At 42.6% G+C, this 63,227-nt stretch overlaps 3 protein-coding genes across 4 annotated transcripts; 1 reads left to right on the top strand and 2 right to left on the bottom strand.

Annotated features, from left to right (window-relative positions):
- Nucleotides 1–3,957: 3,957 nt before the first annotated feature.
- On the bottom strand, nucleotides 3,958–30,248 carry Trpv5 (transient receptor potential cation channel subfamily V member 5). The gene is made up of 15 exons (XM_057783838.1): nucleotides 30,139–30,248; nucleotides 26,765–26,862; nucleotides 26,514–26,636; nucleotides 25,861–25,998; nucleotides 25,444–25,542; nucleotides 25,167–25,339; nucleotides 24,878–25,024; nucleotides 22,535–22,747; nucleotides 11,206–11,292; nucleotides 11,033–11,109; nucleotides 10,619–10,784; nucleotides 10,352–10,418; nucleotides 8,260–8,528; nucleotides 4,932–5,038; nucleotides 3,958–4,255 (listed from the first exon to the last, which is right to left on the bottom strand). The coding sequence occupies exons 1-15, from the start codon at nucleotides 30,246–30,248 to the stop codon at nucleotides 3,958–3,960; spliced, it is 2,172 nt and encodes a 723-aa protein (XP_057639821.1).
- A 3,737-nt stretch (nucleotides 30,249–33,985) lies between these two features.
- Llcfc1 (LLLL and CFNLAS motif containing 1) lies at nucleotides 33,986–34,945 on the top strand. Its single transcript, XM_057791138.1, has 3 exons — nucleotides 33,986–34,021; nucleotides 34,100–34,223; nucleotides 34,758–34,945. Exons 1-3 carry the CDS (start codon nucleotides 33,986–33,988, stop codon nucleotides 34,943–34,945), a joined length of 348 nt encoding a protein of 115 aa, XP_057647121.1.
- A 935-nt stretch (nucleotides 34,946–35,880) lies between these two features.
- Kel (Kell metallo-endopeptidase (Kell blood group)) lies at nucleotides 35,881–52,027 on the bottom strand. 2 transcript variants are annotated; one of them, XM_057779011.1, is made up of 18 exons: nucleotides 51,935–52,027; nucleotides 51,471–51,612; nucleotides 51,031–51,207; nucleotides 50,493–50,617; nucleotides 50,038–50,184; nucleotides 47,300–47,362; nucleotides 47,032–47,220; nucleotides 46,476–46,624; nucleotides 45,613–45,742; nucleotides 39,901–40,011; nucleotides 38,699–38,797; nucleotides 38,434–38,511; nucleotides 37,938–38,038; nucleotides 37,681–37,791; nucleotides 37,463–37,530; nucleotides 37,108–37,277; nucleotides 36,679–36,774; nucleotides 35,881–36,082 (listed from the first exon to the last, which is right to left on the bottom strand). In XM_057779011.1, the coding sequence occupies exons 1-18, from the start codon at nucleotides 51,980–51,982 to the stop codon at nucleotides 35,921–35,923; spliced, it is 2,166 nt and encodes a 721-aa protein (XP_057634994.1). In that variant the 5' UTR covers nucleotides 51,983–52,027; the 3' UTR covers nucleotides 35,881–35,920. The 2 variants fall into 2 exon arrangements, with proteins under 2 accessions (XP_057634994.1, XP_057635002.1); XM_057779019.1 differs by lacking the exon at nucleotides 35,881–36,082 and adding an exon at nucleotides 36,945–37,012 and having other exon boundaries at nucleotides 36,718–36,774.
- Nucleotides 52,028–63,227: the final 11,200 nt, after the last annotated feature.

The raw sequence follows: 63,227 nt of genomic DNA, 5'->3' as shown, positions 1-63,227 counted from the left end.
CACAGAAGTATTGCTAAGTAGACTAAAAATTTACCACTAGAAAATTTCTCTTCTTTTTGTCCTTTCAGGGTATTCCACTCTCTTTATGGTCATCTTTACTACAACCTCACTCAAAGGCAAAAGGTAAGGAAGAAAAATAAAACATGTGTCTGTCCAATAAAACTAAAAACAGATCTATCATCCCTAGATTCAGTTATTTATTTTATAATACATGAGCATTTATTTTATAATACATGATACCAGGAATTGCACAAATTCTGAGAACACAATAGCGAAAAATATGAACACCGTTTTTGCCTTTGTGACATGTATCATCTAGGAAGAAAAACAGATGCTAAATAAGAGTGATAAAGTGCAGATCAATAATACATAAAAGAAAATATAAATGATCTAGAAACAAAATGGGTTTGTTCTAGTTTCCCTCTAGATCAGGGATTAGAAACATACACAGACACATATATACAGACACACATGCACACCAGATGTCTGATCTTTAAGCAGAGGACAAAACGCTAAATAATAAAGTTACAAAAGTTGAAGGAGAATGGGTACAAAAGGTAAGAAAATCTGTAAATTTATATCAAAAGGGAGAAGTACTATTCATTTAATAAATTACATCAGAAGGGTAAGAGATGCCCCGAGAAGCTGTCAGGGTTCAAGAGAGGAGCGGGCTTACCAAAGACCATCGCTTGAGGCAGGGGTTGCATTTGACAAACACATTTTGGATGTCGTGTAGACTAGGGACTGGAGAAGACTAAGACCATGTGCAAACAGAACAGGCAGAAATATGACCCTGTCATGCACAGGTAAGATGCTGCTGGCCTGTTTTAGAATAATGGCAACAGTTTGAAGAGGGGAAAACCAAGTTTTTCACTGCTTCTTTGCGTTTTTAAACAGGGTCTAACTATGTAGCCCGAGCTAACTTTGAATGTATATGTCTCCTGTCTGCCACTCTCTCCTGAGTTCTGACACTATACATGTATACCATTACACCTTGCTTTGGAAGGATATTTTCCAGTGTTACAATGATATGGAGTTGGTCTTCAGAACACATCTCAAGAGGAAAAGAAAGAGCTGCTTTTCTAATATATCATTCTTTGATATTTTTAAGAGAAATATGCTCATACAAAGGCTTAGTCACATTGAAGATATCTTTAGAAGTATACATAAGAAATTTTTATTAGTAAATATCACAAAAAATATATAAGCAATTGAAGGAGTGGTAGAAAAATTAATTTTTGTATTTAATTAGAATTAGTTAATTTCAAGAGAAGTAATGGACTTTCTATCCATTGGTCTTGAGAGTGCTAGGTACGAGGGTTGAAACAGTGTTAAAGATGAGCCAAGAGCTCTGGATTAGGCAACCTTGACTGTAATCCTGGCACTTAACTTGATTGAAAAAACTAATATAGTAGAAGGTTTGATGAGGAAGAAAAAGTGCTCATTTTGGGACATGTTGAACTTGCAGTGTCTATAACATACCCAAGTAAGCAAATCTAATAGTTGAACATCTAAGTAGTTCAGGCCTGGAGCTCAGAAGACAGGTCAGAGTCAAAGATGGGCCCTGACGAACCATGAGCTTTTATGTGATAATCTACAGTAGTAAGTAGGACTTCCTACACGGTGAGAAAGAGCCTCCTGAACCAAAATTGTTTCAGGGAGTGGTAAAACCAAAGCACTCAGACTGGTAGGAACGTGAAGAGTGTTGAATAGTTCAGGGTTAATCCATTGAGTCCAACAAAACCTGAGATGATTGAGTGGGTTGAACTTCAGGGAGACAACAAGAGTGGCATCAGTAGCTTGGAGGAGACCGACCAAATCACAAAGGTTTGAGCAATCAGTGGAAGTCAGTAGACAATGGAATCAACCATTAAGAAGTTTGACTTTGAATAGGGAATAAAGATGATAGGGCAGCTGTCCAAAGGAGAGGTGGTTTGGAAGGCGGGTTTTAAATAGCACAATATCCTTCTGGCAGAGGTGTTGGCCAAGGGGAAATGACAGATGACATCTGATAATGCAGAAGAAACTGGATCTTGAACCATTTAGAACACAGATCGAGTTTAACTGAACATAAGATGGAGGTGCTTTCACTGTCAAAGAGAATAAAACTGAATCATGATGACTTGGCCCTGTTAAATTGCATACCACCAAAGATATGTGTACATTTTTGTGATAGCTCACTGTTGGCCATACAGCTTTGAAATTGTGTACTGGAATGTGCCTGCCTGAAATTTCCCAAGGCTTACTTATCTCTCTACTATTTCCAAAAGCTCTTTTGTTCAGCTTTTGGACTGAAAGGATGAGAGGAATGAGATGAAACATAAGGGTTGGAGACAAGAGAGAGGCTCTATATCAGCCTCTGTTATGGGTGCTCTGGATGCTCGGCTCAGAGTTTCCCTCCAGTAAGGAATGGACAGATCAGCATTACCGCTGCCCACTTCACAGCCCAATGTAAAAGAGAAGGGAGAAGACTGTGGATTATGGCATCCTCAAGATCAAAACAGGAGCCTGTGTTTATAGGATCAGGGATGATGACTTGCAGAGGATCATCTAAAGGACAGGGCAGAGAAGGTCCTACGGAAGAATTGATTGGGCCGTTCAAACACAGGAAGACATGCTTCACTCCTCATAGAACACATCAGGATACAAGAGATGCAAACACCTCAGACTCTTAGCCTCTGGGAAGAAGAATGCAGCACACTGATAAAAACTATTCCCTAAATAAGAACATGAAAAGAGACCCAATATCCTTAGACTTTAGAGAATAGCAAATTGAAACTATAATGAGAGAGCATTTTACACCCACTACCACAATTTATAAAATGCCCAAAGCCATTATGAAAAACTGCATGGTAGTTTATCTAAAGAATTGAGCATGGGGTTACCGTGTGATCTATCTCTTCAATTTCTAGGCATACAGACCCCACCAACACCCAGTAATTAAAAACAGGGGCCTCTATAGACATGAACTCTCTTGTTTTCATAGAAGCAACATTCATAATAACCAAAGACAGGAAAACCCATAAATATCCTTTGACAGACAGATGAACTAAAAGAAAGTGAGGTATGTGTACATCCAGTCTTAAAAAGAAATGAAACGCTGATACCTTTGCAGAATAGAAGAAACCTTGAAACTATTATATTAAATGAAACGAGGCAAGCACAATGGAACTGGCCTTGTAAGATCCCACTCAGATAAAGTACCTACAATAAATTCTTAGGCAGGAAGTGAAATAATGGTTATTGAGGACTAAAGAGAAGGAATGGTGGAGAGGTATTGTTTCGTGGATAGGAATTTCAGTGTCTGAAGACGAAAAACGTTTGTAGATGAATAGTAGTGATGCTTATACAATAGTCTGAATGTACCTTATACTGAACACAGCTAAAATGATAAATTTTATGATATATGTTTTCTTGACATAATAGAGAAATTAAAGGCAACAGGACAAAGAATTTTCTTTCTTGTAGTTTTCTACTCGGGATCTGGTTGTTAGTTAGAAGGAAAGTCCCAATGAGGGTAAAGAAATAGAAAGGACTTCGGTGTCATGATGGTTCTTTTCACATTGAGTTTTGTGGAAACAAGCAAGTCTAATGACTTACTGGTTTCTGTCTTCTGTTCAAGGCATAAGAAAGATTGTCCAGATGTCAATCAAAGATGTCAATGTCCTCATCTCATGTCCTCAGCTGCTAGTTTCTCAAGATATGAGCCTTCAAGGAACCCATAAGGTATATGCAACAATTGATGACCACTGCCCATTTCTACAAACGCTGAGATGTGAAGGGTTATATATTGTCCCTTAAAGAATAGTCTATATATACCCTCCCACAATTCACAACCATAGATGCCAAATTCTTGAAACAGCTCTCTCTCTTTTTCTGTCCTTCTTCCTCCCTGCCCTCTCTCTCTTTCCACACCTTGACCCACCTGAGGTTACATCTAAAGCAACAGGGTACTCTTTAGAAATGGTAGATCTCCTCTCCATCCCCCTCACCAAGGTCTAGTCCAAGATTCAAATGTCCCAGGGATTTTCGACGGAGAATTTCCCAGCCACGGTGGCTATTGCTGCTCAGGGATGTAGTCCTGGAGAGAGGAGGTGTTTGGAGGACCACAGAGCCTCTAGCTAAAGTACCAATCTCAGTCCCAGAAGGCTGCTTCTCAGATAGCTGCTCCTGCCCTTCCTCCTTGTCTGAAGATTTGAAAGCTTCCACATAGCGAAGTACTCGATAAGGATTCTGGTCATGGTGAGACTCAACCCTGCGAGGAAACAGAAAGGACTCATGGGCGGTGGGGAAGGTGGGTCACAGAGAGAAGCAGAGGTGAATGTGGAAAAGAGGAGATATCTGGAAGTAAAAGGAGGGGCAGAACAGAAGCAAGGAGAGCATCTAGGATGGAGGGGCCAGAGGGGAATGGGGTGAAAGCCAAGCTGAGAATGAGCGGACAGAAGTAAGGAATTTAGCTCGGGAGAGTAATGGAAGACAGGCTGTGCTGTATGTGGCAACAAGACAGAGGAAAAAAACTTAGAGATCTGAGTGTCATGAGGTTTACAGTATCCAGGTCAAGGGGTACCAGTGAGAGGAGAGGAGACCCAGGTCAGGAGAAAAGGGGTTGTATATGGAGAAAAAAGCTAGAGTCAAGGTCACAGTATATTGAAAATGAGAGAAAATGATGTACTGAGTAAACACAAGCAAAACAAATGGACAGCCCATACCCACACCTGAGCATTTACATGTCTGTGCGCACACCGTTTCACACACCACTGCCTTGTAGTAAACACCAGCTGGCCCTTGTTTTCTAACCCCTTCACCCCCCACCCAACACTTCACCTCTCTCTCTCTCCCAACAACAGACTAATGCAATCCTATGACATTTCCTGGTGGCTCGCCATCTCAGAGAATCCACCTGCAAGTTACACACACATACTGTCACTCACCGTAGGAACCAGCGTTCTCCAAGCCCATATTCGCAACCGCAGATACCAGATCGAGGCCACAGGGAGCGAGGCATTTTCCTCTCCAGCATCACTGTGGTGGCCACAACCTGGAAGGAGATGAGGTAGCAAAAATATCTCAGAAAGAGGCACAAGGGACCGAGAGGCAGCAAGGCCACCAAAAAAAAGAAACAAAAACCAATTTGGTCAAAGAAGACCCTAGAGGCCAGTGGTAAGGGCTACAGTTTATCCATATCTAAGCTTGTCTCAGAACCATGCTAACCTGGCTGTCTCATCAAAACAGGACAGAAAATATTTTTAAATAGAACAATGAGTTCAATACTATTATTCATATTCAGAGAAGATGAGTCATTCAAAACTAATGTGATTTCCTTCTCACCTCTCATAGGAAAACTAGAGACCAGAGACATTGACTTAAATGATTAAATAGAAGCTGTATGGTGTCAGAGATGAAACAAGGAAGCTCCAGTTCAGGGACTTGCTAACAAATTAAAAATCCATATCTTAAGAAGGAAAATGTTTGATTAATGTCTGTGTTCTTGGCAAGGAAGTTCCTAGTAGTATGTCCCATGCTCTGTCCTTTGTCCTGCCCTCATTAGCTAGCTAGATGAAACAGACACCAGGCTTATCAAATGTGCCTGTGACGCAAAGCTGGGAGGGATATGTACTATGTGGAGTGACAAAAGCAATAGAGAATGATTTCACCAAACCTGATTGCTATTCTAAAGCCAACAACACAAAAAATTAACAGAACAAGATGAAAAGGGTTTCCCTTACGTTTAAGTAGTTGAACTCAGTCATATAACAAAAATTCAAGGGTTGTAGTTGATTGTGAACTTAGTGTAGCCAGTTGTACAACTGGTTGGAAAACTGACTCCATTTTACAGTTATTGACAGTAAATAGTGTCTCTTCCATAATAAGAACTGCTCCACCGTTATCAGGGTTGGCAACAGGAGATTATTAATCGAGGAGCTATCAATCCCTAAAATAGCCAGCCCTCTGTGGCATGTCTTTCTGCTCTCCTTCATCGCCTTCTCTTGATCCCTGAGTTGTACCAGGCTCTCTCCCACCTTTTTTGCAATCATTTTGTTCTCCTCTAGATAGTCTTCTTTCCTCTGAAATGATTGCTCGAGCTTCTTTATTTGCCCTTCCTTTGACTTTTTTTAACTCTTGCAACAGAGTGTATCTTTTTCATCTAGAGTATGAGCTAACCACTTTCAGATAACTAGGCAGAGTAGATGGGGCTGCACAGTTATCTGGTTCTTTCTAACAGACTAGGGAAAAGGGGCCTCACCTTCTTTCCTCCACTAGTGCCTCCACTATCCAGCACTAGACCTTGTCTTAAGTTCAAAAATAAGCCTTTCACTAACCCTTGTTGCAATTCCATGGAAATTAGAATGGATTGTACGTTTTTCATTTTATCTTTTGAAGTGTTGAGAACTCAACCCCCAGCCTTGAACATGCTAGGTGTGATGGTTCGAACGTAACCAGCCCCTATAAGTTCATAAGGAGTGACTTTATTAGGAGGTATGGCCTTGCTGGAGTGGATGTGGCCTTGTTGGAAGAAGTGTGTCATTGTGTGGTGGACTTCTTGGTTTCTTTTGCTCAAGCTTCACTTAGTAAGACATTCAGATCACTTCCTATTGCCTGTAGGTCAAGATGAAGGACTCTCAGTTCCTTCCCAACACCATGTCTGCCTGCATACCACCATGTCACACCCTGATGAAACTGGACTAAACCACTGAAATCATAAGTCACCCCAATGAAATGCTTTTCCTTTATAAGAGTTGCCATGGTCATGATGTCTCTTCATAGCAATAGAGACCCAAACTAAAACACTGGGCAAGTAAACCACTACCCAGCTACATCTCCAGCCAAAGACTTTCTTTTAAAGCCTGCATTGTTGTACAATGTCAAAAAGTCAGTGGATGCAACTTGAATGGGATCTGTAAGAAGTTTATACCCAACCCCATTCCCTCAGGCGCTTCAACTTCTTAGAAGTTGTCAAGATGGGGTGATTTATCCTAGGAAAGAGAGTCAGGCTGGATGGATAGAACAGAAAACTGATGGGTTGTGTAAGGTAGACACTGAATTCTAGACATATATCCAAATCTAGTTTGATATTTTAAACTTCCCAGTTATGAGGATCAGCTCATCCATCTCCAGTTCTTTAAAAATAATCCTGTTTGGGTTTGGTTTATTTCTCTTTGTGGTCATGCACTCTCATTGATATAAGCCCTGACTTGTACCCTTTCCACTAGTCTCCTCAGCTAGCTAGTCCTACCTACCTTTACTGTCTGTCTTAAACATTTCTCCCCAATACAAGCATTTCTTAATGTTCTGCTTCAATTTCTCAGTTGCATCTCTTCTTAGCCTGATGTACTTCTCTGCAGCAATTTTACTTCTTTGAGTTTTCTACCTCCTGTGAAGTGATTTACTTAGTGTCTGTCTGTTCCATAGCTTGGCGTTTCAGTTGGAGGACCTATTATGTCTGTGACGCCTGTGCTTGTGTGCCAGCTCCTAGACACTTCCCTACATATAACAGGCTTTTGAGGTCTATTGCTACATACCAACCATGCAATTATGTGAAGGGTAAACATCGGTTCCATTCAAATATTTATATAGTACTTATGTGGAAAGATATGTGCTCTCTAATACATAGGAGGAAACAGTCTGAAGTTGAAAAGTGGAGTAATAGCAACAAGGGTTTTAGTTCACCATAATGTGGATGCTTCTAATAATAAACTTTTCACAATATGAAAAACTCCTATTCTCTGAAACCTTACTCAAATATACAAAATAATAAGGTCATGATTAGAATAAAGAATATACTGACTGCATTCTCACACTGATATATAATTATGCTGAGAAGCAGCTCAATTACTTAGTGATCTTTGGAACACATAGCTCCTAACTCTGGTATTTGATTAGCTTATTGTGATACAAAGAAAAGATAAAATAGGGATTTGGGGATTTATAGACTCTAATAGAAGAGGAGGTCTAAATTTAAGAACTGCATTATATAAAAACAAAACAAAATATTCTTGCTCTCTGTGGATTCAAAGACTCCTGAATCCACTTTTTACCTGTAATAAATAGACCAACTTCATGATTATATCCTCCATTCTATTATTCTTTTTTCCCTTCATCCTTCTACAGGTACTTCAGGGTTGTACAAATGGAACGGAAATGATAGCCTTCTGGGGCTGTTCTGGGACTCCACTAAGAGTGGTTCACAATAAGCACCCCTTACTGCAATGCTTCACTCCCATTCCTGCCCCTTTGCAAGACCAACAGCAGTAGACTCACCTGTGCCCTCCAGAGCTCATCCCTTTCCTGGGCCACTCGCCAATGGGTGTCACCCATCATGGCAATGAACAAGTTGAGCATGAGCAGTGTGGCAATGATGGCAAAAGCAGAATAGGTGAGGCTGTACATGAAGGGCAGATCCACTCTGTAGTTGGCAGGGCCATCAATGATGGTGAGGAAGAGCTCAAAGGTGCTTAAGAGTGCTGTGGGGTAGTCAGAGAATTCCCCCAGGTTGTCTGGATCCTCTGTCTGGAAAATGATACAGAAGGCTGCTCCGTCCAGGAAGAGGCAGGTGGGGAAGGAAATTGGCACAGTAAGTATGGACTTGGTTCCCATTAGTTCTCCTTCTGATCTATATATCTCCATCAGTTTACACACAAGTACATACTACTATGATTCTTCAACACAGTTATCTTAGAACTGTCTAAACTTAAGATTCCTGACTAAGTTCACTGTTCTGGGTCATGATAACATTAAACCATTCATCAAAAGTATTGTATGTGTACATATGTGCATAAAATGCCTATCAGATCATTATCTTTTGGAAAACCAAATATTTGAAAGGTAAGTTATTAAAAGAATGTATTGAATCTCCAATGATGTCAAAGAGCGGATCACGTGATAAGGCTAAAGGGAGAACTCTTTTTAAGTCTCTTTAGACTTCTAGACAGTCACCCATTTCTCTGAGACTTGCTAGTTGAGCTTTGACCATCATGGAGAAACTGTCTCATTGATGTGCAGCCTACTTCATGGCAGGCGGTTCTGGGTCCTTACAACACCCTGAGGTCCTTTAAATGGCATCTTTTCTGAATGGGATACAGAGGTGTGTGGCAAGGTGATTCCAAGAACATACAAAAGAGTCTGTATGAAATACTTGCTTCCTTCAGAAAAACCACAAGTGCAGAATGACCATTTGGGGGATCAGAGGTATAGGACATCCTTAGGAATCAACTGCTGTTCTAATTGCAGTATACCTATGGGTATGGAAATTTGGGGTACAAAGAAGGTATAAAACTTACACCAGGCCTCACAGGATAGAATACTCTATAGAGTACTCTATACAGACTGCCAGATAGAACCTTTCACACTTAAGGTAAGTGTGTGTATGTGTATATATATATATTCATTCTCTTATCTATCATTTTGTGGGAAACCTCATTGAACAGAGCATTCTCTAGAGATAGTGATAGGTTTCTGTAGCAAAGGGGGGGTATGGTTCTTCAGAGATCATTTTTCTTGTGCACCCTCTTCTCTATGGGTGACCAGTTAGAGACACTGAAGACTGAGTTAGAATAAGCCTTCTTCCTGGGAATATGAACTTTCTTGTGCCTGCCAATGATCCCTCTGTTCTCTCTGGTTGCTTTTTATTCCTGTTCCGCACCTCCTCTTCTTCTTGGCACTCCCCATTGAACCTATACATCCCCATTCTCTCAGTCTCTCATTACAGCTCTTCTCTGTCTGCATTCTCTGCCACGTCTCAGGCTCTCCAAACTCCTATTATGTACCTCCTTTTTACAATCCTTTCCTTTTCTTCATATATTTTTTTGGGGAGCTAGATTTTATTTGGCTGAGAATCCCAGGTTACATTCCATCAGTGTGGGGAAGCCAAGGCAGGAACTCGAAGCAGCTGCTCACATCACATTCAGTGAAGAGCAGAGAGAGAAACGAATGCATGTGTGTGCCTGCTCAGCTTCAGTCCTTTTCTTCATCCTTTATATAACCACATGTAGAAGGAGGGAACTTTCTGTTTTATAGCATGTCTTTTATCTCTTCTCCTGAACTATAAATATAGCAAAGTTCAACGTGATATTGCCCATATTTCCCTGATAATATTTAAAATAGCTATAACTATTCAGTGTCCAATGTCCCTTCAATAGTCCTTGAAGAGGCTTGTGGCTCAGTTAGCTGATATGAATCTTGATGGCTCAGAACGTATGAGTCTACCTTCCAGGCCAACCAACCTGGGTGGTCCCTTTCAATGGACAAAGGTATGTTTTTAGACCCACTCCAATAGGAAGCAACAGCAATGAAGTCAAGTGACAGTGAGAACTGAGAAGATCTGCATCTTACAGTCTAGAAGCAGTGCTCTTACCTGAGGCAAATCCTAGGATGACCATCGCCATCAGCCAGCAGAAGCGCAGTAGGTCTCCAAAAATCATCTACAGGAAGCAAAGAAGAGGAAAGATGGTTAGATTCTTTCTCCATGCCTCTGAGCTGCTGTTGCCAGCAGACCTGAGTGTCCCGGTGCTGCCTCCAGCTAGGCTCTGTGCAGCATTTCTCTTTGCAGCTTTCCCCACCCTTCCACCTATGAACAAAGGTCCTGTATCCTAATCAGAGTGAGGTTTGGGAAAGCACTGACCTTCTGGATCATGATTGTGAAGGGACCCAGCATCTGGAATCCACGGGCAAAGTACATGACACTACACCAGCCCAGCACCAGAGCCATGGATATGGGCACCGCCTCTCCATTCACACTGGTCAGCCTCATCACCATGGTCACCAGCACAAGGGAGGCATAGGTGATACTGCAGTAAGAACAGAAAGCAAAAAGTGAGGTATGAGCTGGGAATATTCTGAATCTATTGCAACATAATGGTGACTTAGCTAGCACCTATACATTCATTAAGCTAAGTCTTAACTGCTAAAGCATAAATCCAAAGATGCAAATTCACTGGGCAGAAATCCCTGATGTATAGACCTCAGCAAGTGAACTGGAGACCTGGAAGATTGTAGTAAGTGAAGGCAGGGTCTGAAAAAAGAAGAAGATACTCACATGATGACATGGAATGGCCCCCCGAGAATTGTCTGTCCAAAGTAGCGAGAGGCGCCGACTCTGACGATGTCTGGGATCTAGGGAAAGATGATAAAGCAAAAAGAAAATATAGAATGCAATTCAATATGGAACCTAGGTGGATTGCTTTTATCCCAGACTCCCCTGATACTCACCTCTAGAAGCAGAATAACCACAGCCCCAGTGACTGTCACCAGCTCCCCGACCAGCCGGATATTATCTTGGTAAGTCACATATGCTTCCTATGGAAGAAAATCAGGACAAGAAACATTTCCAAATGTAAAGAGTTGTAACCTTTGGCCTACTGTCTAAAGCTATCAAGATGTGACCAAGACAAGGAAGAGCTCTTTCTATCACTATCACTTTCGCCCTATTGTAACTTCCACTCTGTCTAACTTTGTGACCAGGACATGAGTTTACATGCCCAAGATTTTCTTATAATGTTATATGCTAATGACTTGGTCTACTCCATGGCAATGCTTCCTCCTTTATATATGTTGTGAGTTAAGATTTCCATATGCATTGGGCAGCTGAGACAACCTTTCAAATCACCAAAATGAGCAAATGGAATACTGGGCATGGTGGTACATACCTGCAGTTCCAGCATTCAAGAGACCGAGATAGAACAACAGAACATGAAAGCAAGGCCAGCTTGGGCTGCATGGTGAAACCTTGTCTAATGACAAAATTAAAACAGACAAAACAACAAAGCATGCCAAGTGAGTAAGTGAGCATAGAAGAATAGGGATGATGGTTTCTGCCGTGGAAAGAATCCAATTGCTCCAACTTCACTGTGGCTCACACCCACTTTTAAGACATCATAAGCTTATCTCTGAATCAGGGGCCATTATGGGTCCCAAACTTGCTAAATCTAATGAGACCTTGCGACAGTGAAAATGTTTGAACTCATGGCTTCTCATCTGGAAGATGGAAACTCTACTGTTTTAGCTCCCACAGACAATGTGAAGGTCACATAGGTGGAGTGCCTTTGGAGTATACTTTAAACCATAAAAAGCCCTAGAAATATTTATTGTAGTTTCACTGATTTAGTAATACAGAATAGAGTAGAAATGGGCCTACATATGGATTTTAGTTTTCTGGAAAGGCCCTGACTATCTTGAGAAGTCAAGGTGTTTATGGGGTCAAGGTGGGATAAAGGCCATCCTACTTCAATGACCTGCAGATCTGATGATGAAATGCTTCATCCATGACCCTTACCTACTGAGAAGTCATGACCTCACTCAAGAGTGCAAGAAAGTTTTTGGACTGTTTCTTTGGGGAAAAAAGTCATGTACAGACAAGAATATAAATAAATAAATAAATAAATAAATAAATAAATAAATAAACAAACACATACATCTTTCATATATAAAGTACATAGTATATGTATAGTATATATATATAATATAATATATAGTATATATAATATATATATATAATTCAACATAGAATTATATATCTAAGTTCGGCAAATTAGAGCCCCTCTGGGGCTGCTCCAGAGTTCATTGCTTGCTGGTTATTTGTTTTCTTTGTTTATTTTATCCTCAGTCCTTGCAGCTATATGAGCTCTCTTCCTTCTCCACTGAAATTCAATTCACAGACTGTGTCCTTTTATTATTGATTGCATCGATCACAGCTATCTTTCTGCAAAGCATGCTAAATCATTTTTAGACGGTGTAGGTAAGTGGAAAAATAAATAGTAAACACATTAACTTTAGAAATAACTTTAAATGCAGAAATTAGACAAGCGAATCTGGTTTTGCACAAAATTGTCAAATGTCTTTTTAAAACTTTATAACTCGGTGAATGGCTCGAGATCAAGGGTTCCCATTCTTTTTAATGCTATGACCTTTAATACAGTGCCTCACGTTGTGGGGATCCCCAACCATAAAATTATTTTCGTTGCTACTTCAGAACTGTAACTTTGCTACTACTATGAATTGAAATGTGAATATCTGATATGCAGGATGTACCATGGGGTCTTATGTGATCCCTACGAAAGGGTCATTTGATCCCCTCAAAGGGGTCGTGACCCACAGTTTCAGAACCACTGTTCCCGACAATGCCATCAACCTTTTCTTGTTTCAGTTAAGAAAAGAAACTGAACAAAGTCTGATAGTAAAAGTTTGTAATCCCAGCAGCCCAGATCTTGAGGTAGAAAGATTGTGAGTTAAAGGCCAAATCCCAGCAACTGAGAGGTGGATTCAAGAGAGTCGGGAGTTCAAGCCCATTGTTTGACCATGTGACCTGGACAAAGGCAGACCTTGTTTGGAAAGAAGGGGAGCAGAAGATACAAGATGGCATAGAAAACTCTGTGAAGATCAGAGTGCCCCTAGAGGCCAGGGAAGCAATGACAGCACCGGTGCTTTAGATAAAAAATAGGGAACTTGTAGGCAAACCATGACCAATCTCTCTTGCTAGGCTCCCCACCCAACTCCATCAGCCCTTCTCTTCCTGTTCTGCAGATTCCTTTACATGAAGGCGTTACCCCGCACAAATCCACCAGTCAGACAGGCATTCAGAAACTGTACGCTTTTGCTCGAGTATTTTGATGCAGGTATTATATATGGCTCCTCCCTTAAATCAGGGAGTATGGGGTCTTTTGTGAGCTTACTTCTTACTGTTCTTCAATACCAGTAAACAAAAAGTGGGTTTTTTGTTTTGTTTTGTTTGTCTTTTTTTTTTTTTTCGAGACAGGGTTTCTCTGTGGTTTTGGAGCCTGTGCTGGAACTAGCTCTTGTAGACCAGGATGGTCTCGAACTCACAGAGATCCGCCTGCCTCTGCCTCCCGAGTGCAGGGATTAAAGGCCTGCGCCACCACCAAAAAACTATTTTCCACCGGGTGGTGGTGGCGCACGCCTTTAATCCCAGCACTCGGGAGGCAGAGGCAGGCGGATCTCTGTGAGTTCAAGGCCAGCCTGGTCTACAAGAGCTAGTTCCAGGACAGGAACCAAAAGCTATGGAGAAACTCTGTCTCTAAAAATCCAAACAAAAAACGAAACAAAACTATTTTCTGTGTGTGGTGTGTGTGTGTGTGTGTGCGCGCGCGCGTGTGAAATGTGTCATAGTAATAACTGTTTCAGGCACTTAAAGCATTGGCCTTTGATTGCAGTGTTTCATACTGACAAATTTCTTTTTGTTTAGAATAGTTATTGTTACAGCGTTAAGAAAATGGGTCGTGTTTTAAAGATGCAGAGACCTTGGATTTCAGTGACACATCTCTGCTGTCTCTGGAAGATGTTGCCTCTCTTAATCAACTATCCTAAGCTTTCCTAGAACTAAGTCTAAACAACTAATGAATTTACCATTTAAGCTTTAGACTTTTATTCTTTAGGAATTGTTCTCAAGACATTGTGCTTAAATAGAACAGTTAATTCACAGTTCTTTAGATGTGTTGTTCTTCAAGAAAAGGTTCGGGGATCAAGGTCGTGTTAATAAACCATGTTTAAGTTAGCACAGCCACTCAGTCTCAACTCCTGTTCATCCCACCACTTCATTCTTTCAATGCTTCCTTTTCTTTCATTTCATTAGACCTAATGCCTTCAGGCAAACACACTGCTGTCTATCATCTTCTTTACCCTGCATTTCTGTATTCCACTCCCCTTCAAGTTTCAAGACTCATCTTTTGGAAATGTGAACATTATCACGTGACTTCTGTTTCATGCCTTTCCTAGCTGTCCAGTGCCTTTAGGATAAAAGCACAGATGGGCTGAGAGAGTGTTCCCTAAATAATTATCCGAGTAGAAAGTTGCTACATAGTATCTGGACAGGATTAACAAACAGACTTAAAAGCAGAGGATTCTACCAGAAAGGGTAAAACCTGGTTGATTCCCCGAGATGAGACATGATCTTGGGAAGACCAAGACCTATAGGCCAGGAAGCAACTGATGTTTTGTTTGATTTAATTCTTTTTGTTTGTTTTGGTTTTTGTTTTTCCTGAGACAAGGTCTTATTATGGTAACCCTTGGCTGGTCTGGAACACATTGTATAGACCAGGTTAGCCTCAAGTTCACAGTGGTCCTTCTGCCTCTACCTCCTGAATACTAGAATTCCAGGTGTGTGTCATCACACACAGCACTGTCCTTTGACTTTTGAAATTGTGTGTATGTGTGTATGTGTGCTTTTAATTAAAATTCATTGTAAGGGAAGAATGAAATATAAAACCTAGATTAACGTGGTTTACAAACTCACTGTTCTATCCTCGGTCTTGTGTTCTTATGCTGCGTGTGGACTGAGGATAGACCAATGGGATCCTGATAACCAGGTCTTAAAGCACAATATACTTTTTTCTTAAGAAACCTCTGACACCACATCTGTCTAGTACACCGTTCCTCATGCTTCAGGATTCAGGTCAGGGCAACATTCGTCTGGGTTCTCCTTTAATGCCCTTCTGCAGCTAGCTCAGATGTGCCCCCTGTGGGCATCTGGTGCTGTCCTGATTAATAGACTGCATCTAGAGCACTGAGGTGTTGTGTGCTCAGATCTCTTTGAGCACCCTGAGGATATTAGCATCTCACTCCTATTTTTTTATCCAGGGTTTACAGCAGTGTGGGAAAGTATTCATTCAGCAAGAAAGCCAAGAAGGAAGGGGGCCTGCGGAAACATCAGAGAGACAGCTTTCCTTGAAAGCTGCAGACTGAAGAGGGAACTAAATAAGTAAGTGGGGACAGAGAAATCTATTTGGAAGCAAACCAATTGAAAAGATGGCACCTGACTGAGTTCTTCTGAGACTACCAGCATCCTTGCTCAAGGTCACCTGAAACCTAAAAGACACTCCACTCCACTCCTCTGAAAGTAAGTATTTCCTACAAATAACCAGAATTTTCATCATGGCCACGTGGCTTCGAATTTTAAGAATTGTTAACAGACCAGAATTTTAGGAGTTGTCATAACCTGGAATTTAATTGTTATCCATAACCAGATGCTGGTCACTCGCGTCTCATTGACAAGCTGTCCTAATGAGTGACTGTCCCAGGTAAAACACTCAGGAGAGGGTACAGCAGAGCATGAAGCAGCAGTGAGGTGAAAGCGTTGTGTGCGCACTGTGTGGGGAAAGGTGAGCAGAACTGACCGTCCTAGAGCACAAAAAATCCTACCTCAAGCTTTGGATCCCCGCCCCCCATCAGACCTGCAAAAAGCCCCACAGACAGTTGGTAGAGGATTGCTCTGATTTTCTGAATTGAACAGAGAGCTTCCTGAACAGGACCATCAAGTGTTTACCACAGCCCAAAGGCAAAGCAGGATCTCAGGAGAGTTTAGGTCCCCTCATTGTTTTTTCTTTAAGAAGACCTACAGGTTTTCATTGTTTGTATTCTGTATTCCGTATCTCCTGGTAAGGACTGCAGGCCTCAGGAGAGCATGACCCTGTTCCCCCCGGAAATGTCATCCTCTCAGTTTATGACCCTGCCTCAGGAAGGTTGATTGGGAAATTTTTTCTCTTCCAGGAAGTCATTAAGTAACAGCGACTATTCCTTTGTTAGTTTTCCTTCTAAGGTTTGGCCCCCCACCTTCACGGTTTTGTTTCACTTTGTTCTGATATGCTTAGCTTTTTCATTTGACACAGAATCTCACTGTATAGCCCAGTCTGACCCAGAACTCACAATCTTGGCTCACCCTGGCAGGTGCTGGCCAACATCCTTTCCCTTCGCCCTTTGCCCATTACCGAGTCATCATCATTTGTCCTTAGCTCTGCATTTCAAGTGTGTGGAACTACGGAATTGCCTGAGAACTTTAAATTGTAAACAAGCAGTCTGTTTGTGTGTCTAAAGAACTACAGAAATTAACTCCAGCAGGGTAAGATCCATTCCAATATTTTGATCAGAAAATAAGTAAAGGAGGGGTGCTCTGGATGATGCAGACTCCATGTAGCACGAAAAATGTCACCCAACACATAATCTTCTCGCCCTGCACACTACACGTTTTCATAAAATCTTGTACCTGAGCAACTCCAGAGAAGTTTTTGAGATTAATACCTCCCTCATCTTCCAACACTGAAGAAAACTGATTTCTAAGTTGGTCTAAGACCAATTACCCATTTCCAAAGAAGTATGATTTACTCTCTATCTCCTAGGCTGATTACATAAAAATAATAGTGGTGATTATGAAAACCAGAGATCAGAGAGTAGCTCAGAAGCTGGGAGTGGGAGGTACTCCGTATCTGATCTTCTTCCCTCACTTAGGGTATGCTCACTTTTACAATATTTCTATATAAAAAGTGAGGGTGGTGGACCTGAGCTAGTTCAAAGCCTAGAGGTTGTCTGGAACATGCAATGCATCTACAAAGAAAAGAAAAACCTAGGAGATAGAATATGACTCGGGAGCAGGAAATTGCCTGTTTCTGTAGTTAGAATTCATGGTTCTAAGATGATAGGCACTTGAAGTCTACTAATGCCTACACTACCTTTGCCAACCAAATGTCTTTGTTGAAGCCTAATATCTTTTAGATTTGTAGCCACCACTGTTTCAGTGGTGCTCATCTTATTTAAGAGTAAGAGGAACTTTAAATGATAAAATGCTTTGACGTATAAAAGGCGATCTACAAAACCACATCATCTTTACCTGTAGCTTATTAAAAATGAAACATTTGATCCTACTCCATCTTTACTGCGAGAAACTTCAGTGAGCTTAACAGGATCTCTAAAGCTTGACAAGTGTTTTCAGGGTACATATAGTAAGTACTTGGGAGAGGATATTTTTATCCCCCGGGCTCCCTGCTTCTCTTCTTTCCTCCCTTGGCTTTAATTGGGATGCTTGTTCCACAGGGAGCTGATTGGGAGCCTTGAACAAGGAATTGTACAGAATTGGAGATCAGGTGGGTTTTTATAGGGCTATGGTGCCCGGGGTTGTCTGGAACGTTCCAGAGAAAAGGGCATATGGAATAATCATATTGACTATGTCAAATCAATGATTTAAAATGGACAGAAAACCATTTATAAGTCCTAAATTGTTCTCCCCCTCACTGTTCACATTCGTCACAAAGAAATGATGATTTTACCATCATTAAATCTCCTGATGTGAACTCTTCCTCATCACCTCCCTGTGAGATCATTATGCAAATTGACCATTCTCTCTTGCTTGGTAAACTATAATAGGCACCTGATTGGTATCCCCATAACGTCTGTCTTACTCATTTCTAGTCTGTTTCCTATCCTGGTACACAATTAGGCACGAGGATTTTTATTAATGCCCATCATTCTATCCAGCTGGGGTGGGCAAGGCTCTAATCATAGCACTCAGAAGGCAGAGACAGGAGGATGGCCAAGAGTTTGAGGCTTACATAATCTGTGTAGAGAGTAGCAGGCCACTTTGACTGAGTTATTTTCATATTTAAAATTTTAAGCATCCTGTAAATTGGACAGTGAAGATTAACCCCAAATATGTACAGGAACACACCGCACAAACTGGGAAAGATCTGCCTTCACAGCCTCATCAGTGGCAACTTGCTCAGTTCTCTGTGTTTTGATCAGTCATTTTTCCTAGACCCTGAAGAGAATTTCCCTGCCTTTGGCTCTGTGTATATGCATTCTCCTTGCCTAAAAGTCTCTTTTCATTTTGGCCTTAGCTCAGGGCAGAAGATTCTTTATAATATTTTTTGTCCTTCAAAGGAACCAGGCTGCTGCTATATGCTATCTTAACACTGTGTCCCCGTGTCCTTTTTCTTACTCTGGGTAAAGTTTTAGTGCTAAGCAACTTGTAACAAAACATATTTATATGGTAATTTTGTTAATGTACATCAATGTACAAATTCTTTTTTTTGCTTTTCTTTTATTTATTTATTTATTTATTTATTTATTTTTATTCTTTTTTAATTAAAATTTCCACCTGCTCCCCGTTTCCCATTTCCCTCCCCCTCCTCCCAAATATTGCCCCCTCTCCCCCACTCCCCTCCCCCAGTGTACAAATTCTTAAACAAGAATTCTGTCTACATTGTATTTTGCTCAGACCGTGGTTGTTGAATTTCTAGTATCAACACAAGTGTTTAGCATTATTTATTTCACGAAGTATTGAAATATTTCTAAGAAAAGAAAAAAACAACAAAAGAGAACTCGACAGAAATTTTTCTAGGAGATGAAAGGGATAGGTAGGTAGATAGGAAGATAGATAGATAGATAGATAGATAGATAGATAGATAGATAGATAGATAGATAGATAGATAGATAATCTTACTGTATAGCTCTGGTTAGACTATATTCTAGACTAGGTACTTTGTGTCTAAAATCAAGCAAGCCACTTGAATGCTGGAAAAAGAGCATGCCTAACCATAACCATGCCTGATGGTGGGCATTAGTCAATATTCTCATGACAAATAGTACACCAAAAGTCAAAGTAACCCTGTGACTGGAAAGCTAGAAACAAACCTCCAGGATGGAGTCTGGTAGCTCTCAATCCTACCTGAATATCAGTCGCTTGAATTTCCTTAAAAGACCAAAGCCAGGTCTCTACCTTTTTTTTTTTTGGGTTTTTCAAGAGAGGGTTTCTCTGTGGATTTGAAGCCTGTCCCGGAACTAGCTCTTGTAGACCAGGCTGGCCTCGAACTCACAGAGATTCACCTGCCTCTGCCTCCCAAGTGCTGGGATTAAAGGCATGCGCCACCACCGCCCGGCCAGGTCTCTACTTCTTAAATTCTGAAATTTTAGATCTGGTTTGTAGCACAAGGACTTGTGTTTTTCCTAGCTTCCCAAGCCTGGAAAACAGGCATCTAGAAAGTGATACAATTAACTAGCGGTCACTCTACTGTTTAATTTCAGAGTTCACATTAAAATCCAAGAAGACTAGGTCTCAAACCTTGAACTTCTCAATTACTTGAAAACTCTGCGGTCACTCTGACACGCCAACATTTGAGTGGAGCTAAATTAGCTCCTCCTTTACATGGCTGTTTTTTTTTTTATATGCTTTATGCTGTCTCACAGAAACAGAGGAATTTTTATTCCAAATTTCCAGCGTGCAGCTGCTACTTGATTGTTCACATAAATTCCCACACATGAAACTAGAATAGTTCTTTAAGGTCCTCATGCCCAGTGTTTTCCACAGACCCTAAAAGATCTACAAAGGCAGTCCCAGAGTTACTGAGAGCCCCGTGTCTCCAGCATGATTAGTATCATTGGCTATTAAGTATTCATTTATTTAAGCAAAAGCTTCCCCAAAATAACTAATTGGTCAACAATTGAATTCAAGTCTAGACAGCATGTTTTTAAAACCTTTGTATTTCTGAGGCTTTCAAGTAATATACAAATAGAAAAAAGAGAGAATTTTATATTGTTCAAGGAGTAATGCAATGTGAAAGTAGAATATTCCAAATTATGATGATAAATTCTCATCTTATCTAAACTGACTTAAAACCAGAACGTTCTAGAAACTCAAAACCAAGGCGTAAAGATTTGACATCAAAGAACAGGGACCATTTATTTATTTATATTGTTATCTAAATTCCTTATTGTTGTATCTTTGACCTTCTTACTCCTTAACCTATTTCCAAGGAAATAATATTTAATAAGAATCTTCTATTTTGTTCAGAATGACTGACTTAAGCAAAAAAGAAAGCAGTAAAGATGTTAAGGAGGAAGAAAGAAGGAATAGAGAAATGAAAGAAGGATGGCTGGGGCACTTAGCTATAATTATGTTTTTTTTTTTTAAGTCTGGACGTAATGGAAAAAGATCTTTCAAACATAATTTAGACTACCTGGGTCAAAGAAACATGTTTATGCTTAATTCACACTGCCCTGAGAAAGACACGTAAGACTTAGTTGTACTTAATTACTCAGCATCACCAAAGTGCAGGTAGGGTGGAACCTCACATGTTATTGCCAGTGTGTAATCTCTGTATTGGTGTGAGACAAAGGTTGGGGGAACACATGGGAGGACACAGGGAAAGCCTATCTACTCTGTTTGCTCATGGTTATGTTTTGTTCCCCACTGCAAGTCACCTGCTTCAACCTCCTAATTATCATTAGTGTCGCTCTCTTTTCCTAAACGTCTCTTTGCTTGTATTTGGTCAGAATTCCATGTGCAAATGGAGCCATGGGGAGAAATTTTCCTCTGAGCACCTATATCTAGCTCTGATATTCTGGCAGTATCATCATTTACTTTGTGTTTTGAGATAAAATAATCTGCCTCTTCCTCTCCCTCTCTCTCCTCTCTGTCTATCTTTCCTTCTCTCCTCTCTTTTTTTCTCAGAATAAATTTTACACTTGAATAATATAGCATATTAAAGTCAAGTAATTATACATGAATCTTATTTTATATCTGAGATGGAATATACATAGTAAAAACATAAATGCAACTCATTTATTTTATATACATATATTCTGTACACACACATATGTGTGTATATATGTAGATAAGTAGATACAGAAAAGGAGAGAAAATATAAAAAATTAGAAATAGGAAAGGTGGAATATCTTCACCTAGTTTGGGGTTCTCCTTCCTGTTTGTGTACTACTTTTATCTAGGCCCAAAATTCAAGGTTTTGCTTTTTAATTACATGAAATTTTTCTTCTCTTTGAGACAAAATCACCCACTTTCTTATCTGTCCTGAACTCTTCCTATGACTAGTCTTTGCACAGACCAGTGGCTCTCAGCCTTATGCTGTGGTCCTTTAATACAGTTCCTCACGCTGTAGTGACCCCAACCATAATATTATTTCATTGCTACTTGATAACCATAATTTCGCTACTGTTATGAATCATAGTGTAAATATCTGACACACAGGGTGTCTCACAAGTGACCCTTGTGAATGGGTCATTCAACTGAGAGTTGCTGGTATAACTGGAACCTCAGCACTCAACACTTGGCACTTCCTTAGCTTACACAGCTCTTTCTTTTCTTTGTCTTCTGTCCTTATCTTTTTGAGGGACTATTTTAGGGCACCAGTGCAAAAATTCTAGGGTTTCATAGACGAACCCCTCAGATTGTGTTCTACTGGTTAACCACATATTCTAAAGTTTCTCTTCAGAATCTATGCATTTTGTTGCAACAGAAGAATTTGCTTCATTTGGCATAATTTTTAGTCTATTCCCCACCTTTATTTTTCCATCTTTAGCTCCCCAGAACTCCTCAGGACACCATGAAATGGCAGGTCCTGTAGAGGTGATTCATACTCAACTGCTGCCCCCTTCTGAGATCTTTCTATAGAGTCTCCAACAGAGATCTAGACAACCCACTACAGAGAGGAACTACTTGGTAAATTAAATGGAATTTCTCAAATATGCAAGGTTAGAAACACCAAACACTTTTTAAAAAGGTGTGTGTGTGTGTGTGTGTGTGTGTAATAGAGAGAAAAGGGGAAATTTTGTAGCTTCTTGGACACTTTTCTGGCTGAGGCTCCATCTGTGCCCTCCTAGCTCCTGTCTAACTCCTACATTAGTAACAAGGTGCTGGCAACTTCCTGGGCCTGTGGCCAGTGTCTTTTCTGGAGAGCATCAACATGGTCTCCAACACCATCACCCTATACCACCATTCCCTTTCACCCCTTTGCAGAAGACTGACCTGTAATGTTTTCTGTTCCATGATGGTATTATCGCGAGAATGTGTGCGATTGGTGTCACGGAACTTGAGGGGCCGGTAGACACAGCATGTGCTGAAGCAGATCATATAGAGGATGTAGAGAGCACCCAGGAGGCAGAAGTAAGGCTGTCCGTACTTCCTCCACTTCAGGCTCACCAGCTCCTTCACTGGGGTCTGTTCTAGAATCTGGCGAGCCTGTCAGAAAGAGGACAGTGCGGAGTGAACTGCATGGTGATGCAGAGTTGAGTATCGAGCTGAGGTCCAGATGACAGGACATTGCCCAGTCATTCATTTCTTTCACAGGCGGCTAGGGATTTCCATTCTGTGCTAGGTTTTGCACTATTGCTTTGGAGAAGTACTTGCTCACTGTAGTAAACACAGCGCACACAGCAGCACTGAGGCTCCAATAGGTGAATAGTAGTGGTGCGACTGAAAAGACATTTAGGCAAGGTTATTCCACAAATAGCAGCAGTCACTCAGAAAGGAAGATCTGAGAAGCCACTGCCCCTTTGCAGGTAAGACGTGCTTGGGACTAGGAGAGCATCTGCTGAGATTCGTGGGTGGAAGTGGCCTGGGAGAAATAAGCAATAACAAAGGTTGCCGTGCAGACACCCTGTGGACATCACAAGATGGGGGTTGATTTTTTTTTTCTCAATGTAACAGAAAGAAGTTGGGAATTCTAAGCAGGAAAATAGTTCAGTTTTCACTAGGTACGGTTAGACTGACAAAGATCAGTACAGGAGACAGTAGGATGTGGCAATAGTGTAAGCCAGATGGCATGATGGCTCTGAGAGAGGTAAACGGCAGGATGCAAAGGAGAGAACAACGTGGATGGGATAGGGCATCGGAAAAACCAGGAAGAGGCAAATTCAAAGTAAAACATAAAGAACTGGGGAGAAAAGAAAATTCCCCTTGAGAGTGGTGGGAGGAAGAAAGACAGTTTCCAGATACCCTCAACAATCCAGGCAGGAACCAGAGAATCTATTTTTGCCAGAAAATAGAAAAATCTTGATCTTCAGATGGAACTAAAAGTGACAACTGCAAGTAGTAAAAGTCGGAGCCAGACAGGTGGTGTTAGAGAAAAGTAGCTGGTGCAGATCGCGTAAAACCCAGGAGAATGCAGGTGGCTAACACTTGACATCAAAGAGTGTGGGGTGTGGTTGCAGAACCTACATTATCCATAGGGGTCTAAGAAAACATGCTCAAACTTTAGGTGCTTCCAGGATTTTCCAGATCCATACAAAGTAGATGTTCAATTTTTCTTCTACTCATTAGTTAGAATAATCTTTCAAGATTTGTGGTTCTAGAAGGGTTCTTAGGAAATTGTCACAGAGCAGATAGTCAACAGAAATTCAGTTTGACCCATATCAATAGGTTCCTGAAGATGGAGGCCTTTTCTCCACTCAGGACTCTTCCTTTCCATCCATTTACTCTATTATATCTGACTGTCTTTGTGCTTTTCTGTCCCTGGAAAGTTTTGATGCAAAACTCAGGGTTTTGTTGCTGTTTGTTTGGGGCTTCTTGTTTGTTTCCTTCTTCCTAGTGACACACAGTTCCCCCTAGAGGCCCCAGGGGGAGATACACTTCCTTTCTGAGGACTCCTTCAACTTCCTGTCTGGGTTGTCAAACACACCTGGAAACTCTTCCTCCCTTTACCCTCAAAGGTTAAAAAAACACTTCTGCCTATGGCTTTGTTTTGAATCTGCCTCTTCCTAGATTTTCACCTGCCTTCCCACCCCATCCATCATCTTCTCTCTTCCGCATCTGGCTGTGGATGTGTTTTATCACATCCAGCCCGAATTGTCCCCACCTCTGTTTCGCTGCTCCTGTGAGCAGTGTGCACCCCCATTGTGGAACAGATCAAACTCAACTGCAGTTTATGAGAACAACCCAAATTTAAAGAAATTGGCTGAAAAGATGTATGTTTTTGCCTCCTCTGTCCTCTTGGTTTCTTGTGTATCGCTGGGACAATGCAGCAGGTGCTTAATATGCTAAATGGGGGAAGGAAGGAAGGGAAGGAAAGGGAGGGACGGAGGGAGGAAGGGAGGGGGAGAAGTGATTCCAAGTTAGATTCTTCATCTGAAAAATTAAAATGAGATAAATAAACAGGGAGAGTAGAGCCCAGAGGGGAAACGTGATCTCAGAAGATGAGTGTTGGATAATATTTGTACCTATGGAAACTATTTTCTCCTATAGACGGGGTCTCTATCTATGTAAGGCTGTAAGGTATCTTGGGATCAAAGTGTCTCAGTAGATGAAAAAGCAAGCAATATCTCAAGATGTGTTTCTCACCTGAAGTTTCTGGAATCATTATGACATCCATACCTCTTTCTTCTTGGAGGAAACCACAAGTTCCAGAAAGGACAGCTCCTCGCCCCAGGAGTCAATCTCCGTGATGTCATAGAGGGAAGATGTTAGTGACCCACATGACCACTGGATGTGCTTCCGTTTCTGCATTAGGTGTTGAAACATCTGGCGGAGAAAGCAAAGATTTGAATGGTGAGTGTGTTAGAAGATGGTCTAGAGACTACATATGGACCAAGTCAATTACCTACACCAGTGATGGGGTAGACAGGGAAAGGTCATTAAGGACAACTTAGGGCATGGGTCTCACCACAGTATTGCCCTCCACTCCAGCCAGCTTGAAGGGGGTGAGTCCCTGGTTGTTGGGAACAAGTTCCAGGGACTTCAGGTGGTCTCCTCCATCATAGGACAACAGCAGGTTGTACATCTGGCAGGCAAAGGTTTTGTTGGGCTGCAAGATGAGTATGTGCAGCACTGTATTTCCTGGGGAAGACAGAGGTTAGCATCAGGTCCCCTGATGACTCACTCCCTGTCCCCCGTCCTCTCACACCCAGCATCCAGCACTTTCTCATCATCCCAGCTCTTACCCAGGGAGTCCTGGGCCCGGATGTCAGCTCCATGCTCAATGAGCAGCCTGACAATCTCCTCACTGCCCACACAGGCAGCAAAGGACAAAGGGTGCTCTCCTGTGGACACAAAGGGATAGGAGACAGGAGACAGCAAGATCAGAAGAGGAGAGGGACTTTTGCCCTCCAGCCCAACAACTGCCTCCTCCTCCCATAACTCAGCTTGGGACTTGGGATCACTTGCCCAGCGGAACCTCAGGGAAATATGGCACAGAATGTTGTGGAGGCAATGGGCCCCTGGTTCTAAGTCCTAGAAGGACTACACCCTCCCAGCTTCTCCAAAAAGGGAACAAAAGAAAGGCTCCTCCGTAACCTCCCTCTTTTTGCCTAACCCAGCTCTCCATCTCCCTTTTCTCTGAGCCTGGCCCTGGATCTCACCATAGTAGATGAGGTTGTGGGGACTGCGTTGGAAGGCAGAGCCTGTGACTCTGGCAGAGACACTGGCCCCTCTGGCAAGCAGGGCTCGGACCAGGTTCACATTCTGGTTCATGATTGCGATGTGTAGTGCAGTCTGACCTGACCCAGAGAGAGTTGTGTGTCACGGTTCTGTCTGGAGCACAACACCCTGTAGTCCTTTACAGAAGTTCCCTGAGGGGTCCCCACACAAACTGCTGCTGTAGACTGCAGAGTAGTCAAGGACCAAGGGCTCCTGGGTCGGTGCCTCTATTCTTCATCTATTGAGGGATTGCTATACATATGAACAGTCTAAGGTTGCAGAGAGAATGAGAGAGAGAGAAAGAGAGGGAGAGAGGGAAGGAAAGATGGAAGAAAGAGAGAGAGAGAGAGAGAGAGAGAGAGAACTATGGAGTTATGGTCTGAGGGGCCCTGAGAAACCTAAGGAGAAATATGGAAATATGGAACAACTAAAATGGAACCATGGAGGTTAAAAGCCATGATCTAGAGTCTTGTCTTTATCTCAACTCATGAGGCACCTCCACCCTTTCCCTGAGCCCACCCAACACAGATGCATTTTAGCCCACCCTACCCACCCACATCAGGGTCAGGTTTGAACTATTGTAAAGCTGCCTCACCTACAAATGGCTCACACAGTGTGGACTCTGTGACCAGGTATGGAGCTGCCTCCATCAACATCGTAGCGGCCTCCAGATTGTCATAGAGAGCTGCTACATGCAGCGCTGTCTCCCCCAGGGCGGCTGGAATGAAACAAGGCAAGAATACCAGTCTCTCTCAGGGAAAAGGCTCCTGACTCCAGAAGCACGTCAGGAGCCTCTCCAAGCAGCCCTTTCCAAAGCCACCTCTATCCATCTAACTCAGTTCTCACCTCTTTGTCGGAAGTCACAGTTCTGGTAATGCTGAAGTTTCTTAAGTGTGCACAGATCATTTTCCTTGGCTGCTCGGAGCAGTGGAGACTCCCAAATACTGGCGGAAGAAGAGTGGAAGTTCATTAGGGATCATCACCGAGAGGCTATGGTCAGGGAAGGCAGAGCCATTCTCTAGGGCGGTCATGACTCTCATGGTACACAGTAACAAATCCACTTGGTTGTTCTTGAGTTATTCGTTGGTTTCAAGGGATGAGAGGACACTAAAGCAAGATCTCATTTTAAGGCTACTCTGACTTTCTTTGCAGTTCCTCTCACTGTAATTCCTCCTAGAAAGTGAAGGCTTGCGTGTGGCCTGAGTGTTAGCTGTAAGTGGATAGATAGACAGGACAGTTCTTCATATAGTTGAAAACACTGAACTTAGGACACAGGTCTCAGATTATTCAAGCAGGATTTAACCTGGAAGCCTCCTGGTCATGCTCTATCTTCCATAGTACCAGAAAGTACTGTGCGAGTTGCCAATGGACCAAAGCAATCAAGAGTCCTGTCCAGCTGTGACAGCTATGAACAACAACACTGACCAGCACAGCAAGGTATCCCCAAAAGTGCCATCGTGACACGCCTAACTTTGCTGTAACCCACAGCTGTCTAATTGGACTTAAGGTTCAATTACCAGAACAGAAATCATGTCTGGTGCTAGAAACAGCTAACCAACTTCATGGGGCCAGTGAGGTCATAGATCTTAGAAGAGAGTCCACTACCACCACTGTGCTAGGTCAGTGGGATTCTTAACAATATTCTAATAATTATCCTTACACTCACATGTAAGTACAGCTCTCAATTCTCATTAAAGAAGATTTTCCTTACAGCAAATAGAGACCATCACAGAAAAGCCCAACTGGACACCGTGCACAGATCAATGGAACATGGGGATACAAGCCCCAATGAATACATCTTCAACACAGCTCCTACTCAGAAACACAGAAGAAAAGGCAGAAAGATTGCTAGGAACCAGAGAGGGCCACAAAGTCTGCTGTGAAATTGCATGCCTGATAAACGGCTGCATAAACAAGACCTGATAAGTGGCATTATCAATAGACATGTTAACTTGGAATAGAGAAAATATCCGAGTCCTAACACTAGACAAAGAACTACAGGCAATTACCAACTGCTGAGAGAGGGAAAAACAGCCTATCCCAGAGAGGAGCTGCATAAATGCTTGTCTAAGACAACCTGGTTAACCTGAAATCACTTACACACAATGAATGAACATGGACTCAGCAAGTTATGTGTGTGCGTGTGTGTGTGTGTGTGTGTGTGTGTAAAACAATAATAATTAAAGAAAAAGATGCCATCAATTTGGGGGGTATGGGAAAGAAGGGAGGGAGGGAGGAAAGGAAAGAAAAAAGTGATATAATCATATTTTAATGAAAAACATACTAAATAAAAAATGATGAATAACTTAATTGATAATGAAATATAAGGGGTTATTCCTGAGGAACAAGAGTCTGGGGCGTGCAGTGGGTTTCAGGGTATCCTTGTGGGGGATAAAAAGGACCTTAGGCCGAATGGACTTCTTCAAAGCCACATAAGTAAGACAGAACCCTGAAAGGAGATGAAAAGAAGGAGGCATTTCTGTAACATCCCATGCTTCCAGGTCAGTTAGACTTGCTCTCTGTAGCCAAGGGGAGTTGGTGACCAGCCACTAAAAGACTTGGGCTAGCCTTAGACCTTACAGATTCTGTGAAGCTAAGCCCTGGATTCTTGCATTTGTCCCCTCCCAAGTTCTTACCACTCCTTTGTAGGGTTGTTCAAATGCACATCTCAGCTATGAACAGAGTGTGCAGGGAGCCCATAGGCCACACCTTTCTCCCATACTTAGACCTTAGATGTAAGGCTCCAGATACTTTGTTTTCAACCAAAGAGAAATGAGCACTGGGATTCTCAGCTGCTTGAGATGGTCTTACAAATGCCCCTGGGTTAATCTTTGAATTTGACTTTGCCTGGATATATGTGGAATAGGAAATGAAGCCGAAGCCAGTCTTCCTAAACAACACAGTCTAGGCTCCAAAGGCAAATGTGGATCTAGAAATTTGGGGGCCGTAGGGAAAGCATTGGAGACAGACAGATGGTTATTTCTTCTTCATGTTTCTCAGTCCCTGATCTCTTTTTCCATTGTCTCCAGGAGAAGGAACTTTATAGTTAAAGAACTGTTTTATCAAGCATAATGCTCCCAGGAGGAGCTTAGAGTCTGAGGTCAGACCCTGCCCTAACTCAACTAAGTTCTTGGTCCCAGTTGAGCCTTGTGGCCCTGACCAGCTCAGAGTGGCTAGGACTGGATTCCAGAGTTTCCCCTCTGTCTCGAGGCTACGATATAAAACCCTGTCCATCCTAACCCTTGACCCCACTGCACCTTTACTTAGGAAAGTTTCTGAAGCCAAATGAACTCAAAGACTACCCTAGGTGCGCTCTAGCGCAAAAACGCGGAGAAGCCGAAGTTCCCATTGCGTAACCTGGGGAGGTGCTCGACCAATCAGCTGAGTACTCACAGGACTCAGTACGGAAAATAACGCAAGACTTCGTGTTCGCAATCATTAATACTTTCAAGATGCGGCAAACTGGAAACTGAGCCAAACACAAGAATCTTCTGAAGCAGGCATTCTGCTCTCAGTTCATTCCATTTGCCAGCCCACTCTCAAGGGGAAGCCAATCGCACAAACATTCTGGAGCCGGAGCTCACCTGAGGGAGGCTCTCTGGCCCCTTGCCTGGACAGTTTTTCCGACTTCTGGACCTCAGAGCTCATTCCTGCAATGATCTTTTTGGAGATGGGTCAGCAACCCGGGACTAAAGGCCTTTGGTTATCTCCCTGATATCCGGCAAGCCTGACATATTAAAAGGGAGAACTGAACTCAGCCCTCCGTTCTCACCTGAGCTGCCTTGCTCAGCTGGTCACCTCCAGGCATCACGCAATTAAACCGCTCCTCCCCCTTTCCCAGGTCGTCAGCTTTCATTCTTCTGATGACAACTCCTTGATCAAGCTTTCCTCAATTCTTCTAAACAAAGACTACTTCAAAACCTGGAAGATTTGATCTCTTCCCCACAAAACTACTCCCCCTGCAACCTTTTCTGGCTTGGCCTCTCCACCAATTTACCTGTCTTCTACTTTTACGTCTGTATTCAAGGTCTCCCTATAGACAACACCATACTTTCTATTGCCGCTACCATGGGCCAGCTGGAGTTTTATACAAGCGAGACTGGAAGAGGTAAATAATAGGCAAGAGTCTGACACAGAGTTTCAGTGCTGCCTCAGGGGAACGGCTGTGTACACGAGGACTTGAGACCCTGTGCGGTGGCTGGGTACCCTCGGGAGCCTACCTCTTCTGCTGCAGCATGTGAAGCTGATCCAAGTGCTGGTGCCAGTCTTGTTCGCCAAGCCACCATCTAAGAAGTTTCTGGAGTTGGATCCATGGCCCTTTGGCCCCCATGTCTTCTTGCAAGTGCTCACAACTTGTGCAAAGCTGATGGAAGGAGTCAGTCTGGGATGACAGCTAAGTCTGCTGAGTGGAGACTCAGGTGAATATATCTCCTGTGCCTGTGGTGGGTGGCTGCGGGGTGTGAGTGTGTGGCCTGTGCACCGAAGAACTAGCCACCTTGCTGGGAGAAGGGGAGGAGACCCTCCCAGAGATGAGCCTGGGGGCACAAAGCAGTCTGGAGTAGGGAGGGGGAAAGGGGAGGGGCATTCTTGGTTCATGGCAGTGGGCTGGGCAGTTGAGACTGGGAGAGGCTGAGGGGTTGGGCCAAGGAATTTGGAGGGAGAACCAGGCTAGATAATCATGTAGGGGAAACTGGTACCCTGGGGTGCAGCTCTTAGACGACTCCTAGGAGCTCTTTCTTGATTCCTGATGTTGGAGAGCAGGTACTGAGAATGACTAGAGGGTAGAGATATCCTGGGACACTTTCTAGGCGTGAGATAGGAGGAGGAATGGGTGATGATAAGGCGGTGTCACTTTATGAAACAGCATCTTGCATTGGCCTGCTTATGGCTTTTCAAGAGACGTGTCAGTGGTATTGAACGTACTCTTTCTATGGACTTGTGAGCAGCGGAAACACGGCCAGAGCTGCTTTCGAATGAGATGACATTGTACTGAGTGTCCTGAGAGTGCGCTCTCTCAGCTCCTGGTCTGGAGACAAAACTAGAACACACTTTGAAATGGGGGTCTCAGCTGCCAGTTCATTGCTCTCTGGGCTGTTCTACGTCTTGGGAAACTTTTGAGACACCTGGAAAAGATAGTAGAGACTCGAGTGGGATCTACTGAGACCCTTCCTTAGAGAGCCTTGGACCATTGGGATTGTTCCCTTCTTTTGACATAAGCAGGGCAAGAATGGAAAGGAAAGAGGTGCCTGGGACCCAGAGAAACTGTTCTTACCCAGGGAGAGGGGAGGGTCACCTTGTGGGGCATTTTTATGCCTCAGTGGGGGGTGGGGCAGCACGGGTGCTAATGGCCTCTGGGACCTGTGGACTTCTAGTCTAAGGAGATGGAGGGAGCGATAAGATTGAGGTGAGGGTTATAGATGCAGATGCGCTGATAAGTGGAGGGGGAGTGAGTCATGAAGGGTGCCTTTGCCAAGGAAACGCTAAGCCCATAAAGCTGATCCTTGACGGGGAGAGGGGGAGGGGCTGCGGTGGAGGAGGCTGGCTCAGTCAGGGACACATAGAGCAGGTGCAAGGACATTGGCCAAAGGTCCCTGAAGGAAGAGAAGGAGTAACCAAACACCCATAGATCTTCAATCTATTCTTGCCTCTCTTGCCTGAACTAAATTCTTCAATTGGATGGGTATGAATAAGTGACTTGGGTGGAGACCCAGTTGTTCCTTGTCTCGTCTCCTTCCATTTTAGTAGGTGAAACAGAGTTTTGAGTCTTTCCTCCTTTGGCTTTTCTCTTCATTCTGATAATAGTCTATACCATCCTGTTGTTGTCCTTTTGTATTCTCGTTCTCCTCTGCACCCCGGCAACTTTCTGCATCAAGCGCCACTGTAGCCCCTTCCAGAGAGCAGCTTCCCCAGTTATAGTGCCCCGAGCAGGGCAGCTGCATCTTAGTTGCAGGCCTACCACCTCGTCGTTGGAATCCAGGGCGATTTTCCCACCTGCTCATCTAGGAGGAGGATATAAGCACTATATCGGGATAGCACATGAACAGCAGTTGTCATTAGATGGTGGGGTTGTTAGGGCTTTTTGTTCCTTTGCACTTGTATGTATTTTATACTTTGCAAGAACAGAAAAATTAAGGAAATCCTGATTTCTGCCCGACTCACTTCTTCTCTGGCTGGGAGTCAGGCAGTTGAGTTAGTAAAGAGGGAGAAGTTATTGACCACGAGCCCAAATGGGTTCTTTCCACTCCACCCTGGCCCTCCCACCACTGCCATCCCCATTCATGTCTACAGAGCCAAGGGTTTCTCTGCATACCAGAGACCTAAGAAGCTCCTCCTCCAAAGGAGCCAGGAGGAGATTAGTGATTTCATTTTTTCCATTCATTCATCATTCGCTGTATCTGCAGGTCAATGGGTACAAGGCTGAGGTGAGTGAGGTCACTGCATTTTTACACCTTTATGCCACCACCATAAAGTGCCCTTCTGCATCATTTCCCAGTCTCCTGTCATCTGGTTTGGAGCTCAAGGAAGTAACAGCTGGAGTGAGTCTGGCAGGCTCCACTCGAGTGTGCCTGCTAGCACACCTCCATGGGAAGGAATTTCGTCTCTCCTCTTATGGTCTCATTTCTCCAATTCTTTCTTGCAGAAAAGTGTATCTTCGTGTACATACCCTGGCACCTGTGTTTGCTTGCAGTTTTCCAGGAAATGTGTAGATAGATGCAAGAAAGAGTGTTATGGATGAACCTTCCCTGTCCCTGTGCCAAGTTGGCTGCTCACAACCCATGTCTGTTTCACGTTTTTCTAACAAGGACCTTAGTACTGTATTCCCCAGCTACCATACTCGAGTCCTCTCTACCAGCTAGCCAACAGGTCTTACCTGTGGAGAGGACAGGCATGGGGGCAGGGTCTCTCCAATGACTTGGTATCTTTGTCCCCTTGCCGCACTGCCTTCTCTCAATAGACTCTCACCCCTCTACCAAGCAAGGAGCTGTCAGACACCCTTGAAACAGCTTCTCTGTGACTAAGAGTACAAGAAGAAACAAGATAAAAGAAGGTACTTCAGCCTAGATGTAAACAACAGGATAAAGTCTAAGAAAAATAAGGAAAAGAGTTAAAAAAAAATACCCTCTACTCAGAGACAAGATAATGATCTTTGCATATATTTCCTCATGTGTTCATTTGTTTTTGTTTTGTGTTTTGTTTTCATTTGTTTGTAGTACTGGAGATTGAACCCAGGTGCTGGCCCATGCTGGGCATTTTGCCACTGAGCTACATCTTCAGCTCCTTTAAAAGTGAACTTTTATGAATTAGGGTCTCCCTAAATTTCTCATCCTTGACCGAAGGCACTCTGTAAAACAGGCAGGCCTTGAACTAGTGATTTCCTGCTGTTTCCTCCCCTCCGGAGTAACTGGAAGTGCATGACTGTTCCATAAGCCTAGCTTCCAACCTCTATCACTATGCATCCCTGTGCACTGTGCATGGAGTTCCATCTCTGTCTCTGTCTCTCTGCCTCTCTGTCTGTCTTACAGACTGTGTGTACTTTCTCCACCAGCACCTATGCCCTAGTTCTTATTCCCATATTTCAACAGACTTCAAATTCCATGTAGCGCACCAGGCGCATGTGTGGACTTAAGGATACTGGTGTGTAGAAAGTCGTTGGCCTCATCTGTGCCAACCACCTTGCACAGAGAAAAGCTACATGGAATTATAAGTAGGTGTCATATGCAGACTCAGAAACGCTAATGGGAAATCCTGCTTTGCCCACTGATGGTTGTGATCTTGCATGGGAGATGTATTTTCCCAGTGAACCTTTCTTTTCGTCTAAGTCATTGACTATGAGAATGCTGTTGCTTTGGAGGACAGGCAGCTGTGGAGATGGTGTCATAGATGCGATGGTACTTGTCAAATGCTGGAGTCCCCATGGGTTGTGATCTACAAGGTGACTCATACGGTCATTTTAGAAACATCTGTCATTTCCCACCCTTCTATCTGGAAATGGAATGGTATAATGTTCTAGAATGTGGGTTAGACCCATGGCAGTGATGTCATAGAACACATAGAGTCAGAGGTCCTATGGAAGAGAAGGAGGAAAAGCGATGCGGGCATGGGGTAAGGACTGAGACAGACCTGTGGATTGGGCGAAAGGCAGCGTGGGAGAGGAGGCCCATCCTTTCCCTATGCTCTCAGCTCCACAGGGCAACCTTCCTGACAGCTGTCCTGCTGCTGCTACAAGTGAAGGGGGTGAGGACTCTGAAGGGCAGCACAAGCCTGGATGATGACGGCAGTCAGAAAGAGAAAATGTCCTCTGCAGGTAGGTAGAGGAGAGAGTGTGTATGCAGGAAGAGGGTGTCAGTTAACATAGGCTTGTGTTGAATTCAGGCTCCAGCAGCTGATTAAGTCAGGCTCAGCTGGGAAGGGCTTGGTTTTCAGGAGCTAACTCATGTTCTCCATCACCATGAATATGAAATGATAGGCAAACTGGCATTAGGAAGTCTTAGTCAGGCCACAGCAGAGGCTAGCTGCAATTATCCAAAGCTCTTGAGGAAGTAAAGCATTTACTTAGGGGGGCTTTGCCTTCATTCTTGAGGGTGTGTACCTCACTCCCCAAAGAGTGAAACACTGTAAAGAGAGGAACTTGTAAGAGGACTGGAGGTCATATGTGTTTGGGATGGGGCTGTGGTTGAAGTGAGGTCTAAAAAGCCTTCTAGTTAGAGCATTCGCTTCAAGTCAAGGCCAACATTATAGCTGGCAAATTGGCACTCACTTGTCGCTCCATCCTCGACCCACTCCTCATCGTGGTAGAGACCAGGACTGAGATTGGGGCTGCCCCTTTTTCATATTCAAGACCAGGGCCAAGAGCAGTTCGAAGAACACTTTGTGGCTTCCTCAGTGGGTGAGCTGTGGCAGGTGATGGATATGGCCCAGCAGGAAGAAGACACGATCGCCCAGGGAGCAACTATCCAGGACCACCTCTTTAACCTAGCCTTCTGCTTCAACTTGGCCAGCATTGTGATTTTTTATGAGAGACTTTGAGGTGGAGGCAGTAGTCTGGCTCCTTCACGAGTACTTGGACACCTACCTCCGCTTCGTGATTGCCTGTTCACCTCTTCTCCAAGATGCCTCCTCAAAACGCAAGCGCACTCCCCGTGTCTGAGAAGCACCTGACTTTAGGGTGCAGTCACAGAGTTTTCCCAACTCTCTCATTGCCACTCCCTGATTGCCACCCCAACCCAGAATTTCATACCCCAGGGCCAAAGACACCAGACCCACACCCTTCTAACGCTTAAGCTTTGTCTTAAGCAGCAGATTAGAGGGAGGAGATAGTGACAATAAAATAGCAATAGCAATAAAATCCTGAAAACAATTGCAAACCGAAGTTCTGGTTCTCTCCCTGGGCTGTTGAACTGCCTGGCCTTTTGCCCACGTATTGACCTTCAGTCCCAGCATCTCACCAACTGTGGCTGATTTTGCAGTGTCGATGAAGCCTTTCTTGGCACTTTTCCCTCTTCTCCTTCCTGACTTCTAGGAATGGAGCACAGCAGGAAAGATGCATCGAGAGATGACAGACTGGGCTGGGGAGATGGCTCTGGGGGTTACATGATGGCAGCAGAAAGTCCCCAGAACCCACTTAAAGTCAGATACAGTCAACCACATGAGTAACCTCGGCATTCTTACAGTGAGACACACACAGATGGGAGGTGGGGACAGGGGAGTACCCATAACTGGAGGAGCAGTCATCCTGGTATTAACACTGACTTATTACACCTGTCTCAAAACAAGGTAGAAGGCAAGGACTGATAGGCAGTGCTGTCCTCTGACCTCCATACATGAGCTGTAACTCACATGTCCCCATAGTGCCCAGGTAAACACTGAAAAACACACGGAGAGAGATCTAAAGCTAAACATGCTTTTAATTTTGGAACAGAAAGAAAAAAATACATTTTTTTTTTTACTTCAAAGGTGGGGCTAGATGCCCGCATATCTGCATCAATTTCTTTGGTAGCCAAGTTACCAGAGTTTACAGCGGGCAGAGGGGTTCAGAAGGGTACCATGTGGGCAACGGAAATGTTTGGCAAAGGCTGGGGTGTTGCTGAGGGGTCCATGGACTCGAAGACTGGGAGGGCTATAAATGTCCTGAGGGTCTTGTGAGCTCGACTCTCCACACATCACCTGAAGAGGAAGAGGATCAAAGAATGGTAAGGAGGAGAGAAAGTCTCATAGGATTATAGGAAGAGATTGGATATAAGGGCTAGGAGATCAGTATACAGAACAAGAAGAAGAAGGGCCAGGGTACTCAGGAACCACATGGAGAACTTACTATGTGTGAATCAATCAGTATGGCACCAGCCGTGTAGAAGAAGCGTGACTGTATAATGTTACCGTTTATAAGGGACTGAAGTGGGGGTTAGTAGTGGAGTTTTGTAAGGGAGTCATCGGTGTGTTGAAGAAGTGTAGGCCATGCTGATGTCACAGCACAAAGTCCTAAAAGGAGTGATGCCAGTTTGGAAACTAGCCCCAGGACTGAGGTCTCTAAGCAGTGTGGCCATATGTCTAGACTGTCGTTGGCTCCCTCAAAGTGGTCTGTATTTCTGAAGTATGAGAAAGGAAGGAACAACAGGTTTATCTTATAGAGAGAAAAGGACAAGTGGGGATCCACGCCAGCCTGCTTGTGAGTATGGAACAGTGTAGCATGGGACAAGCATCCTTTTTGCATCCGTGACAGGGTCCTGAACTGATATGAATTCAGTGTAGAGAGAAATGTTCACCTGGGCATAGCTTTGGAAGAAGAGCTGATAGGGGCTGAGGTCCAGGGTGGGCAAGGTCATCTCCCCACTGTGCTCTGCTATCCTCTTGCTGTATGCCTAGATATGGGCATGGGATAGAAATTTCTGTCAGGCTTCAGATCTGTAGGCACTTAGAAGTCTGATGCTAGTTACATAGCCTAGTACCCCAACAAGTTCCTAAGCTGCCTTATCTAACTCTTGCTACTCTACTTGTCTACTGGTCTGAAGCAAGAAGAAAGGGTACTTACCAGAAGACCTACAGTTGTTCTAGAAGGTGGGGGATCTACAGAGTAGGAAGGGGGTCCCAAGTTGCCATCTGTTCAGTGGGAATGTGAAGGGCAGAAAGCTATGCAACTATGTTTTCATGAGGGGTAGTGGAAGGAAAACAGAAGGACAGGGACCTTGGCACACCTGGAATGCAATGGCCAGGCCTCCTATATCTCCAGCATTTTCCAGGAGTGTGTGAGAACCATTGAAGGGGGCCATGTTGGGTAAGGGGAAGGCAGCATAATGGCGCTCCAGGCACAGAAGCGCTTCCTGTAGGACGTGGGTGTCACAGGCTGGGCAGCCTCCAGGGAGTACTGTTGAAAATGGAACAAGAAAAAAAAATGATAAAAATCAGATGGACCTGGCTCCCAGGAACACGGATCATTCCTCAGACTGGTCCCTGTGGAGACTTTGTATAACCTTCCTCTTCCCTCAGGCCTCCTTTGATATCCTGCCTAGTGATTGCCGTGGCCCTACCTCCCAATGACTCATTACTCACAGAGCTGATAGAAGATACGCAAGAGCTCATGGGCCATGATGCTGCCAGCAGCGCCAAAGTTCACGGCTCTAAGGGAGATAAAGTCTTCCTTTACTTTCAGAAACCTTCAAAAATATTTATTGCCATTTTCCATCTCCAAGTCTTACCCATCCTAACAACCTATTAATCCCCCTTGAGATCCCCTACCAAAAGACTCACCTTCCGAGAATGGTCCATACCTGGGGTAGCCAGGGTGGAAGAACGGAGGCTGAAGAAGGCCAGCCGGGAAGACCACCACGTGGTCAGATACTGAATAGTAGGCCTTGACTCCCCAGGGAGATCCCGTCCATCTGTGTGGAGAGTGAATGCAAGCACAGTTCCATCATCTACTGTCTTTGCAAGGCCACATGCAGTCTCTCCCAACCATGGTCATGAACTCTGTGACTGTTGTCACTGTTCTTAGCCCATCTCTGGGATGGGGTGTCTATTCTCATACCTGTGGGAGGGAAAAGGCTGCAAGAAGTGCCGCACATTTCTGCCCTGGAGGGACCGTGCACAGCTCAGGAAAGACTGAAGGAAGTTAGGACCAAGTTGTATCTGGGAAAGAGGCAGCAGGTCGTTTAGATTCATCAAGATGAATACAAAAGGAGGGAACTGGGCACATTTAAACCTAAACATGAAAGCTCTGATAAACATGCAATCACATTTAGCAAAAACCACCCTGTGATATCACCTTATGTTGGGACAAAGTTGACATGCATCATCATGGAGATAAACATAGACACATCACAGAATGCATGTGTGTACATGCATGTATATATACATAAAAGCCCTAGAAAATTCCATTTTGTTTGGTCTATAAGATCCCTTCAGCACCAGTGCAAAAAGGAGGCTGGCTCAGAATTGCCCATAGAAAATGGATTGCTTTGCAGTTGGGTCAGAGAAGTCAGAAGTCAAGGACATAAGGGGCACTGAAAGGAACAAAGACCCACATCACTGTATTCCTCTTTGGCTAGCTCAGGCTTCAAGTCCTGTTTGGGAGCCCCCATCTCCACCTGCAGCTTGGTGAGCTGGAAAGAGAAACAAAAGTTCGTAAGCAACCAGAATACCCTCAGAAACCCTCAAGAACCATGAACTCTGTCATCCACACTTGATTTGTACTATGTGCCCCTTTCTCTCTCCTCCATCCCTATCTCTTAATCCAGTGATCAACTGTCTCTTAAATAGTCCCAAACCGGCCTGTACTCCTGGACTTACCTTGTTCAGGGCCTCTTTCAGGGTCTCCTCACTTATCCAGGAAAGTTTTTTGAGGCGTATAATTACAGCATCCTTGATCTCAGCAAATAATTCCATGGCCTGTGAAGATGAGGTCAGGAAAAGGAAAGTGGTATTAGGGTCAATCTGAGCCCCGGTCCTGCTGTATTGTGTAAAGAGATCTTGGCCCTAAAGAGCCTACTAGGCTCCAGAAGCTGCTAGAGAAAGGGAAAGAGCTCACAAAAGAGTCTATTTCTTAGAGTACCACAAATACCCAGGGCATGAAGATCTGCAGGGCTACAAAGGCAGTGCCAAGCACAGAGAGGGTTATGAGTTAGCTGCCTCAAGAAGGGGCCATCTGGATATCTGAGATTGATGGGTGCTTTTCCTGAGGGACAAACAACTCTCTCAGCAAAGGGCATGGGAAGTTACTGTTTCCATCTTGGTTTCAAGGCCTTTGTGTTCATGCCCTCCCACTTAAGACATATTTCCTATTTCCTACATTCCTTGGCTTCTCAGCAGATTGGAGTTCTCAGAGCCACAGAGTTTGAGCCATATTCCTCATTTCTCAAATGCTTACTGTCTTATATACATTCTTTGTTGGTGGAAGGACTTGGGTGACAATGTCAGAAATGACTCTGGCTTCAGACTGAGTTCAAATGCTGACTGGTATTTGGTGTCTTCATGACACTAAGTAACTTGTTCAGTTACTCTTGGCTCATTCCCCTCTCCTATTAAACCAGGAAAATAATGTCAGTTTAAAAATATTACAGGTAAAATGCTCACGAGTCCCTTTCTCACTAAGTCCACCACTTATTCGGAAGTTACTCATTTGCCCTCTGTGAAATTACATAATCCTGATCTCATGGTATATCAAGTGTTGTTCAAAACTCTTATACAAACAGGGAGGAGCCTTAAAGGTCAAGGAGTTAGATTTTTTTTATGGTTGAAGAAACACAATACCAGGAAAGTCCAGGAAAGGAAGGTGTTCGAGTCAATTCATACTGTGGTTACTTGTGTCCTGTGGCTAAACTGGACTTGCCCAAGAGACTGAGTAAGTCTCTGGGTTCCCTCTTAGTTGAATTTGTTTTCTGCCTGGTTCCTTCCTTGTGCACCCCAAACAAGGGCACACTCTATAGAAGCAGGGCAAGGTGTGTTGTGTGTGAAGGGCAGAGGGTTGTAGACAGAGAAAGGCTCTCACATACAGCACTTTGGATGCTGGGGCTAAAGGCTTCCCGAACAAACAGTGCTGCCAAGGTAGGCTCAAAGAAGGTTCCTGTGTCTTCCACACACTTCATCCATCGTGGGTAGGCTGGCTGCAAAAACACACTGGAGTGAGTGAGACCTGGCCAGGCGTCTGCTTTAATCACATCCCAACACCAATCTTGCATAGACCTTCATCTCAAAGGATGTTCTCTTTGATGTTTTTTTAAATTTTTGTGTCCCAAGAATGGGGAGATGACTTGGGCATTAGAGTGCCTGCCACACAAATGTAAGGACTTGATTAACCCACATAAAAAGTCAGGCATGGAGGTTCATCCCTTGGGTGGGGTAGAGAAAAACAGACTCCGGAAACTAATAGACTTCCATCCATTATATCTGAATCAATGAGTTTTAGGTTCTGTGAGACACACTGCCTCAAAAACTAAAGGTGGAGATGGATAAAAGATACCTGGTGTCAACCTCAGGCTCTATCTGTGCACATATGAGCATTTCCAATACATACATGCATACACTATACATATAGACAACAACAATCACAAACACACATTTTCATTTGTCATTTTTCTCTGGCAATGCTCACTGTTGTTCAGCAGAAAGAAAAGGCTTCCCTTTCTCCTTCAGGACCCATACTTGTTGCCTATTGGTATGAAAGCAAGACCTCTGTGAGGCATTCCTCTGAGAAACAAAAGACTCTTGAGAAGCTAAGGAGGAGTATCCCACCTGGCCCCAAGCCCACCACCAAAATAGTCCACACCCTCCTTCCTCCAAGACCCCTATTCTTAAACTGTAAACTGAAAGGAGAAACTCTCTTTCTCTACCCAATCTATGCCCAATCTCAAAGTGTGTGTGTGTATGTTAGTGTAAAATTCTACAAAGCAGTAAATATGGGCTTTCAGTAATAGTTTGCTTCTAGAAGAGGTAAAAGCAAAATACTAAGTATCAAGCACATTGCTCAGACTAGAATCCTACCCATCTCTCCAGACAGGGAAGGGTGGGAAGTGCCTCAGCATTACAGAGAATGTGGGAATAGAGGAGGGAAAGATCTCTGGAATATAAAGGATGAGAGAAATACTCCAAACCCAAGATAATCAACCTCAGTGGATTCATTTTAGGGCAGTGAAAATGGGTGCTTACATCTCCGACCAACCATAAATGACAATATGCAGAAATGATAGAAAACAAGAAAGAGCCCAAAAGTATGTAAGGACTTCTAGATAAAATTCTCTAATGAATTATTAAAGGAATATTTTTTTGAAGGCATGAAAATAATGTGTGACTATCAAAGGCCACGGTAGTGTCCCCGAGGACCAACAATGTCAAAATAATAAAAATGTATCTGTTTAAAGGATTCATTAAACTGGGGTGAAATATAGACTAGGAGCTACACACACAGATAAGAGTCTCCTAAAAACACAGATAAGGGCTTCACAATAACTAACAGCATCACGTATCAGAAGCACAGGACACAGAGGGGCTGCACTAAACTGGAGAGTGAACCCAGCAGAAATGAGGGTTGGTCCAGGACTGCTTGCTTACACAAATGCACACATGCATATCTATTAGAATGCCACATCCTAATTTTTAAATGTAAATTACTCCAAATATCTATGAAATCTGTTGGTAAACTAAATTTGCCCTTAAAGACATCTACCATACAGTCCGTAAACACAGTATCCAGAATTTACTAATGTGAACTATTAACTTAAATCTGGGTGCTTCAGGTAGACCAGCTGTACAAACAAGAGCAATGTCTACTCTACCTTCCTCTCAGTTTTGAAGATCGGGTGACATAATTCCTTAAAAGCACCCTGTTTATTCTAAATTCCACTGGAATTCCACTGGCACTACTCTGTAAATTCTATTGCCACTCTGGTGGCATTATCTTAATATCAGGAAAGAATCTGGTCAAATCACAAATCACGCCATACTAAATGAGATGAAAAAATTGTTGTGGAATGATGGGGCAATGTGAGGGGACTCTTGTCTGATTGTACCATAACTAAACGTCATGAGAATGACTCACAGCTAATTTGACCATTTCTGGCCTGCCTACTGATAATCATAACTGCTCTTTCTCTTGCATTCTTTCTCTTTTTTTAATGTTTTGCTTTTCTTCCTAACACTACCCAGCAGTATAGTTTATTATCTTTTTTTACTGAACTAAAAATATCCCAAGGCAGTAATGCTTGTCTATTTCATTTACTGCTACATAATGGGCACCCAGAGAAACACTTTTTATAGTTGGTACTCAACAAATATTGTCACATAGCCCCCCCCCCCCCTTGCCATAGGTAGTGGCAAACATCTGTAATCCTACAGTTGAGAGGCTGAGGCAGGAAGACTAGAAGTTCTAAGACAAAAAAAATCAAAAACAACAAAAAAATAACATAAATGAATAGATGAATCTATAGCTAAATAAAGCATTACTTGATGCTTTTCTAACAAGATATTAATAGTATTCTGGATTAAGAAACATTGAGAAAAATTGCAGATGACCCAAGAGCCAAGAAAAAAGACAACTGAAATGACTTGTTAAACAAATTTTAAAATGTCTAAATAAATTGGGATGATGGGATGAATATAAATAGCTCTCATTGCATGGGCACAAATGTGAAATCTTGCTTTCATTGCCCCAAAACCAGCTTTGCAAGTTTCATAAAAGAAATACCTGGTTTAATAGACATTTCCATTGACCATGTACTCAAAACCAACCAAAAAAAAGGGGGTCAGATATGACACTTACTGATTTCAAACTAAGAGCATACATTAGAATTTCTCAGAGGGGTCAGAGGTCTTCAATTAATAACCACTGTCTGGAACTAAAAATCAATCCCAGAATCTGGTATTGCCTCTGACTCGATGTTGCCTCTTAAATCACAAGCCAGCAAATTCCATTGCTTATCTCGAAACATGCTCTTTTAAAATATAAACAGATAAATTTTATAAATGTCCCATTTCATGAAAAGAAAAGCAAGCATCTTTACAGTAACCTGCCAGACCCTCTCTTCTCTGATTTCCACCTCAGTGTTCTCCTATTTGCTGATTCCGTTCTCAACCACCCACAAGAACCATCATCAGTAGCACTAGGTCCAATCTTGCATGCAAAGTCCCAATGTTTCTTCTCAGCCAGAGTCATGAGGAGGACCCTACATACTAGGCCAGTTTTAGCCAGTCTGATTCATGCTTTGCTCTTGTGACATAAGGCCAGGCAATGTCTTTTCTCTAAACAATGCTTCAGTTTTACCTGCTCCTAAGGGTTCTTCCTGATACTGAGACCCTCTCCAATCACCCTGCTCCAGGAGTCACCAAGGGTATCTATTGTCTAAACTGTGTTCTTTATGAACCTAGCTCTGTCTTTTGGGCCACTGCAATAGTCAAGTGTTAACATCATAAACCATATAGAATGTAAAACCAAATATACTTAGCTATCTTGCCTTTTAAAGAAGAGTTTGCTAACCCAAAGCTGTATCACCCACGTATTTCTCAATTCTGCCCGGTGTGTTAAAAATATAGATTCTTGAGCCAACCAGATTTATTTTGAAACCTGTTTCTTCATTTAAGAGCAGTGCGGTCTTGGGGAAGTCATTTCTCTCTCTCTCTCTCTCTCTCTTTTTTTTTTTTTTTGGTTTTTTTTCAAGACAGGGTTTCTCTGTGGTTTTGGAGCCTGTCCTGGAACTAGCTCTTGTAGACCAGGCTGGTCTCGAACTCACAGAGATCCGCCTGTGTCTGCCTCCCGAGTGCTGGGATTAAAGGCATGCGCCACCACTGCCCGGCGGGAAGTCATTTCTCATTCACACACCTGTTTGTGAATCTGGGAAATGGGAACTAAAGGCCCTGGAGCATTTAGTGAGTGGTGTTCACTGCTGCCCGGCAATGACTTTGTAGCCAGATGCTGTCATTTTTTTGTACTGTTCTGAACATCAAAGCAGCTTCTCCAAGGTCATCATGTGACTATTTGTTGGCAGAACATGATACACATTTTGCAATTATATACCCCCAATGAAAAGGATGGTGATTACAGGATTTGTAAGCCTTCCACATTCTTTAAGCATGACTCTCTGTGTTGACATGTTTATGCCTTCCAAGACATGACCTCATGCCACAGTGCCGGCATTTACAGGAATCTGTTTTTGCCAGGAAGTTTGCAGTTGGTGTTATGCTCTACTTCATCTGATCAAGAGATAGGCTGCCTAAGTAGCTTCTTGTGAATCTGTCCCACACTGAGGGACCATCCTAAAGGAGAATGGTCTAGGGCACAATGGAGAAACAAACTGACCTTGAAACCAGACAGCCAGAGACAATCACTGTTCTAACTTATACTATAGCCAGCTTCCTTCAGAGTAATATATTCATTGCTCCGTCTCTAAAATAAACATAAAATGTGTTGGGTGTAGTGCCACACCACCTTTAATCCCAGCACTCAGGAGGCAGAAGCAGGCAGATCTCTGTGAATCTGAGGCAGCCTGAGCTACATAGTGAGTTCTGGGACAGTCCGAACTGAACAGTGAGACTCTGTCTTTAAAAAAACAAAAGGTGAGTAAACGCAAACATATAACAATATTTGTGTTACCTCATAAAAAACTGAGGATTAAGCCAATGAAGGAAATTATCTAAGCCTTTATAGACCATAAATAAACAACGGCTACACTTCAGTCTCTGTTAGGACTTTTTCTCTTTATAAATTTGGGGACGTCGTGGGGGATGTGTATTAGTTGTCATGCTTGCATGTGTAGAGTTCAGAAGACAATGTCAGGTGTTAATCCTCCATTTCCATTTTGTTTGAGACTTTTTTTTTTTTGCCATTTTATACACCAAGCTACCAAGTCCCAAATGTCCAGGGAGTTCTCCTATATCTCCATCCCATCTTACTACAGAAACTGTGGGGTTACAGGTGCTACTACTGCAATTTGCATCAAACTGGGTTTTCAAGCTCAAGTCCTTACCCTTGAGAGACAAGCATTTTTAGCTACTGAGCCATTTCCCCGGCACTGAATAAATATTCTTAAAGATTTTCTTAAGGTATAGAAATTGCCCACAAATTTACAAGAAAAAAAAAGTGTTTTTTCTCAAGACCATAAACTGAGACCTTCACTAAGGTGAGCAGGTGCCCAGTGCTCTAGACATCTCCACTTACATTTGAATTGATCTGACAGAGGATGTCAGGGAATTCTCTGAGGCAGATCTGTGTATCTCAGATAATGCCTCTGACTGGTTGGTTGGTTCTACACATTTCGTATCCACCCTTCTCCTCAGATATATGAAGATCTAGCCAACCAAGTCCATTTGTAGCTCTGCCCCCAAATCTCACTGGGTCAGAGATGAATTCTGTTATGCACATTTAAACACCAAACATGGACTCTTCTAGATGGCCTCTGTGTGTCAACTATCGTTCATGAGGATAAATCTTAAGCTTTAGGTCCAGGTCTTCAAAGCAAAGAGTTCAGGAAAACAGACCTTGTTCAAGAGTTATTGCAGGGGAAGGGTTCTTCTTAATTTCACTTTAATATTGAAACGCTAATGTTCAGTCAAATGCCACTGAAGTAGCCAGGTGGTATCTTGGTTCCAAAAATAGAATCTGCCTTCTAAACCTGCCTAATTCCACAAGGTGAGAGTTCTCTTCTTATACATTTTTCCCTCTGGAAATAAATCAATATATGCCCCAATATAGAAAAGATGTCACCTTCTCTCCTTACCAGGGGTGGTCGTTCCTTCAGTTCTCCTAGTTTCTGTCTCAGTTCTCTGCGTGCTTCCCTGAATTTACTGTCCAGGGCTGGAGAGAGGGTATCCACCAGCCCCAAGATCATGTAGCTCTGTATCATGTCCCTGTGGAGATATAATTGTCAACCTAAACATGCCCAAATGAAGAGCCACTTCAAAAAATCACCTTGGTCTACCTGTACGCAGCCCTGTCCTCTATATTTGCAAAGAACAACAGCCATATCAAGACCAGTCTTGATTTGACTTTGGGGTGACAGAGGAATCAAGTTAAGATGTTGCCTTGTGAAGTTACAGGGAAAGGAAGGACTGGATTCAATTACTTCCACAACCAGGAAACCTCAGCTCACCCGAAGACAGATTGCTACATACGACCAAGCTGGGTTGTAAATTGCCTTGGTCCTGCTGGCATCTGTCTTTCCAGGCACACTTACAAAACGGCAGAGGTCCATGTTTGCTGCTTTGCCTCCCCTCTAAAGGATGTCTAGACAATGTCACCCCTGAGATATTATACAGAAGAGCTGGGTTCATGCCTTTCAGAGTTGAACATCAGGCATTACCTATAGTTTGGGAGCTCCTTAAAGGTTGATGTTGCATTCCTGACAGACGCTTCATCTTGTCTCACCCCTGTGTCCTGCATTTTATGCATCACTTGGTCCTCACATTTCAAAGCCTTACATAGTTCATGATTTTTATGTTTTCTTTTGTGCTGCCCACTCTTCCCTTCTCTGTCCCCCCCCCCCCCATGTAGCAGACGCCTCTCACTCAAGATGTCCCTGAAACCTTTGTGTCCTCACTCTCCTGCCATGCCCAATATCTGTTCAACTCAACCTGGGCGAACCTGTTTGTCAGCAGCTCCTCTTCTACCAGCTGTGACATGTTTCTCAAGTAGTCTAGGTCACGGACCACAAGGGTCTGGTTGGGATTCAAGGACATCGGTGTGAAGGTAGCTTGTAAACAGGACAGCCAGTCGATGGCAGGAGCCATTTCCTTGAGAAAAGACACAAAGTTGAGAGAAGGGAAGCACAACAAAAGGAACAGGACAGAGAGGGAAAGAAGAGGGAGTGGCTTGCTAGGGGAAGGATTGAAGAAGACTAGAGTTACAGCAAAACAGAAATGAAAGGAAGTAAGGGCCCAATAAGATGGTTCAGTGGTTAAAGGTACTTGTCACAAAGCCTGACCACCTGAGTTCAGTCTCCCAGCCCATATTATGGAAGGCAAGAATTCAACTCCTGAGAATTGTTCTCTGGCTTCCATATACACTCCAGCTCCCCACATAATAAATGCATGCATTTTTTAAAGTAAAGAAATTAAGGGTACAAGGAGGATGAAAATAAAACAGAACGTTTTTGAGAGGCCATCAAGCATCAAGTCCTCAAGACCTCAGTTCTAGGTACCTGCAGTTCATTAATCGTAACCACGTGGAAGAGCTTGTCTTGTGCCTCCTGCTGCTCTAGTGGTCTCAGGAACTGGAACAGCCGTGAGGTAAAGTAGATGAACCAGGCGGCATGTTGCTGCACTTTCTGGGGGTTGCCTCCCAGTAAAGTTCCCAGCCGATTCAGGTAAGTCAACTGTTCCCGCAGGATCTAGAGAGGGGAACTTTAGTCACCGAAGCTAGAAGGCTTTTGCTTGGGGGTTAAGGGGGCATATTGTGTGGAATCTTACCTGGGCATAGATCTTCTGTTCCTGCTCTTTCTGGAGAAGAATGTCAAACTCCGGCTGGTCTATCTGGACATAAGAGAGACTGGAGAGAAGTAGGAGCATAGGGGATGGAGAGTGTAGGCATGGGAAGGTAGGGGAGGGCCCATGCGAGACGGGGAATTGAGAATAAGGAAATGAGAGAGAGAAAAGAGTCTACAAAGAAAGACAGGGACTATGGGGAAAGTCTATGCATGTAAACGCTGACCTTCTCAGCAACAGAGGAACACACAGATTTGTTTAGAGGAAGCTACTCTTTGTGCCAGTGTAGATCTAGAGACAAGGATGAGAGACACCCATGTCAGGTGCACTAATTAAGAAGTACTCAAACTCAGTAACAAGATGCACATTTTAATACATACTTCTAAAACAAAATTAATGCAGAAAGATCCATCATGAATAAAACATCAAAACTTTGCTTGTCATGAATTTTTTAAAATTAGTTCTACGTTAGGAGCTTGCAGCATGATTCTCCAGTAGAGTACTTGCTTCTCACAGATGATGCCTTGGATTCAATCCCTAGCACCAAATTCCACACTGTATTCTATTTTAAAATTATAATTTTTTCAAAGAACCATAATGGTTTTGACCAATTTTGAAAAAAATGTATTGTTAGAATTACAAATAAATGAAAATTGGATAGTTTGTTCATATAGATGTTGCATTAACTTATTTTTTAAAAGGTATTCAGGTTGAAGTACCATTTACATTGATACTGAATGTAGGGGATCTGTTGAACTTGGCACTCCACAGGTCCCAATGTACTTTGATTCAGAGAATCCTTGTGTTCATGCTCTCCTTTCTCTCTTCTAATTTTAATACCCCTCTCCCGATCTGACCTCCATACTTTTATTTCACCTTGAAAATAATCTTTTAACTGACCTTTTATTGCATTTTATGTCCAAAGATTAGAGAGAAAAAAGCATCTTTGCCCATTGTTTCAATTTCTTTACTGTCCCCTTGAAGTCTAATTACAATCTCTGTCTTAGAAAAATTTTGTGACTGGCTGCAAATTTTCAATGGTATCTTCCAGTTCTCTACTCTGCATGTGAGGGAATCTCTAGAATCTGTAGTTTCGTTCTGTAGCTTCTCCCTTTTCCCTTGTGATCCCACCCATGGTGGCCCGTCTTCAATCTCCATGATCCCTTGCACTCTTCCATTCCTCTTGCTTAAGTTTCCCATGGGCTCCGCTGTCGTCTATTCTTTCTACCTAAACTTACTCAAGAGATTGTTTAGACTGGAGCTGATAAGGTGACTCGTTGCTTCCTGCATCTCCTCTTTTAATTTTTAACCTTGGAAAGTCTCTGGGATCATCAACAATGTGTTGAAACCGACCATGTTCTATTCAAGCTCAGTTCTTAGTTTCCATTTTTGCTCTAATTGAGCAAACTCAACTATGTTAAATTAGACTCCTCAGCTGTTTCAGGTTGCCTCCAAAGCTGATTATTCTTGATCTCTACACAGATACATGGTGGCCTCTGAAAGAACTCAGTAGCTCTTCTTTTTTTTACCATAAGTTAATAGTTATCAATTCTTCTTGAGTGGGTCAACAATAATTTCTGGCCTGATTTCATATTTTCAGCCTTGCCCAACCTCCAGGCCAGTTTCTCACTGACCTTGTGCAGAAGGCAGAAGTCCTATCATTCCAAATACTTCCATTAGCTCAGAATTTCACTGTAACCCTTTTATGGTGTCTTATAGCTTCATGCTAGCTATGCTCCAAGTCTCCATTGATGTCCTCCTCTCCAAATCTGCCTTTAAGCATTTCTGGTCTTAGCTAATCCAACCAAACATAACAGCTAAGCACACGAATCTGTGTGTTAAATTAGAATCTTAGAATTCCTATAATGGTTATCATGTCTTCTTGAATAATCACCCTGTATGAAGTTGTGAGATTCAAAGACAAATGTAGACAATTGCAGTCCTCACTCCAGTACTTATATCAGTGATAGCTCCATTATTTATTAATTTACAAACACCTAGTAGTGGCCACTGGCTGCTGAGAAGAAATCTAGTTTGTTGAGGCCACAGTCTTTCAGAGTATTAGATGCTGAGAGCATTTAATGGATGACAGAGGGACCTCACCCAAATTGTAACTAGTGTGTCGGGAAAGAGACTCTCAAAGCTAACATCTGAAACATGTAGGAGTCTTCTAGGATTGTTACAGGCAAGGAAGTGGCGTATGCAAAGAGAAGAAGAATATTTTTGGCATTATGTGTGAGTCAGCAGAGCGTAGAGTGTAAGGGGGAGACAGAATGTAACAGGAGATAAGCGTAGGGGTTAGATCACAAACTTGCAATGCTTTGCTAAAGATTAGGGCCTGTATCTTGATGATTGGGTGATCTATTAAAATGACAGGTTCTTAGCTCTCAAATTTAGAAAGGTGCCTTGGGAAAATAAAGAGTAAATAAGAAAAGGGCAATTCTGGAGATAGAATGACAAGACTACTAAAGAGGTCCAGGAGAAATCCATATTTTCAATAAGGAAGGTTAAAAGTGCTCTGCTCTTCATAACTGGCCCTCATACACCTTTTCCCGGTTACACTTAGTAGCTCTGATCCTTGTAGTACTAATTTTCCCTTAAGATAGGACTGTTCCCTACTTTTCACAAATGTCTTATCTCCCAGCCTGAAATCGCTTTTCTGAGCAATGATAGCCTCGAGACAGACTGAGGTGCAGCTGTGGTTTTGCCAGTTTATCCCTCACCTGGATGACTGGTGTGTGCGGAGGGGCTAGATGAGGTCGTAGGTAGGCTCTGAAGAACGGGAAGTGGCCATACTGACTCATCAGAAGCCTCAGAGTTCGGTTAAAGTCTAAGGAAGTCCAGTTGCCGGAGACGTTCCAGCCACCAAGCTAGGAAGAAGAGAGACAGAACTCAATATAGGGACCCATGAGAGCTGGCCCCAGATGTGTAAATCTCTCCTTCTTCTCACAGCCACTAGCTCCAAGTTTCTGAGCCCATTACTCCCTCTAGGCCTCTGCTTCTTTCTCTATTCTCACTCTGAGTCTTGATTCTTCAGAGAGTATTTTCATTTCTGTCTCTCTCCTAGAACTTGGAGTCCCTGAGAAAGAGACCTGCATTCTAGAAAATCAGGGCAGTCCTCAAGCATGCATTGGTCGTATGAATTACTCAGAAATGTTGACACCCCAGTTTTTCTCACCTCCTCAATAACTTGTTGGAGGGGACCTGCCCCTGCAGATTCAATGGTGTCTGTGTCCATGCAGGAGTTATAAAATTGGAAGGCTTTTTCCTCCCCAGATCTTAGGTGCCAGGATCTGGGGGTCTCTAGGAAAGAAACATGAAAAAATTGAATGGGTGGATAATGGAACAGGGGCAAACGGGATGGAAACGTATAGGAATATTCAGGAAACTTCTCCACAATGATATAGAAGAGGATAAAGTGTAGATAAGTGAGGTGAGCTCCCAGTTTTTAGTGGTTCAGCTTGACCACAGGATAAGAAAGGAGAGAGTGCAGACAAAAAGATGATAAGGACAATAGAGAAGATGCAGAAAGGGAAACAAGAAAGAAAAGAGAGGGAAGAAAAGAAAAAGACTAAGAATAAACGGGATGGGAATAAAGGAGAATGTTGGGCAGAGTGGAGGAACAAGAAGGAAGTTCTGCAGAATTTAATGCTATCAAGATCACTTGAGACTCAGCTATCTGTTTTCCCAGAGAGTCTGCCAACCTGTGTCCTCACCCAGTAGTTTCCACAGCTGGCTCTTGTTCTTGTCTGTAAGAGTCTGAACAGAGTTACTGGTCCCATTGGCTTTTGCACAGACAAAGCTGAAAAAGTCAGTGCAGGGGTCTACACTTCTGTTTCCAGAGGCCAGGTAGTGGGCCAGGAGATCCAAACACACATGCGTCTTACAAGGACCTGTGAAACAAAAGCTCAGAGCTAAAGAAGAACAAACCGAATAAGGGCCTTCCCAAGGGGCTGGCAAAGGATGTCTAGCGAGGAACTGAAGAGGGACGAGTTAAGAAGGAAAGGGCCTGAACGGTGTCCTGTGGTGGGATTCAGGGCAAAAGCAGTCTAGACCCTCATGGACCACGAGGGTAGGGGCAAGGAGCCTCAGGGGTCAGAACCAGGACATGTGAGGGAGGGATGCCTAGGTCAGGGGTGTTCCAGGATCTCCTTACGAGGACCACAGTTCCGGAAGATGTACACCCAAAGCACAGAAGACCCAAGGAGCAGGCCACAGATCAGGACAGCTAGCAGCACTCGTCTGGATCTTGTCCACTGTCTGCTCCATTCAGTGGGAAGCCCCTCACCTGGAGAACTCTAGTGGGTGAGGGGAGAACCAAGAGGAAAACAAATGAGACAAATTTGGGAGGGCAGAGATAGCAAGATGAAGGGAAGGGGGGAAGAGGGAGAAGATAGTGTTAGCATCCTTTTTTATTATTGATTTTTACTGAGCTCTACATTTTTCTCTGCCCCCCTCCCAACATCCCTTTCTAAGGGAGTAATTCTGCTTATTCGTTCTAAGATACAGCTCTCTTTAGAACTCTAGTCCATGAGAGAGCAATTCTGTGAAAAAGGATCAAACAGGATGTGTAGGACTTTGGAGAGAGATGACTCCAATGTCATAGGAGAGGCCACTTACCTCCTGGCTCCACGGAGGTCCCATTCTACTGGTCTGGCTCTGTCCCATGAGCTCTTCCCACTTTTGTCCTCCTCCTCCTGAAGCCAATGGAGGAGGGAAGAGAAAGAGAAGCTGGTTCAGAAAGGAAGGGAATGTTAAAGATAGGTTTGTCAAGCCACAGTGACACTCACCCTACCCACATTTTCATCTCAAGGAAGTCGCCACAGAAAAAACCTTCTTCCCTGGGTGTTCAACCTTCCCCACCTCCCACCTGCCTTGCCTTTCCTTTCTATTCTGGAAGCTCCATATTCCCCTCTTTGCAGTGTGTGTTGTGGGGATAGGATATTTGCACCTAGCCACCCTAACCCTCACCCTAGGCTCTGGCTCCAGAAGTTGGAGGTTTCTTCAGGACTCTTGCCATCTGTCTGTGGCTTCTTTCTGGCTCCCAGAATCCTCCCTGGTTCTCCTCCAGGTGCTGTATCTAAAGCCACTGAAAATGACCTCCCTTTTGCCCCCACTCCAGTCCTTGTGGCCCTGGAGAAGGGGCACCCCTTCCACTCTATCCCTCTGTCCCCAAATGTGTTCTGTTGGCCTCTGGGTGGAGCCTGCTTATCAGAGAGGGAACACTCAGGCCTCACCTCCTCCTTTATCTCAGTCTTTCAGGGGGGGAGGAGGGAGGTATCCTCACTCAGCAAGCAATCTTGCACTTGGTCTGCTCCTCCTGTTTGGCTTTGTAACTTTGCTCACACTGTCTCTTTATTTCTAGAATATCTTTCCATTCTCCACTTTCTTTTGTGATTGAAATCTCTCAGATTCTTTCCTTCCTGAGTTAAAATGCCACTTACAGGGAGGCCTCACAGCCCCAAGCCCATTCAACACGGTTCCCAAGCATGCTTCATTGAGCCAAGGCCCTGCTGGTTGTAGTCAGAGTCATACATTAAAAAGATCACCCGACTAGCAGACCCTAATCTGCTAATTATTAGCTTTGTAACAATAAACAAGCCTCTTGCACTCTCAGGAAGGCAAGCAAGTTTTGTCATCTGGAAAATGAAGGTAATAGTTTCCAATGCCTGCCCCCCAGGGTCGCATGCCTGCCATAAAAGAATGAGGCCCTTTTGAGCATCCTTCTTTACTCTGCACTCTATTGTCATGACGATTTGTATCTTTATCTCCTTACTGGCTGAAAGTATTTTGTGGCAGGTATGGTATTCGTTTCCCATCATAATTTCTCAAGATGCTTCATAAATGTGTAGTAGGAATGGATGGCATATCAAGCCCAAGGCCTCTTTCCCACATCACCCTGGGCCTTATAAGGAGTCTTAGCAGTGCAAGCATATGTCTGTTCCCTGTTTACTCTTCATAGTCAAAATGTGATGAAATAGGATGGTCAACCTAATGGCATGAGAGCAAAAGTTTCTAATTGCATCCTCAGTTTCACTTCACTGGAAGGGACATGGAGGCAGCGGAGTAACTGTGCAATTTGAAAAGTAAAACTCGAGTGTCACTTGGGCCATAGTATAGTATTAAGGAGAGGTCCAGACTTCAAGCAAAAGAAAGCAAGCTATTGGGCACAATGAGCCCAAGCAAAGGTATGACAAGATGAAGTAATATTTGAGAAAGAACAATGTGGTACAGCAGATTTGAATGGATTGAAGAAAAAAAAAAAAACACAGAAGATGGTGGCTGTGCTGGCATAGTGCTACGATGGCCCAGGCTGATGGCAAATGACAGGAACACAGAATAGATTACACAGGAATATGTCGTGGAATCTGATTTTAGGGAAAGGAGGTTATAACAAGATAACAAATAGGCTTCAGTGTGGTCTTTGGATGGCCAGGAGAATGGTGATGCCAAAAATGGAAGTGGAGTTTTGGTTAGGGATGGGAAAAAGGATCAGACTAAGGGAAAATACTTGAGGATATCAAAAGACCAGAGTCCGGGTCCCAGCAAGATGGCTCAGTAAGTAAAATCACTTGTGTGCAAGCGTGACAACTGAACTCAGTTTCCAGAACTCATGACAGAAGGGGAACAGTGACTCCCAAAGGTTGTCCTCTGCAGGCTGGAGAAGTGGCTCACCGGTTAAGAGGACACACTTTCAGAGGACCTGACTTTAGTTTCCAGCACCCGCATGCCTCACAGTTCCCATAACTCCAGCACAAAGGAATCTGGCCACTCCCTTGTAGCCTCCACAGGTGCCTGCACTCACATGTGGACACACATGCACATATGCACACACACACACACACACACACTCACACGGTTAGTAAAGAAATCTGAAAAAATTGTCCTCTGATGTCCACATGTGCATTATAACACAAGAGTACCTACACACACACACACACACACACACACACACACACATGCTAAAGGGTCTATTCTGCTCCACTATACACCAAAGGTGTATTCCTTTCTCAGGAATGGGCTCTCATACTTCCACTATATTCGACTCCTCCCTCATTTGCTACCAGCCCGTCTCTTTAGTTGGCAATTCTCTAGGAAAATGATCCCAAGGACAGTTCAGGTTAGAGGAGTGTCAGCTTGTGTCCCATGCCCTCAGCTGCAGCATGGTCCAGACACATGAGAGTGAGTCAAGGAAGCAGTGTGCCATGTGACAGCAGCCCTGTGGATAACCTCCACAGACTGAGCCTAGGTTCTCTCCTTGTTGGGGAAACTGAACCAGTAACCATGATGGTACAGTAGCTATGACGATGGGAAGAGAGTGGCTTCGCCCCTCCCTACCAGGATGCTGCTGATGGTAAAATAACCACTGTTCCTGGAGCTGCCTCGGGAGTGAGGCCTCGTTATCTGCTGTGTCCTGCTCTGCATGACTCATCACCACCACAGCCATGCCCAACACATGTGCAGAGCGGCCAACTCATGGAGCTGGGCAACAAGGAGAGAGAGCTTCATGCAGAAGCCATATTTCTCTCTGCAGACACTGCTGCCCGCCTACTCTAATTCCTCTACAGTTGATTCTCATTGCAAGATCTTTTTCCTGAGGCTGTATCAGCAGAGAGTAGCAATTATGATGGCAGTGGTGTCTATCATCTACAGACCACATCCTGTTGGTAAAGAATGTGTAGACTAATTCAGTTATACTTTTTTTTCTATCAGTCTTCACAGCACTTTTTTGGGGGAGATAAGAGTTACTGATGACTCCATTTTTCAGAAGAAAGTGGAAGTATATAGACATGTGATAAGCTTATGCATTGTTATGAAATCAACAATTAATCATGGCTGGGAATTGAACCAAAGCCTTAACAAGTGAGCCTCTCTGGCATTAAACATTTTTTAGTGAACTTTTAAAGTCAAAATTTAATTGTTTTTCATTTTTAAACTGTCTTTCATATCTTTGTGTTATTAATGTGTTGATCAGGGTGGGAATGGTGATCTGTTATTCTCCAAAACTTTATTGTCCATGCTCATGGTCTAACTCAGGGCATATGGTAGATTAGGCAAGTTCTCCAACACTAGTCTACATCTCCAGCAATATTCTTCAAATACTTCTATTTTTATATTTATCTTTGTGTATAGTATATGTATATGCTCATACATGTGCATATGTACATGTGTGTAAACATATGTTGAGGTCATAGGCTGATATCTTATTCTTGGTCTCCCCCTTAGCTTTGCGACTGAGTCTGGAGCTTACCAATTAACAGTACTAGCTGGCCATTGAGTTCTATAGAGCCTCTTGTCTTTGCTTCTCCAGAGCTAAGATTATAAACCCTTGACACCATACTCTGTTTTTTTAAAAATGTGTATTAGGGACTGGAACTCAGGTCTTTATATTAGTGCAAAAAATCATCTTTTGTTTTTTAATCTCAAGTGTGATCTCTAGTTCTCAAGTATGTCATCCATTGAAGGAGTTATTATAAACGTGTGCAGGGACCTCGGTCTCCTTGTCTTCTTGCCAAAGTCTTCAGTGCTGCTTGAGGCATCAGGACTAATTGCACTGGTCCATTTAGAATTGGGTCTAATGCACCTTCATGAATAGTTTCTACGTTGTCAGTGTAATGAGATGATCTCAGAATTGCCACTGTGTGCACATCTGAGGGCCATGGCATGTACATAAATGTCCTTCACTTTTGAAACCCTAACTACTATAGACTACAGCTGATTATGGGTCAACAACAAAGACACTGCCTCCAGAAGGTAAAGCTGAATACTCAAGAAGATAGCTTGAGTATCTTAACGTGTGTGTGTGCTCTATTATGCCTGAACAGCAGAAACTGTTTTGTAAAAATCACTTCACTATATTAAATCAATAGATACTTTTAAAAATATTTTAATTTTCATGTGCATTTTTCTTTTCTAGGTGTACTATTAGAGAAATACTACATTTAAGCATCCCTATTTAATTAAATGAGTAAGTAAATTTAAAATACAGTAAGCCAGGTTTGCTAGCACATGTGTGTCTTTAATCCCAGCATGCAGGTGAAAGACAGAAAAGTTGTGAGATTACAGCCAGTTTACTCTAATGAGTCTCTGTCCCCACATACATGCATATTATGCATGTGACCTATACCTATATGTCTATATGCATGTGGTTATATATATGCATATATATGTTTAGATTTATGTACATGTATCAATATATAGTTCCTAAACTTTCAGTTTTACTTTCTGAAGATTATGTGCACACACACAAACAGTGGGAGAGGGGAGAGTTTGCCCTTTGGTATGGCAAACATTATTAAAGGTAGTGCTCAAAAGTGGAAAATCTAATGTTCAAAGACACATCTAAGAGGCACGATCCCTGCTTTATTTTATGATGTTATCTATGCCACCATTCTTTGTCCAATACAATAACTAAGACGGTACTCTGGATACAGGAAGCTCTAATAACATGTCAGTTCAACTTACGATTCCTCAACAAAAGTTTGGATAAGACTTAGCTAAATACACTCTCTTGGTCAGCCCTCACCATGATAATGATTTGAAATAACTACCCCAGCCCAATGGCACAAAGCAGCATTCATTTATATGTTCAAAGCTCCGTGTGCTAACTCAGGCTCTTCTGAGTCCTGCTGTGTTATTCCTTGTGACTGTTTGTATTCAGAGGAGTTTAAATTCAGGATGGCAGCTCATACTGGCTTATCTCGCATGTGTTTTTCTAGGCTAAGCTTCTGAGATACAGAGCTGAGATTTAACAATCATGTCTTCCCGTAAAGACTCACCATAGTAAAGACTGAAGATAAAGCATATAAAACTTTACAGCTAAGGTTTCACCAACACTCCACTGGCCAAATGCAAAATCAATAGACCAGAATTGCACTTTGCCCATAGCAAAATGGCAAGGTAATTAATTAATCTAATTAATAAATCTGTACCATTATTCTTACTTTATTGAAGGTCTCAAAAACTCTCTAGCGAGAATAGAGGAATTTAGTTATCATATCTGACATTATAATAATTGATCCCTATGTGAAACCATCAAATCTACAAAGAACTAAAATATCAAGAACCAGACAGGATCATCCTTTTATGAGGGAAATGTTGAAAAATCACACTATCTGATGAATGGTGAGCCTGTTTCATGTGTTCTAGCCCTGTGGCACATCTTGGAATGCGTGGAAGAGTAACAAGCCCTCACCTCTAAACCTTTAAACTATTTCACCTACTCATGGTCAAAATGCTGTTAACTCTCATGCAAAATAATTGTTCTCAGACTCTTCTAAATTTTTAATTTTAAAAATTTAAGCTTGCATATGTGTGAATGTGTCAGTAATATTTGTAAATGTGTATGTGCACATGTTTGTGCATGTGTGAGCATGTGTATTAGTCTTCCCCTTTCACCTTATTTCAGACAGGAGCCCTTGCTGTTCATTGTGTCTTAGATCCTTCACTTTTGGAGGACTAAGAAAAATTCTGTACTCAGATTCATTATCACAAGTCTTTCATTTTCTTTATAGACTTAATTAATTAACTAGTTAATTAATTTCTGAGTCAGGATCTTGCTATGCAGCCCAGACTAGTCTTTAGCTCTCAATCTTGCTGCCTGAGCCTTTAAATGCTAAGATTACAAGCATAGGATTTTATTCCCAGTTTAATTTAATTTATTTATTTATATTTTAGCTCTTGGAGAGTTTTATACATTTTAAACTCCCTCCACTTTCCCCTTCCAGATCTACACCCCAATTCCATGCCCACCCCAACTTTGTGTCCTTGTTTAAAAATGTGTTGTGTTCTCATTTTTAAGCCCATTGAATTTCTTTTGTGTTTTTTTTTTTTTTTTTTTTTTTTTTTTGTTTTTCGAGACGGGTTTTTCTGTAGCTTTGGTGCCCGTCCTGGAACTAGCTCTTGTAGACCAGGCTGGCTTCGAACTCCCAGAGATCCGCCTGCCTCTGCCTCCCGAGTGCTGGGATTAAAGGCGTGCACCACCACCGCCCGGCTCTTTTGTGTTTCTTATATGCATTTAGGTATATGGACATCCATGGAACTTGTATGTCTTAACAAGGGTCACAGTCTTAAAGAAAACAAACTTTCCTCTTCCAACAGCAATTAATTGCCTGTAGCTCCTCAGTTAAGGAGAGGATTTTGTGTTCACTTCCCCATACCACGCTGGGATTTTATCTGACTTGAGTATGCACAGGTCTTATCTATGCTGTCACAACCACTGTGAATTCTTATGTGCAGCTTCTCTATTTTGCCTGGAAAATGTTGCTTCCTTGTCCTCATCCACTGCCTCTGACTCTTACTGTGTTTCAGCCTCCTCTTCAGCAATGATCCCTGTGTCCTGGGGGGATGCGATGTGATACAGAATGCCCCAGTTAGGGCTGAGAACTCCGCAGTCTCTCATTCTCTACACATTAACTAGTTGTGGGTCTCTATGTTAATCACCATTCAGTGGGGGAAAAAAGCTTCTCTGATGAGGTTTAAAAGTTGACAAGTAATAAAATTAGTAATAATTTATTGCGAATAAAATTTTTAGAAATATATGTACATTGTGAAATAATTAAGTCAGGCAGATTAACATATATAGTACCTCATGCATTCATCATGTCTGAAATCTATCTTCCTGGCAATTCTCAAGGTTGCAGTTCATTGTTATGAACTATAGTCACTATTTTACATACTAGAACACACTCTCAAACTTATTCCTCAATCTAACTAAAATTTTAAAACCTTGGAAAAGTATCTCTCAAGTTCCCTGTTTCCTATTCCGTTCTCCGGCAGTCACCATTGAATTCTCTTCTTCTTGTGACTTTAGTGATTCCCAATAAAAGGCACTTTGTCATTGTCTGTCTTAGTTATTTTACTTAGCACAATAGTCTCCAAGTTCATCCATATTTTCACACAGAACAAGATTTCTTACTTTTTCAAAGATGATAGTATCTCTTTGGAAACAAACATAACATTTTCCATATTCAGTATTGGATTTATTTGATATCTTGACTATCGAGATTGGTACTACAATGAACATGTTTGACATACCAGTTTAGGTTCCTGCGAGCATACTCAATTGTGAAATTGCTGTATCATTTAAAAGTTCTTTTTTCTGGTGTTTTGAGGATCTTCTAAAGCAGTGGTTTTGAACCTGTGAGTAACAATCCCCTTGGGAGTTACACATTAGATACCCTGCTTATCAGGTCATAAAAGTAGCAAAATTACAGTTATGAAGTAGCAACAAAATAATTTTTATGGTTTGGAGTCACCACAACATGAGGAACTGTATTAAAGAGAAACATCGTTAGGAAGGTTGAGAAGCACTGCACAATGTTTTCCATAATGGTTGTACTGATTTACATTTTCACCAACAGTGCACAAGTCTTTCTGCATGTCCTTGTTGACAGCTGTTGTCTTTCATTGCTTCGTGCATCTATGTTTAAGCATATGTGTGTACCAATCAATATGTGTGTTCATGTCTATAGGAGCATATGGACGCCAAAAGGCCAATGTATATCAGGTATCATTACTCAAAATCCAATACCTTAGATTTTTCGTTAGGTAATCTTTCAAGATTTGGCTCTGTTCCTCCCTTTCTTTAAATCAATGTATCTATTGTCAATCTTATTCTGGTGTGTACCACATTCCATACATGGTTAGCTACCCATCCTTTTGAATCTCTCTTCCACCTCCACCAACTCCTGCTCCTCCAACAAAGTCCCTATCCTATTTTTGTGTGGTTTTTGCCTTATTTTTGTTTTGTGGTCAATTGGGTTTCACCAGGGCCATCCCTATGGCCATGGGTGTGGAACTAGCAACTGGAGCCTAAGGGACTCACAGTCATTGCATCACTGAGGTCAGTGCATTTTCCCCAAAGCAACTCTAGACAGTCAATAACTCCTCTGGGTAGAGCTGGACCCCAAAGACTGATCCCCGACTGAATGTTTATGGGATTATAGACCTTGTGAAGACAGCCAGTCAGTTTCAATTTCTGTGAGTTCGTAAGTGTCATAATCTTGTCATAGCCATAAGACATTTTTTTAAAAAAAAAAAAACCCTTCCTATCATCAGCATCTTGCATTCTTTCAGGATCTTTTCTGAGCTTTGGAGGCAGTGATACAGATGCTTTGTTTAAGGCTGAATGCTCAACAGTCACTGGTTCTCAGTAACTTAACTAGTCATGACGCTATACGTTAATTGGTTTACACTACAAAGAGAAGTTTCTTTGATCTAGGCTGAGGGCAGCAAGAGTTCACAGATAAAAAGATATTTAGGAAGCTATTCGAGAATATATCCTCTTAGCAAAACAGAAGCAATAGGTTTACCCTTAGTGCTTGTGGCTTCCACAGCAATGGCCACTTTGACCAGGACCCAATAATGGACAAGAGCTTCCTCCTGTAGAGCAGGACTTGGGTCCAATCAGAAATCTGTCATGCCATTATTGCATTTGTGGGCAAAGTATGCAATGCTCAAAGCTTGGAAATACCACCACGGGCCTTTCTTCCCAAGCTGTGAAGACTTCCATTGCTACGGAAAACTAGGTGCAGGTAAGAAGATGCCAGGTCAGCTCCAGCACGGCTATCTGTATTCTCCAATCAACAAAAAGGGTTGATCGTCCATTTCTGGTGGGCAACCAAGAACAATGCTTATAACTTACATCGTTCAGGGAACCTCTGAGACTGTCTTGGCCTACAATTCCTAGGAACGCATCCTGTATCTAGCCTTGGAATTTTTAATAAACCACAACATTTGGAATTAACATTACCCACCCATGTATGATACTTCTGTTCAAACTCTTTCTTATTGTGATTTTTAATTAACTTATAAAGCAGTAGATTTTGATGTGGCTTCCTCATATATCCCAGGTTTTGGTTAACCACTCTCCATATCTCTTTAGATAACATCTCTTACTTGCCCAATCTCACTTTACAAGGTAGACCAGCTGTTCAGAAGCCATGGAAATCTGCCTGTCTCTGCCTCTTCGATGCTGGTATGATCAGAATGTGTCACCACATCTGTTGCTTTGCAGTTATTGTTGTTGCTGCTGATGCTTTTGTTTATGTGTTTGTTTTTCTGAGGATTCTGGGAATGCAACTCAGGTTTCTTGTGCTCGCTTGTCGAGCAGGACCATTCCTAACTCTGTCTTCCTCGATCATTTAGATAGCAGTCATTCCAGTAAGTTAGGGGATGGTGTGTCATTCATTTTAGTTTGCATTTTTCTGACAATTAGGAAAGTTGAAAATTTATAACCATTTATATGTCGTACTTTCAGAAATGTCTTTTCTAATTATCTGCCTATTTTTAATTGGGTTATGTGGTTTGTTACTGTTTCCTTCTTAAGAGAGTTCCTTATGTATTTTGTGTTTAATTGTACATCAGATGTATTAGATTTGTCTATAGTTTATTTCTTTATTGCTTATTTTCTTGATTGGACAGAAGCATTTTCATGTGATATTATAACATTTGCTTATTTTTGTTTTGGGGGGGGGATTTTTGAAGAAGGGTTCCTTCGCATTATAGCCCCAATTGTCCTGGAACTTGCTCTATAGACCAGGCTGGCCTTGAGCTCAGAACCGCTTGCCTCTGCCTCTCCAGTGTTGGAATTAAAGGCGTGCTCCATCACCACCTATCCTTATTTTTGCTTTTGTTGGCTTTGTTTTGACTTTAATACATGACCATGAATACAGAGAATTTGTTAATCCAGAGAGTGGTGGGTAGCACTTCACGTGGACCCAAAACAAAGATTGCAAGGGATGGAGATACTTTAGGGTAAATGGCTGAACTAACTGAAAAATATAAGCTGTGATTAGCTATTTAATGATTAGTGAGAAATAATGATTTTAATAAATAGAGTTAAAAGCCAGTTGTGGTTGTACATGTCAGGAAGCCCCCGCAATTAGGAGGCTGAAGCAGGAGTATTATATGTTTGAGGTTAGCCTGCACTAAATGGTAAATTCTAGACCATCCTGGTCCACACAACAAGACCCTGTTTCAAAAAAAAAAAATTAAGCTTCTAAATAAATAAAATAGAAATGCAATAAAATTGATGTGGGTGGTAGAGAAATTAGTCTGAAGAGAAGGCATCTAATATTAGTACAGTGATTAGCTTGTATAGAAGACTATAAGCTGGGTTTGGTCTGTCGGGAATCAAAAATCTCACTTGTGCCTGATGTTATTTCTGAGGTTAGACTATTTTCCCAGCAGTATTTATTAGAGTGTGGGCACAGAACAGGAGATGTTTTTCTGATGGCAAGGAAGTGACAATGAATGCATCTTAGACTTCAGAATAAGGTTAGAAAAGCCAGTGTTGTTTATTATTTTAAAAAATGTAAGTCCTTAAATATCCAGTAGCAAAGGAATGGCTAAATAAACAATGATGAATTCTAACATTTCCAAGCAAAACATACTAAATTAATTAATTAATTATTATTATAAGTAATTGAATTCAGTCACAGACATATAAATCCTCTATGATTCCACTTAAACAACACACTTGAAACAGACAAATTCACACAAATAAAAAGCAGACAGTTGCATGAGATTTAGTTTCCAAGGAGAGGCAAGTTGAGACTTGAACAAATGAATAACCTCTGCAAATGGGTGGGGTAGGTTGCCCAAAAAAATGTGGATGTATTTGTCATATGTTATGTTTATTTAGCTATGGCTAAAAATTGTAAAGGACATTTTGAAAGAAACTGAAAACCACAATTGTATTTCCAACTCTAGAAGCTGTGACTTTTACTCTCCCTTTTCTTTGATCTCTCCACACTTGGAAGGGAGGTGAGGAGGGGTAGGCAGAGGTGTTTTATTTTTGAGAAAAGGTCTCAAATATATAGACAGTCTAGCCTTAAGCTCATTATTCTCCTGCTTCAGCTTCCTGGTATTGAGATCTCTCTCTCTCTCTCTCTCTCTCTCTCTCTCTCTC

This window comes from Chionomys nivalis, chromosome 1 (assembly GCF_950005125.1).
Source record: "Chionomys nivalis chromosome 1, mChiNiv1.1, whole genome shotgun sequence".
Lineage (NCBI taxonomy): Eukaryota > Metazoa > Chordata > Mammalia > Rodentia > Cricetidae > Chionomys > Chionomys nivalis.
Note: the sequence above shows the minus strand (reverse complement) of the source record. Positions and strands in the feature narration are given on the sequence as shown.

Excerpts from the sequence above, each read along its gene's own strand:
- Trpv5 (XM_057783838.1), bottom strand. The coding sequence starts at position 30,248 with ATGGGGGCCAAAGGGCCATGGATCCAACTCCAGAAACTTCTTAGATGG. Across the intron at positions 26,637-26,764 it reads CTGTGACTTCCGACAAAGAG|CCGCCCTGGGGGAGACAGCG; the intron begins GTGAGAACTGAG and ends GTTTCATTCCAG. Across the intron at positions 4,256-4,931 it reads GGAGAACGCTGGTTCCTACG|GGTTGAGTCTCACCATGACC; the intron begins GTGAGTGACAGT and ends GTTTCCTCGCAG.
- Llcfc1 (XM_057791138.1), top strand. The coding sequence starts at position 33,986 with ATGGAAGAGAAGGAGGAAAAGCGATGCGGGCATGGG. Across the intron at positions 34,022-34,099 it reads AAAAGCGATGCGGGCATGGG|CTCCACAGGGCAACCTTCCT; the intron begins GTAAGGACTGAG and ends CTATGCTCTCAG. Across the intron at positions 34,224-34,757 it reads AGAGAAAATGTCCTCTGCAG|ACCAGGGCCAAGAGCAGTTC; the intron begins GTAGGTAGAGGA and ends TTCATATTCAAG.
- Kel (XM_057779011.1), bottom strand. The coding sequence starts at position 51,982 with ATGGGACAGAGCCAGACCAGTAGAATGGGACCTCCGTGGAGCCAGGAG. Across the intron at positions 45,743-46,475 it reads GAGGAGCTGCTGACAAACAG|GGACATGATACAGAGCTACA; the intron begins GTTCGCCCAGGT and ends ATATCTCCACAG. Across the intron at positions 36,083-36,678 it reads TCTTCCAAAGCTATGCCCAG|GTGATGTGTGGAGAGTCGAG; the intron begins GTGAACATTTCT and ends CTTCCTCTTCAG.